At 32.8% G+C, this 72,089-nt stretch overlaps 4 protein-coding genes and 2 long non-coding RNA genes across 9 annotated transcripts in view; 4 read left to right on the top strand and 2 right to left on the bottom strand.

The window, feature by feature from the left end:
* Window positions 1–4,830, top strand: part of LOC134241089 (RNA cytidine acetyltransferase-like) — a 9,819-nt gene extending 4,989 nt beyond the window's left edge. For both annotated transcript variants that reach the window (XM_062723175.1, XM_062723174.1), the window contains 15 exons: window positions 1–29; window positions 211–458; window positions 669–785; window positions 933–1,034; window positions 1,180–1,254; window positions 1,588–1,701; window positions 1,881–2,014; window positions 2,189–2,237; window positions 2,354–2,459; window positions 3,039–3,146; window positions 3,249–3,418; window positions 3,553–3,672; window positions 3,815–3,913; window positions 4,166–4,314; window positions 4,470–4,830. The exon at window positions 1–29 is cut by the window's left edge and continues 114 nt beyond it. In XM_062723175.1, coding sequence (XP_062579159.1) covers window positions 1–29; window positions 211–458; window positions 669–785; window positions 933–1,034; window positions 1,180–1,254; window positions 1,588–1,701; window positions 1,881–2,014; window positions 2,189–2,237; window positions 2,354–2,459; window positions 3,039–3,146; window positions 3,249–3,418; window positions 3,553–3,672; window positions 3,815–3,913; window positions 4,166–4,314; window positions 4,470–4,566 — 1,717 coding nt within the window. In that variant the 3' untranslated portion in view covers window positions 4,567–4,830. The remainder of the gene's footprint in view (window positions 30–210; window positions 459–668; window positions 786–932; window positions 1,035–1,179; window positions 1,255–1,587; window positions 1,702–1,880; window positions 2,015–2,188; window positions 2,238–2,353; window positions 2,460–3,038; window positions 3,147–3,248; window positions 3,419–3,552; window positions 3,673–3,814; window positions 3,914–4,165; window positions 4,315–4,469) is intronic.
* A 10,791-nt stretch (window positions 4,831–15,621) lies between these two features.
* LOC134241088 (uncharacterized) lies at window positions 15,622–38,918 on the top strand. Of its 3 annotated transcripts, none has more exons than XM_062723173.1 (14): window positions 15,622–16,029; window positions 30,229–30,342; window positions 30,517–30,594; window positions 30,733–30,837; window positions 31,185–31,689; window positions 31,809–32,015; window positions 32,324–32,759; window positions 33,163–33,320; window positions 33,416–33,630; window positions 33,829–34,055; window positions 34,530–34,688; window positions 34,784–34,913; window positions 34,993–35,092; window positions 35,276–38,918. In XM_062723173.1, the coding sequence occupies exons 1-14, from the start codon at window positions 15,943–15,945 to the stop codon at window positions 38,866–38,868; spliced, it is 6,114 nt and encodes a 2,037-aa protein (XP_062579157.1). In that variant the 5' UTR covers window positions 15,622–15,942; the 3' UTR covers window positions 38,869–38,918. The 3 variants fall into 3 exon arrangements, with proteins under 3 accessions (XP_062579157.1, XP_062579155.1, XP_062579156.1); XM_062723171.1 differs by lacking the exon at window positions 15,622–16,029 and adding an exon at window positions 22,850–23,013; XM_062723172.1 differs by lacking the exon at window positions 15,622–16,029 and adding an exon at window positions 26,169–26,495.
* Window positions 38,919–43,420: 4,502 nt separating this feature from the next.
* Window positions 43,421–46,608, bottom strand: LOC134241087 (uncharacterized). The gene is made up of 2 exons (XR_009986585.1): window positions 45,265–46,608; window positions 43,421–44,960 (listed from the first exon to the last, which is right to left on the bottom strand). It is a non-coding gene; the product is annotated as an uncharacterized LOC134241087 (long non-coding RNA).
* A 122-nt stretch (window positions 46,609–46,730) lies between these two features.
* Window positions 46,731–58,535, bottom strand: LOC134241095 (uncharacterized). Its single transcript, XM_062723184.1, has 6 exons — window positions 58,330–58,535; window positions 55,792–55,902; window positions 54,426–54,456; window positions 48,802–48,935; window positions 48,445–48,501; window positions 46,731–48,268 (listed from the first exon to the last, which is right to left on the bottom strand). The coding sequence occupies exons 1-6, from the start codon at window positions 58,493–58,495 to the stop codon at window positions 46,962–46,964; spliced, it is 1,806 nt and encodes a 601-aa protein (XP_062579168.1). The 5' UTR covers window positions 58,496–58,535; the 3' UTR covers window positions 46,731–46,961.
* Window positions 58,536–58,564: 29 nt separating this feature from the next.
* On the top strand, window positions 58,565–71,526 carry LOC134241099 (peroxisomal trans-2-enoyl-CoA reductase-like). The gene is made up of 8 exons (XM_062723187.1): window positions 58,565–58,735; window positions 58,880–59,013; window positions 63,061–63,226; window positions 67,269–67,350; window positions 68,486–68,582; window positions 68,832–68,933; window positions 69,044–69,155; window positions 71,345–71,526. The coding sequence occupies exons 1-8, from the start codon at window positions 58,609–58,611 to the stop codon at window positions 71,416–71,418; spliced, it is 894 nt and encodes a 297-aa protein (XP_062579171.1). The 5' UTR covers window positions 58,565–58,608; the 3' UTR covers window positions 71,419–71,526.
* On the top strand, window positions 60,797–61,762 carry LOC134241102 (uncharacterized). The gene is made up of 3 exons (XR_009986591.1): window positions 60,797–61,062; window positions 61,251–61,351; window positions 61,463–61,762. It is a non-coding gene; the product is annotated as an uncharacterized LOC134241102 (long non-coding RNA).
* Window positions 71,527–72,089: the final 563 nt, after the last annotated feature.

Below are 72,089 nucleotides of genomic sequence, written 5' to 3'. Positions count from 1 at the left end.
GAAAGGGGAGGGTGTGTCATCTGCCTCAGGTAGGGGGATATGTCACCTCTGAAGTCAAAGAATGTACACATCTACACTTATTCTGGTAACAAAACAGATTTTGGATGACAACAAGCAAATTATGAAATACCATTAAAGAGATATGAAAAAATGATGAGGGTTTACTTAATTTTTTGTTAATTGTGTGTATTCTCTGACATTTGATTTAAGGTCGTGTTCTTCATGAAGTGGTCCTTAATGAATCTATAAGGTACGCCAATGGGGACCCAGTAGAACAGTGGCTGTATGACTTGCTCTGTCTGGATGCTGCAAATGTCACCAGAATTTCCTCAGGCTGTCCTCTTCCTGAATCTTGTGACCTGTACTACATTAACAGGGACACTCTGTTCTCCTATCACAAAGCATCAGAAGCCTTCCTTCACAGAATAATGGCTCTATATGTGTCATCTCACTATAAGGTCAGTTTTAGTACAACCTACAGAAAAATACATTCTTTTTAAAGTGTTTCATTTAACTTTGATACAGAAATGTTCATAGTTTAATTTTAAAGTAATTCTCTTTGTATTAACACTATTTATTCATTGATTGTAACAATAAATGATTCTTTCTTTTGAGGATACACAGTTAGAAATTCTCTTTTTTGATCTACAATGTACTTGTCATTTTAGAACACTCCCAATGACCTTCAGTTACTGTCAGATGCACCTGCTCACCATATCTTTGCACTGCTTGGTCCAGTCGACCCAAATCAGACATCGCTCCCAGAGGTCCTATGTGTGCTCCAGGTAATTGGCCGTTTATTCTTTTAAGAAAATAATATTTTAAGAAGGATTGTGATGTGTAGTACATGGAAGAGACAACAGATGTATAAGGTGTCTAGAAAGTCAATTGTAATACATTGTCTTTTCAAGCTTTGCCTCTGTTTTTTTAAGGTGTGTTTGGAAGGAGAGATTTCTAAAGCTTCTATCATGAACAGTTTGTCAAGGGGGAAAAGAGCTTCTGGTGATTTGATACCGTGGACCATCTCCCAACAGGTTTGCCTGTTGCAGCCAAAATTCAGTTTTAGAGATAAAATTATAAACTCTCTCTATTAATCATAATAATGAAATTATCGAGAGTTCATGTTCGTCCTTCATTGTTTAAGTATATTTAGTAATCAAGTTGATTTCTAATTTAAAGTTTCAAGATCATGATTTCCCCGGGCTATCAGGGGCAAGGGTTGTAAGGATAGCCACACATCCAGACTATCAGTCAGTGAGTAAAATTTAATGAAAATCACATTTACAAAATGTTCCTTCATGTAAGCACTTTTTGCAAATTTTTTTTTTTCACCAGTAAAATAATTAAATATGCTTCATTCTGTGAAATCGCTAATTTTCATGGGAGTTTAAATTTTCAAAAAAAGTTTTTTAAAAAGTCATTCTGTGATTGTAGGAGCCCTAAAATTCATGTTCTCCATGTAATATTTAAATTTCAAAATACAAAATGTTTCTTCAACTGCAAAAAAAATTTCCCACAAAATATAATTTTTAGTAACAATGTCAGATATTAGGTTCTAAGCTTTTATTTTGCCAATGTTATTTACAGATGGGTTATGGCAGCAGAGCTTTGTCCTTGTTAAAGCAGTACTATAAAGGGGAGGTGGTCAGTTTGTCCGAGTCTGTAGACACAGAGCCCGAGACCAATGTAGTAGATGACCAGGTACGAACAATTGTAATACAGCAACACATGCTTATGCTACAAAATCATCATTACAAGCAAAAGTAAGAAATGCCTACCTGATATGAAGATAAAAGTTTAATATACCAGTACAATGTACTTAGAACATAGTTTTAAAACCAAGACACTTCATAATATTGTTGTATATTATAATGAAACAGGAGGTGAATTTACTTGAGGAAAGAGTGACTCCCAGGAAAAACCTTCCTCCACTGTTGATGAAGTTGAATGAGAGAAAACCAGAAAAACTGGATTATTTGGGAGTGTCTTATGGATTGACATCAGGTTTACTCAAGTAAGTAAATGAAATAAAATCAATGTCTTCCAAGTACTAGTATATCTTAATTTGTTTGATATTGTACATGTTTTTACTTGTATTTTTTTTTTCAAATTGTTGTATCCATATACAGATATGTAAACTTGGATGCAACAATATGAAAGAATTGAATTTTGTGGTGAATATTTTTAGGTTCTGGAAGAAAAATGGATTTGCACCTGTGTACTTAAGACAAACGCCTGTAAGTTTAAAGCATTTGTTGCTTTTTTTACTCTAAAATTTTAACAGTTGTTAGGACTAGATGGTGTATTATGAAGACCTTCCAAGAAATAATGTACACATTTCTTTTCTTGATAGAATGACCTGACAGGTGAACACTCCTGTATAATGTTACACCTGTTGACTGAAGAGGAGGGGGAGGAGGAAAGGAAACAAGAGTCATGGCTACAAGCCTTCTGGAAAGGTACACCGAACATATTTATATATAAGGAGTATATGTACCAATATTTAGATATTGTGTTTTAGTTTTTATACTTGATGGATAAGTGTAACTTATTTTTTGTTATCATCTTGCTCCTCATGGATCATATGAACTCTTGTGCAATTATGAGTTGAGATTGTATTATCTGTTTTAGCAAACATGTACATATATCTAACATTTTCCTTAGTTATTACTCTAATGAAAAAATAAATCTGACAAACTGCTCTAATTGTTTCTCATAGCTTAAAATACTTTTTTTCCCTTTAGAAATATGACACTATACTCATTCAATCAAACATTAAGATTTATTTTCACATCAGAGATATGAAGCAACACATATAGAGCTACAAATATTTTTTGCTTAAATCAAGGTGGTCCATATCAACTTTTAGAAATTTGTAATCACAAACTATGTGTAATAAATACATGTATGTCAGAACAGTTAATAAAGCATGTATGTATAAACTGAAGGTTTAAAATTGAATTTATGCAGAAATTGAAAGCGAGTTATCGTTGTAGAATATTATGTGTTTGTTTAATATATTTTGACATTTACTACAGATTTCAGAAGGCGATTTGTGTCCCTGCTAGCATACCAGTTCAGAAATTTCACACCGTCCATGGCTCTTAGTATTCTGGACCAGAAGCAATTCAAATCTGGCAAATCAAGTATGTTTTATTAAATAACATCATGTTTTATTCACATTATCTTGTAGTATCATTGATGGTATTTGGAAGAAAGCTCATTGTATTTGTCCGTCTCTTTTGTAGATTTGTCGGTACAAGAACTAGAGTTGTACTTTACTAAGTACGATGTGAAGCGTTTAGAGCTGTATGCCCAGAACATGGTGGACTATCATTTGATTATAGATCTTCTGCCCCCCATCAGTCGTCTCTACTTCCTGAATCAGATCAACGTTCAACTCAGCATCGTACAGAGTGTAAGGCACTGATTTCAAACAAACACTATATAATTTCAAGGTTATTTTATTGAAATTGAAACCATTTTCAAAAAAGTACAACTGATTTTTAGATTATAATTAGCTTATAATGATAATCTTCATTGTCTTTTTAGGCTTTACTACTTGGCTTGGGATTGCAGCACAAAACTGTGGAAGATCTGGAGAAAGAGCTAGATCTTCCATCCAGTCAATTACTGGGTCTCTTCAACAGGATCATCCGCAAAGTTGTCCACGTAAGTAAACCTCTCAATGTGTTACGATTTTGCAAGTATTTTGACTTGATAGATATTTTTCTGTGCAAGTTTGCTTAATAAGATCTTTGATTATAAGTATGTGGATATTATTGGAATGGTCTTTTATATACATGTACATCAGAGCCTGAATGAAGTAATGGAAGAGGATGTAGAGAAAGACATGATAGAGAGGAAGGAGATAACACTGCAGCCCACAGAGCAGTCCATGGAGGAGGAACTGGTGAGTACATGTGGTACATGTGGCATCTCACTGCTAGAAAATAATCAGATACAGACATTAAGGTTGTCTTTTAATGAGATAAATAAACTCAGTACAAACATTCAGTATGGTCCCTGAATTATGTTTTTGTGGGAAAAATACCAGTTTGTAAGTCATAAAGAACATCACTTCTGTATACAGTGCAGATTATTTTAGCCCATAGACAGCATCCAATAAATTTAATTTATGTCAGATGGACTCTTTATTTTACAGACAGCAGCAGCTGAGGAGGTTGAGGCGGCTCAGATGAAGGAGCTGGCTATTCTGAAGGACCTTGACTTGTCCCAGTATAAAATAAAGGGGTCAGAGCAGGAGTGGAAGCAGGCCCTTGGGTCAGGGTCAAAGATGATCAGTATCAAGGGGTAACTCAGAATTATCTTGTGTAAAAAGGGATCTCTGTATCAATCACAAGCTGTAAATGAAGGGAATTTTAAAAGTGGGGTTCAAAGTGGTTATTTTTTTTCAAAAAACATATAAAAACATATATAAAATTATTTTTATTTTTTTATTATTTCAGATCATTACAAGAGAAGAAACGGAAAACAGAGGACACTATTGCAATGCTAGAAGGATCTGGTAAAAAGAAGAAAATTAAGAAAAAACACAAAAGTTGATGTCTATAGTATTTTGTCTTAATTATATGTCATGTACATGTTGAATCACTGCATTGAATTGGGACAATTGGGGATATTTTAAAGTTAGTACATGTACTCTTATGAGGAGTTACTAATGAAACCTTTTATTCAAAAAGGATGAAATAAATGTTCAGGCTTTTCCATGTATATTCTTAATATTAAATAAAGAGATGAAATGAGTCATAATCATATATTTCTTTTATATTAAATATTTGTTAAATAAATCAAAAAATTTCTGAAAAATATTCGTACACAGCCTCAGGTTTTGTAAAAAACAAACTGTAAAGCAAGCAAAGTGCAAAAAAAATAAAATTTCCAGAGAAGCAAAGATCCTTATCATTGTCACATCACTTGTTACAACTCAAAAACAACATTTAAGAAAAGAGTGAAACAACATTTGAAATACAATGATAATGATATTTAATAATATATAAATATTGCTTGTTGTTGAGTGTAACATTGAAAATTTTCACCCCAAGAAAACCATTGTCAACCAAGGCGCAGCCGAGGTTGACAATGGTTTTCTTGGGGTGAAAATTTTCAATGTTACACTCAACTACACGCAATGTTTATTATATTATACTGAATGTTTTATACAATTACATATTACAGTGAACCGTGCATGTATAAATTCTGCGCAGTCGCTATTTTTTGGAATATCACCCGTCGTCAAGCAATGTTGACTGTTGCTATGCTGGAGGGCGTGGCTTCAGTATTCAACGGGTAATAGTGTTTTTTAACAAATGTTTCTCGACAAATCAGATTCAACTAATTTACATGAAAGTATAATATAAGTAAATGTTAAAGTTCTGAAGTCTGCAATTTAATGAAAACATTACTTCGAAGAATGGAACAAAAGAAGATGGGGTGATAAGGCGGGCGAAGTGCCTATAGTGCGACAGATAAGAAGTGAAAAATTAAATCTCAATTACATCCAAATTTTAATTAATATTTCATCTAATACTAAAGTATACTAAATGTAAAATCTCTACAATTTACAAAAATCCCACAAAGACTGAAAATATTTGCCTCTGAAAAAGCATACACACACTATAAAGAACAAAAACGATCATTTTTTCATACTTGAACAATTTATTTTTGATATGAGTGAGTCTCCATTTTTAAGCGGTTAGCTTCGCTAACCGCTTTATGGCATGTGTCCGTTTTTTATCGACACCGGAAACTTCCATAAGGCGCTACTTATCGACAACGGAAACTTCAACAAAGCCTCTACCTAGTACCTATGATTTGTTTCTAACACATGTAACATATGTTAAATAAAATCAAGACTATCAAAACAACATAATCTTTCAGTTTTAAATTTTTTGCTGATTTTTTTGTCAATGAAATAAATTTATAATTGTTGTATTAAAAAAAAGTTTATGTATAGGAGCATTTGGTGTCGAGATTAAATTTCCGTGACATCAGCTGATGGCGATCGGGCCCTGTGACGAAATTCGAAGTCAGCATGAAGTTTAGCTGATAACATTATCAACGCGTTAGATTTAAATTTTAGGAAGAAATGTATAGCGGGAAATATCATATCTGAACCCAATGCTACACGAAAACCAGTAGGCATATCCGATTTATGTGTTAAATTTGAGCCTGAATCGAACAGGTGGTCAAAATGGCGTTGCACACCTTGTGTATTTATATATAGAGGGGGTAGAATATTTCGATATTTGGCTAATTTAGAGACTTACTGATAAAAATTCAGGTGCCTGTGATTAATTATAAGGCACCCCTCATGAACAATAAATATTTGACCGAATTATGCTACTGGGCACAGGGAGGACGAGTTAATTACTGGCTAAAGGGGTTGAAGGTTATTACCGACTGCAAAATATCGGAGAATATCTCGATCGAGTTTCATTTTCCAAAATATTAAGGCATCCCTTTTATTAACTTAAGTAATACTAGTACATGAAGAAAGCCTTTATATAAAAATACTGAATACATCTGTAAGTTGTACAGTTATGGATTACTTCCATAATGAAACGTTTGTTTTCTTCTTTTTTTCTCAATTGAAGTTATTTAAAAGATGATTAAAGCTTTGTTTCCAGGGATAAATTCTGTACTCAGTCTAATTATTACAAACGATTTTAAACGATCAGATTTTTATAAAAAAAAAATAATAATAATAATGGGAGCCTGAAATATTAAAATTAATTTTTAAAAAATGGAAAAAAAATTAATCGGCATTAGATCCTTTTCTAAAAATCAGCCGATATAAAATATGCACAGAAAAAAGAGGCATGAAAAATCTTGACAATTAGCAAAAATCGAAAATTATATTTAATGAATGATTATTTTTGAAAGTTTGCTAAATTCCTATGCAAGGTATAAGTTGTAAAAATACTTTTTAAATTTGAATTTGTCCAATTTGTTAATTATCATTTTGAGCTTTTTAGAAGAAATAAAAATTAAAATACAGACGATTACAGGCATATTGATAGAAATTCGCATACTTGTTTTTAGTAAAAAAGAAAAAAAAAAAAAAAAAAAAAAACCAATGTATTGCTTATGCGACATATTGAAGAAAGTGACAATGATACCTAGGTAATTCTTGCAATGGACAATTAAATTTTTTGTTATACACTGACTTTTAGTGAACAGTGATCGGTCTCAAAAGAAAAACGGATCCTTGAAAATTCCGGTGCCTAGGAGAAGTAAGCATCCCAAATGACAGGTCACACCTGCTGACCCGCAGTGAGCCTACGAAACTGCATGAAGCTCTCTCAAATTAATTAATTCTCTGCTCGTCCATCCGTTTTTCTCAGACTAGCCAGCTAAAGATCTATGAACAGTACTCCAAACCAATTAATCTAAAGAATTTGAATCATCATTTTATTTTCTTTTTGAGTTGATTGCTATAGTAGCCTTTACAGTTACCTATTTTCAGAATCAATAGATCATTAAAGCCAATTAAATTTGCAACATCAACGTAATTTTTTTTCGTTCTGAGCACTTTTGGACGCCACCAATGGAGACAATTAGGGAGAAATTTTTGAAATTGAACTTCCTGTCTTTCAAACTGAAAATCTCAGGTTGATATTTTGAAACAAACATTTGTGACATCAGTCTGGGATGTTATTGGTTTTACTATTTAGTTAAGTACTACAAAATTCAGTGTGTCTGCTTCTTCGCTGATGACACTGGAAAAAGATATGCATGCTTACTTTAATATCATCATTCAATGCATTATTTGTTGTTGTACAATGTACATATTCGATGAAAGCATGCTAACCCCTTTTCAGTACTTTCAGTACTTTGATTTTGAAAGATACACTGTAATCCTAAAAGTTTGCAATGAAATATACATTTTTTGGTTTACAAAAACATGGAGCGAAGACCCACTCTACCTTAAAAGTACACTTTTATGACAAAACATTCGCATCTTTCCGAGAAATACTTCAAGTCTATTAAGTCAAGGGTCATATCACAAAAATGATTTATATGCTCACAATCAACATGAGCTACATGTATGAAGCATAATGGTTAGCGCGTTAGTCTCAAAGCTATATGATACGTAAGATTTTTATTGCTAGAGTTCGAATCCCACGAATACCATCTAATATTTTTATAAAGAAAAAAAAAACACGAGACTTTTTTCTCTCAGAAAACTTATTTTTTTCATAATTTCATAAATTTCAATTATGAGAAGTTAACTTAAATACTCGATCGCTTCACATATTGAATATCATTTCTAATTTTCTGACGCCATTCTGCCCGCCGTGTCCCCCCCCCCCCATGTTCTTTGCATGGATCATGCAAAAATTTCATTTTTCTCGGTTAAATGAACTTGTGCTTTCATTTAGCATCCGTCGTTAACTGACAGCATCATAAACTTAAGAACATTTTCCTTCAGGCAGATTTTTCTGAAACTTTATGATAACGATAAGGGATGTCTTTTACGAATAATTCCCTTCTCATTTTGGTTTAATTAAAACAAGATATGTTTGTGAAACACTGTTGCCCCCGCATGACAGCTTATGAACTGATGTTTCTCAAATTCAAGTCTAAGGTCAAAATGTCAAAATTGTTGTTATCCAAAGGAAGGTCTTTTCAGAAGATTAGACCTAACTGTGAAGTATGATTGCACTAGTACTAACTAAAAATATGGCCAAGGTTTAAGTCTTTTACTAAGTGGGTCAAACTCTAAGACTAATGTCAGAAGGTCATTTTTTTTTTTACAAATGGAAAGGCTTTGTCACAATGAATACAAATATGAGGTATGAAAACCCTAGCATGAACTGTTAAAAAAAATTGACCAAGTTCGGTATTTTTTTTGGTAAAATGAGTCAATCTTCAAGGTCAAAAGATCAAATTTGGTGATACCCAAAGAAAGATCTTGTCACAAAGAATAGTACATACATGTACCTGTGAAATATGAAAGCCGTATGTCCATCCAGTCAAAAGTTATGGCAAACAGACGGACGGACAGGGCAAAAACTATATGCCATAAATATGTCGCTGACTCTAATGTCTCTCATCGTAAATGCGCAAAACTTAAGCTTAAAGGTGAAAAGTACATGTACATGTAGATAGACTGGTTAGATTTCGGTACAAATCAAAGTCAAGGCGACTGTTACTATAAATTACACATAATGATGATATTAAGCTTATAGCTTATAACTCCGAAATAAGTGCAACAAAAGCAAAAATGGCGCATATATACTTGTATATCCAGAAGGCCCACTTTTGCCTTTTATTTTTGTAGCTAGGCAGTTGCGCGTAGGTTTTAATTTTGAATATTGCTTCTGATGTAATACGAATTAATTTTTGTTGTCAAAGGTTTATTTTGTTTCGCGGCAATAGACATGCAGTATGACAATTTGACAAAATTAATATTTCAAAAATATTTTCAAGGATGTTTAAACCATTTTTACTGCACCGATATACATGTTCCTCATTTGATAACAATTTTTATAGCTTTCCTTGTAATCATTGTAATGTTATGCATTAATAACGGGGAATCGATAGGGAAGAAACAGGGATCACATAGCTAGATTATTTAGGATTAGGAATAACGAATGTAAATCTATTTAAAAGTATACACAAAATCTTTTCATTAACAGATTTTTGTTGTGTAATTTCTCATAAGCACTATAAGTTAAGGATGCAGATGGAAAAACATTTCTCAGAAGGACAAAGCCGGTTTATAAATCGCTTGGTATGGGGTGTAGTACGATGGTTTAACTTGTCACTTTTAAGTCAAGAAACCAAAATTTAAAATCTCGTTGATGTAATCTTCACAGTCGTATAAATGTACAAGGTTTTTAATAGATCCCCGTAGGCCACCGAGCGCCTCTGTTGTTTTGATTTTACCCTAATAAATTCGTAATCAGATGCCTATTTCTCTCCATTTCCACAATATTCACTGCTTATTCTTTGTAACTTCTGACACCTTGTTCAATATACATTTAAAAAACTCCGAAGAAAGTTTAATTGAATAGATAAAAAGTTACTCACGTTTGTTTAAAACAAGAAAACACGACAGTGTAGTCTCTGATTTTGGTGGGAATATGTTAAGGTACGGCTAGGATGATGGGAAAAAGGGACCGATTTCGTGAGCTGTCCACGGGGGTACGCCGTGTTACCCCGAGGGTGGGGCTGAGGAGAGAGGCCTCCCTTCTGGATAAGAAGGAGGCGACATTTCTTTCTCTGGGCCCAAGATCTCAGACTATCATAGGAATGAGAATAACGATTAAGGTAGGGGAAAAAATTAATACGTACAAGTGTATAATCAATTTTATAGATGTCAGAAAAGAGGTTGGATAAATTTCAGTTAATTATGTCTTTATTGAATTATCTATTTAAAAGCCATTCCCGTTAAATTTGGCGTCATGAGATGTATTAAAATTGTATTTCAATTGTGAAAAAATATTTTGTCAAGGAATCACTAGCCTTAATTATTGCCGTATGATTTATAAATTATCAGAGGGGCGATGAGCCGTAATTTTGATCATCATCCCTCATACACAAATGTATATTCATGTCAAAGTGTCGTTACCATATTACAAGGGACTGCCGAGTTGTAAACAGCTTTTTAAAAAAAAAATTGCATAGTGATTGCAATTTTATTTTCAGGCCCGTTGAACGCAGAAAGGGGGGGGGGTCATTTGAAAAAAAAAAACTAAAATTCTAAAGAAAGGACCAACGCGACCCCGTCCGCACACAATGACAATTCTAGGATTGTCGCTTTTTGAAGTTAACTTTTTTGGTCATATTTTTTTGTTGGAAGGTCGGCTCGGATCTTTTCTATGTATTTGTGTATGTTTTATTATCATCCATAATGAATACAATAGAGTAAGGTTTGAGCGTCGAAGACCATTTAACATTTTTACCGGACTGAAACATACCATGCAGTTGTGAAATGATCTTTGTTTTAATATATCCAGGCCCCAGGATCATGAAACGTCTTAAGCTTAAGTCAAAATATTCACGTTTTGCTAGAACTTTAATTAAGTCAAGTAGACAAAAATTAAAATATTTTTTAATATCGCTTTACAAAAGTGTTGTTATATGCAAAATTAGAGATTTATTCAATAATTAATAAACATTTTACAGGCGATTATAAATTTGACTTAAGTCTACATCTGTTTCATGATCCTGGGACCAGGTGTGCCAGTAAGAAATATCTTTTACTGACGATCTTTGTTTTAAATATTAACATCAAAGGTTATCATTTTGTCTGTCATGGATGATTGAACAATGTATGTTAATATTTGTTAGCAAGTTATACAGAAAAAAAAAACACCGACTGTAAGTGAAACCACAGGTACTGTCAGCTTGATGATACCCCTGTCTCCCATATTTTTGTTGCAATGTCCATGTATTGTTTTGGGAGACCCCAAATAAGTGCCTAACCAAAAAGTAAAATAGAAGCTGCACTATGGTCTTATGTAATAAGGAATCTGTGAAAGTATCATTTTGAATAATGAAATGCTTTCTTTGGTTGTTAAAAAAGCGGGAGGGTATATAGTAGGGATTGCAATCGATTGCAGAAGAGCTATAATTACCTCCAAATATTCTTAATTATAAGATGTGTAAAAACATGAAATAAAAATCTATGCAGCGCTTTCCTTTCTAAAAAAAAAAACCAAGGGATTTAAGAGAAACTGCGCTCAAATTTACATATGTTTTATTTTTTTCCGACTAATCGATTACGGATTTTCTAACCGATTATGATCGTTCCGACCGATTAATCGATTAGCCGGTTACAAATTGCCATCCCTAGTATATAGACGTCGCGCTTAGCGACTATACAATAACGTCAGAAATGGATATTTTGACGTTACAAAATCCGCCCCAATTCTGTGCGCGACGTCATAGTGATCAGGATGTCCGTCCGTCTGTACGTCCTTCTGTTACGCTTTGGGGGTACCCATCTCTTATCTGCAACACATCCTACACCACTGAATGAAAAATGAGACTTTCACAGAATCTTTGTTATATAATGCATTATGCATATCCTATTTTACTTCTTGATTGAACACATATGTTTTGAGTTTCCCAGAACAAAACATGAGCACATCCATTCTTTCTATAATATTATTGAAGGGTACCCATCTCTTATCCGCAAGTCCTCCAATACCACTGAATAAAATTGAATGATACTTTCACAGATTCTTAATAACATAATGCCATTGTGCACCTCAATGATACTTTTTTTGATTTGACACTTACCGGTATTTGGGGTCTCCCAGTGCAGAACACGGACTTTGCCATTATTACCATATGGGAGGCGGGGTATCATTTATTGAGCTTATTGCTCACAGTACCTCTAGTTTATTCAGTAGTATAGGAAGGCTTGTAGATAAAAGAAGGGTACTATTCAATATCATAGTAGAATGACAGTGTCCATGTTTTGCTCTATCTGAAACCTAAAATATGTGTCGGATAAAAAAGTAAATGAGGAAACATAATGGCACTATGATTCTATGAAAATATTATTAAATTTCATTCAGCAGTATAAGAGAAGTTGCGGATAAGAGATGGGTACAAGAAAGTGTAACAGACGGACGAACGTACAGACGGACAGATATTCTGATCACTACATAAGCAGGGGGTATAACTAGAGGTACACGTATATCGTGAGCACTGAGCTCAGTAAATAATAATCCTGTCTCCCACATGATTATAATGGCAAAGTCCATGATTTTCACTGGGAGACCCTAAATAAGTGTCAGATCAAAAAGTAAACTAGGAGGTGCATAATGGTATTGCATTATAATTATAGAAAGAATGGCCTTGTCCATGTTTTGCTTTGGGAAACCCAAAATATGTGTTCGATCAAAAAGTAAAAAAAGGAGGCGCTCTATGTAACAAAGATTCTGTAAAAGGCTCGTTTTTCATTCAGTGGTGTAGGAGGAGTTGCGGATAAAAGATCGGTATCCCAAAAGATAAGAGACAGACAGAGACATCCCGATCACTATATACCGTCCCCACTTTTCAAGCGGGACGTTAAATTGGTATAAACATTTTTGACAAAATTTGATTGTTTCAATTTTTTATTTACATGTACAAATCCATTTTTTTAAAATTTTCATTCAAATGATAGTAAATAGAAAATGAAAAGTCAGAAGAGCATCAAGACTTCACTTCAATTTCAGAGATTTTATCGCTTTTCATTGTTCTCTGATATTTGTATTACTAGGGGTATACATGTATCTCAATTCTTGATCATTTAGTTACCTCTCTTGCAATACATTAGTTATACCCCCACATGTAAGTGGGAGGGTACATGTATATAAGAAGGTATCTCTTATCCGCAACTTCTCCTATACCACTTAATAAAATTAAATGCTACTAGATTCTTATTATGCAATGCCATTATTCACTTTCTATGTTATGTTTTGATCAGACACTTATTTGAGGTATCCCAGAGCAAAACATGGGCTTTGCAATAATAATAATACGGAGGCGGGTAGCGTTTTGTTAGTCAGTGCTCACAGTAACACTATAGTTTTACCCCCTCCCCTTGCTTGATAATGGAGAGTATATATAGGGATCGGGATGTCGGTCCTTGATGCTTTCGGGTACCCATCTCTTATCCGGAACTCCTATAAATTTAATGAGACTTTCACAGATTCTTTGTTACATAGTGCCACTATGCACCTATTTTTTTTTTACTTTTCGATCGGAAATACCCATAGCAAAACATTGACCCTGTGAGTGTCATTTTCTGTAATATTGAAGGGTACCCATCTCTTATCCGCAAATCTTCCTATACCACTGAATAATTTTAATGATATTTTCACAGATTCTTTATTACATTGTGTAGCTCTTATTTTGATCGGACACATATTTTGGGGCCTCCTAGAGCAAAACATGAACGTTGCCATTACAATATAGGGGAGGAGAGGGGTATCATTTTGTGAGCTCAGTGCTCACAGTACCTATAGTTTTTCTTTTAATTCGCTACAATTTTCTTGGGCTCTCAACAAATTTCTGCTTGTTTTATGTAGCTAAATGATGCGTTCATCTCGTGTAGTTTTCTATTTTTTTTTAAAATTTATTTTAGGGAAGTGGACAGAGATGTAGAAGTACATGTTTATTTGAGTCAATTTATGCACCTGAAATAATATTGTCATATTAGAATCTTATGAACATAATGTTTGTATGGATGGTTGTATTTTCACAGCTATACCAAGCTTTGCTATGATCAAAATCGTCAAGAAATGTTTGGTAGTTGATAGTGTCTTTCACTGATTTTCAAAGTTAAAATTGATTAATTTGACATTTAATCATTTTCAACTTTAAATTGAAAATTAATAAAAGACAATGGTGTTCCCAACTTAAAACGTTAGATCGCCCCCTCTCCCCTTCCCGCAATTGAAATGATGCTTTCTTACCTTTGTACTCCACCATGATAACTGATCCCACCTCTGATGATTTTAGAGGTCTGTATTTGCTGTGCTCCCGATTTTCATTGCTTTCAAGACCTCTACACTTGATTACTGTTTGTTATTTTCATATTTCATTAATGAAAAAGTAAACGTATTTTTTAATGAAGATAGTATAAACATCTTACAAATTCCTTTACAAATGTTTGAATCATGCAACAAACAAAACCTTTTATCAAACATTCTGTTTTTAATCGTGTCGATGCCAAATATAAAGTTTCCATGATGACATCAAATGATATGAGCAAGGTTTATGTAGTTCGATGGAAAAAAAGAACTGACAAACAGATAAATAAAAACAATATGCCCCTGCATATCTCCGTTTGGGGGAGGGGCAAGGAAAAAAATAATTAAAATGCAAAATCTAAAAATACTCCTCATTTTTGTAACAAGAAAATGCATTTTTGTTACTTTAATGTATATTTGTTCCCCTCAGCTTGAAGTATCGGTAATTGTAATATCAATAACATTGCTTCTCACCCTAGGTTGACCCTAAATATAAGCAGTTCTTATTTCCATAAACAAACAAATTCTACATAGTACATTATTAAATTTATAAACATCCATAATGCGACTTTGTTTGTGAATAACTCTTGTGAATAAAAGTTTAATAAAAAGAAATTTCAAGTTGCATTGATACACTTTAACAATTCTTCGTAACCTAGGAACCCAGATTCACGGCAAGTGTAAAAATGAAAGTTACTTTTTAAAACGCATTTTACTGATCGAGCCGATTTAAAAAGCACTTCAAAATTCGATTTAACGATTTTACTCGATTACATGACAATTTATTACGGTCTGGCTTCATAAGCAAGTTGGAGGGATTGATTTAATACATAAAATGAAAGCTGAATATTCACTTCAGTCGGGATAAATGCGACACTAATGAACTTTTAAACTTTATGAAAAATAGATGACGCCGGTTTATTGAATTTACATCGTGGACAATACATACACTGTGACCGAGGAGGCAATCTAATTAATGGGTTTCTTATTCAGAAATTGTTTACAGGAAAATTGCATTAATTGCCGTTATTGTGTCGGGGATTTTAACCTAACAAAGACTGTGCAAACTTTCGCTGGTAGATTTAATATAGTGACACTGCAGATGCTGATGAGCATGCGCTAACATTATATCTCAAATGTATGTCAAAAAGCCATGAAAAAGAATCATTAAGAAGCATTAAATTGTTTCTTTCGTCATAAAGTTATCGAGTCGGTCGTTATCGACAAAGTACTTATGATAAAGACCCAATATAATTCCTGGGACATCTCCAGAAGATAGCAGGCTGCAATTTGTTGTTTCTGCTCTCAATATCCCCGACCGAAGGCCAAATATTTATGTTGACGTTACTATAATATTATCATACTTGGAGTTAATAAATGCTCAGTAGGATTGAATACACGAGTGAATATAACACAGACAATGTTGTAGTGACAATAGAAAATGTCCGACTTCCCCGACTTCATCATTGCTCGTTCTAAGGTTTGGGTAACAACCTACGTGCCGATAAATTGGGCAGCAGAACAGAAGGTAGGTTTATGTCCTCTCGTATTCTACCTCCAAATTAATGTGGTATATCTCTAGTTGAAACATTATGATTTTGAAAATAAGTTACAAAAGAAAATTATTAATAATGGAAGAGTTTATTAGATCGAAGCTGTCGTAAATTTTATTTAAGAAAACACAATGTTCATGAATGGGACATGGGAAGTTAAGAATATAACCTTTTTGTGTATGACAGACACTCTTTACCCTAGCTAAACTTTACACCGATGTTGTATCCAAGAATCCACCTTACCAGAAATGGAAAATAATGATGTAAACACTATGCTCGCAAGACTACGTGCAGATATATAGATTATTACTAAGTATGATATTATTTCTCTAAATAAGAGATAGATCTTGTTATTCCAATTTTCATTAACTTGCACCATCGGTCGATATTCATTTGTTATTGCTATCTCTTGTCTGCGATTCTGTAATACGAAAAGCAAACAAACCAGTTTCAATCATTGAAATAATTAAGGTATTTATATAAATTAAACATGCTATTTGTTTAAGAATTTAGGTATGAAACGTGAATAGATTAAGAATTTAATTGTAGTAAAAGTACAGCATTATACATACATATATGCTATACTGTACCATTTCAACGCACTGGGAAATTTCAGATCAGTATTCACGCTATGTTCTTGTAATCGATTTGGAAGACAATTGTCAACCGTTTTCAGAACGAGTATAATTATACGAACGAATTCTCTCTCTCTCTTTCTCTCTCATTGAGGAGTTGAGAATGAGACGATTTTATCGGCGAATTATTCGAATGTCTCTAAAAGGAGAGCAACTTTCAATTGACCAGAATGAAATCTACCATTTTAATAGTCTGTTACGATTACGCTCATATGTACCGATTAAAAATACTAAGTAATTCATCCTTTTGTATTGATTACAATCTATAATTGTATCTATAAGGAATACAAATTTCTAACAGAACAGCAAGAGATAAATGCAATTCTAATAAATGATCCACAACAGTAATCAAGCTCAAAGGTCAATTTAACAATACAAATTTTGAAGCAGAGCGTAAAAGGACCTCCAAAACATCAGAGGTGGGATCATGTACCATGGAAAAATGAGCATCTGCCTATCAGTCAGACTCGCATCATCCCCATCATTGGGGAAGTCACATATATAACACATTTTATTTCCTAACAGTAGGCATATTTCAATCATTTGATTTTACTAAACTCTCGATCCTGATTCAAAACCAACTTACTTTTTTATGCCCCCAAGAATCGAAATCTTGGGAGTATGTATAGTTTTTGTTATGCTCGTCCGTCAGTCTGTCTACAGAAACTTCAACCTCTTACCTTTTGGTTGAAGCTATACTTTTCATAGTTTACGAATGCAATCCTTGTGACAAGGCTACCAACAGAAGGACCTCTTGACCTTGGAGTTGGGCCTCGTAGGTACTTTGGCAAATACGAGGGTTGTTCAATAAATAATGTCCTGAGCTCTATGACATACAATATAGAAATCATGTGACATTAAGCTTGACTTTCTCTCATGATTGAATCTTTAATGAATCGATTACAGTTTGACCACTGTTCATCACATAGTTTGATTGTAAGAAGCTAGAAAACAAGGGCTATTCGAGACAACTAGAGTGGAATTAAACACTTCATTAAAGCTAATGTAAAACTTGTTTAGAATCCCAAAGTAATATTAACTGAAGTATGTGAAATTACAGCAATCAATGTATGTTTTATATACACATAAGCAGGTGGAATTCAATGAGCAAAAATGATATAATGGGCTTCAAAAATGGATACTGTCTTTGGCGACATAAACTTACAACTACCAATATATTGTTTGCCAAAATTCAACAAATAATCACAGATGATGTTTGATTGACTTTACTATACATAGAAAAAACTTGATAGACATCATTTTTGGGGTAGTTTACACTGTTTTAAAGAAACATTTGACAGTAAAAAAAGAATCTAGTACTCAATGGTCACCCTATGTTTTGAAAAAAAGAGCGAAAACGACAGCGTGTAAGAATATCTAGAAACAATTATTTTTGAAAAACAAAAATTGAAGTTATCCACGTCTGTCTTTAGTTCAAACAAATAGTGAAACTTGAATCCATTGGTTTAAACCCTCAAAACAAATTTAACAATAAGATGCACTTGACAAAAACAGCCAAGGTCTAAAAAAAAGGCAAAGAATTGCAAAATCACAAAAACAGTTTTATTTGCCATTTTCTTAAATATGGTCTTGTTGTTCAAATTCTTATTCGGGGAAGCAGTTCAATTTCTGAAGAAGCCTACAAAGCCTAGAAAGCAATTTTTTGCAAATAAATCGAAAAGTTTATGAGATGATGGAAAGAGAATCAGGAATCAACTACATTAAATTTCTTCATGACAGTGTCCAAACACTCACGCCATAAAGAGTAAAGTAGTTTTGGGGATAAACAGAATAGTTAATGTTTTGTCACACCAACAACATTCACCATGCAGATCTTTCATCCTTTGACTTGTTTTATGTTGAGATAATTGTCTTGAACATTTATTGTTATATGACTTTTTCTTGGGTATAAATATTTTTGACCTTGACGTTTCCAGTTCGACCCTACTTTTTTAAAAACTTTGACCCCCCCTTTAATTTTGAAGAGTTGGAGCTAGGGCTTTGATACTTAACTAATGTATTTCTTGTGGCTACAGGCCTTCTCCTAGGTACAATAATTAGTTTTGAACCTTGACTTTGGAGTTTGGCCACTAAACAAAAAAAATCTGTAATCTTCCTAACATCTTTTGAACAGTTGCTGCTTGGGCTTTCATGTTGCACAGGTATACTCATTGAGACAAGTCATTTATTTCGATATCAATAGTTTTTATCTTGACCTTTGAGTTTGACTTGCAATGCATATGAGAAACTTTTAATTAACTTTCGTCATTAGCTACCATTTACGGGGACATCTGTGTTTCATAAACATATTATATCTCATAACGTTTCATAGTCTTGACCAAGACTTAAATTTCCGTCTCATACTTGCATAAATTTTTTATTGAAGATGATGATATTTTCCTAATTTGGTACATATACGTAATTATGGTAAGTAATATATACATGTATTATGGCATAATACAAACACTCTCAAAAAAGTTTTACTTATTGTTTTTAAAATAAGATATTAGATTAAGAAAAACTAGTAATTATTAGTAATCCATTTAGTCAGAATAGCAAGTAAATGACTATCATGGTTAGTAATTGTAAACATAATTAGTAATAAGGATGAATTCATTTACTTATAAAATGATTTACTAAGTATCAATAGAATTACTTAAACTATATAGGGATCATATTACTTAGTGAATGAACCACTCATTTTTGGTAAATTATAATTACTTAATTTAGAGATAATATGCTTTCTATTTACTTAATTTTATGAATTATTACTAAGTAAATGTAATTCTGAAATTAATAAACATCTAGAATATTATTACTTAAAAGAATACTAAGTAAATGAAATACTTACCATATTTATTAAAATAGACATTATTTACTAAGTACACTGCAAGGTACCAACCCTCTGAGAAGAGAGATAATTTTGAAAGTACATCATGTGAGTACTACTCAAAGTTTTCTTTATCAGATTAAACATTTAATTCCAACACCAAAAGCCTTATAAACTGAATAAGTTGTATCTTTTTAAGGACCATTTTAAAAATGGTTTAATGTTTCAAGTACTTAATGCAGCATTTTTATTAGTATGACTTTTTTTCACATGAAGGAATATTTAGAAGAAAGATAACTCCTCCTCACAGACAATTAATATGGAAGCCAAAATTCTATTTTACATTTCAAGAATTCAATCCCGAAAGTGATTAGACTACCATATTTAAGTAGTTACTGCTCTGAATTTTCCTTGATTTAGTAAATAAATTATTGTTTTAAGTAAATCAATTAAATACAATTTAAACAAGATGTGTTTGTGAAACACTAATGCCCCTCTTATGGCAACATAGCAAAGGTTAAACTTTTCTTATATGCAAATTTAATTTATTGGTATTTTTTGATATCTCCAAGGTCAAGGTCAAAGGTCAAGGTTATTGGTATCTAATGAAATGTCCTGCCACAAAAAATACATATGTGAAATATGGAAACACTAGCCCCAACATTTTAGAAGTTATGGTCAAGGTTACCAATTTTGAAATGTGGGTCAAACTCCAAGGTCAAGGACAAGGGGTCAGATTTGGTGGTACCCAAAGAAAGGTCTTGTCACAAGGATGAAATATGTAAAGTATGAATGCACTAACCCTAATCCTTTTAAAGTTATAGTCAAGGTTTGCTTTTTAAAAGTGGGTCATAGTCCAAGGTTAAGGTCAAAGGGTCAAAGTTTTTGGTATCCAATGAATGGTCTTCTCAAAGGAATTACATATATGTAAGTATGAAAGCACTCTCTATTACTGTTCAAAAGTTATGACCAAGGTTAAAGTTTTTTCACGAGGATGGAAATCTCCAAGGTCAAAAGGTCATAGTTGTTGATAAAATTTAATGTCCTGGTATTTACTGTTCAAAACATTTGGATAAAGAATAAGTTTGGATTTTTTGTGTAAAAGTGAGTCAAACTTCAAGGTCAAGGTCAAATTTGGTGATACTCAAAGAAAGGTCTTGTCACAGGGAATACACATGTGAAATATGAGAGTCATAGCTCCGCTAATTCAAAAGTTATGGGCAAGGTTAAAGTTTTTGCGGATAAACATACAGAGAGACAGCTAGACAGACAGACGAATAAGACAAAAACTATATACCCCCGAAACTTCGTTAATGGGGGCATAAAAATATTAGTTGTATAGTAAATAGTGGTAAAATGTAAGTAAAGACCCAGTAATTTTATTATATTACTCATATACAAAAATTTAAGTAAATATAAATTACTAAGTAAAACTTTTCAGCGTGTAAGTAAAACAATTCTTTAAAATACAAAAATCAAGTAAAGCATTTGAATTTAGTGATCGACATTTATTTCAGTAATTGATTTAAAATTTTAAGTAAATGCTTAGTAATTATCTATTACTTATCTTTGTTATTTCAAGTAAAAAATGACTACTAAGTAAAACTTTTTTAAGAGTGAAGAATATATATTACTATCATGCAATATTCGACAATCCTCTCCCCGTTAAAAAACAAGAAATTTTTAGAATTTGAAATAATGAAATACGGGTAATGTAGGGGAAAAAAGTATCGTTTTCTCTTTGTAGTTTGCTTTACCATGATGTCTTCTTGTGTGTTTTACTCCGTGACCCTGTGAGTGTATTATAGCGTAAAGACCATCGTCGCAAACCACGGCATAATATCGGGCTTTATACTGCTTTAAAACAATAACTCTCGTAATACTGGAATAAGTTGTACTTTGATCATCAATTCACAAAAAGTGTTTAATATCACATGCAAACTGGAGTTCTTTGGGCAAATCAAATTTGCTAGCTCTCAGGGGCGTAGCTAGACGAAAATTATGTGCACGCCAAAAAGGCAGGAGGTCTGGGGGCCGCCTAGACTGAACAAATTTTACGGTATTTTTAAATATATAACGTATGCTACGAGATGAAGTCAACTTCGCGATATTTTGATTTATGACACCAAAAAATAATAGATCTATTAATATTCTAAAAATATTTATGAAAAATCAAGTGCATTGTCTGAATTTTTGTGATTACTTTAGAAATGTATTTTTAGTTCCATTTTTTGTCTAATTTTTAAATAATGAAAATAAAACAAAACAATTTCAATCCAGCAAATTTAATTTCCCCAAAACGTGCGGCGTCATGTTTCGTGTCTTATCGTTTAGCCTTTACCTAAAATTCTCCAAAATCCATTTTTCTGGATTTAGCATTATCAAATTGTTCCATTGCTTTTTCTATATCAATTTTAAAATCTCTGTGAATATGGAGAAGTCCAAGCGATGACAATCTGTCATTTCTCATAGTGGAACGGACGTACGTTTTCAGTAGCCGCAAAACGCTGAAGGACCTCTCTGCAGTTGCGCTTGCTACCGGCATGGTTAGCAATATGAATAAAATGCATGGACTCTATTGTTGGATATAGCGCTGAATTAATAGAATCTAATGTACTGCAAAGTACGGAATCTTTTAGGAATTAAATTTTTTATATGACGATTTAAACACTTTTTTAATAATAAATTTTATAAAAATGCACAGTAATTTTTTTGGGACTAAAAGATGTGCACGCCATGGCGTGCTGGCGTATAGGCAGCTACGCCCCTGGCTCTTTTTTAAAAACATATAAGAAAAATTGTAAATTGGTTCTTCAGAAGCAATTAAAGTTTTCCAATTAACACAACAGTTTGAAACATTTATCAAAGTCATTGCACCCATTGAATTTCATAAGAAGTAATGACACATAGTAATAAATTATTTTAAAAGTTTTCTGTTCTTAAATTTATGGCAGCAAATGAGAGTAATTCAAAACCTGCTCAGTGTTATATTGCTTAGATTAGCGGGGCAACAAGAGCCGCATCAAAACATAACTGGCCTTTTATACGTTCTGTTTGGAGAAAAAAACATAAATGCCCACAAGAATAAATAAGAGGCATTGAGCCTATTGAATGGTCTAAAGAGCACACAATGTAATGAAGGCAGACGAAAAGTGAACATGTAAAATATTTAAATAGTTTGGGCCTCCTTAAGATTTGAAGATGTATGCGTCTACTCATTTAACACGTTTTAACTCAATGGTTATAAATATTTTTAAGAAAGCTGATGCTCTCTAAGGTCTTGATTTAAATATAAATACGACCCCGGATTTAAAAGCGGAGCATGCCGCTACAAGGAGAGGATGTCTCTCCATCTAAGTAAAACTGATATCGCACAGTCTTCAGCGGCTGAATCTCGGGGAACTAAATCGAGGCATGCGCACACGCTGAATTATAAAGATGCTCGTAGTAGAATGTCTAGGGATACAAATAGCAGGGTAAAAGCATTAATTAAGGTAGGTAGATAATACTGTAAATTTTGTTGTGAAATTTTTATATTAATTTTAATAAGAAACTCTACAACAAAGCAAAAAAGACAAAAATATTCTCAAGAACCCAATAGCATAGACACTAAATGGTATAACCTTTTCTTTTTTATATGGTTTCCCCCGTTATCTGTTCTTAAGGCTAATTCTTTGATTAAACTTAAACAGTATAATATATTATGGTAGATATTATATTTTTCGTAATAATATGAATAGAATGAACATTATCCAGATGAGTGTTGGCTAGATTAAAGTCAAAAAGCTTAAATAAAGTTGTGAATTGACACAACAAAAACCAACAAACGAGAGACTAACTAAAGATATTCATATTTCACGCTCAGCTGCGGATTTTTGCCTAAGAGTATTTTCTGCGAAATTTAAGATTAACTGATTTGAAGAAAAATACCAATCCATTTGCCATTAATGATATTGAGATTTAAATTAAAAACATTGACAAAGAAATATATGCACTCTTAATCTTTTCGACGACTTTTAAATATGCACTTTAAATTCTAGATAAAGTGAATTACACGTACTTCATTTTTTCATGTCGAAATAATAAGTAAAGATTGATCCCATAAATTAGATAATAATTTAAGAAACCTGAAGAACTTACGGAATATGAAGAAATCGTGCACTTTACATTTTTACATAAAATACAAGGTATTAATATTTCTAGTAAAAATTGTACGATAAATAATTGATCAAGACGATCAATTTAAGTAATTGAGAAAACCCATTTAAATTCTACATGCAGCTAGCTTTCATCTTTGTTGCTGCAGTGTATCCATTTTATCATTACATTTTTATAAATCAATCACGTGACTCCACTTCAAACCTAGTATGAGCTCGGGTTGCAAATGCAGAATAAAAAGTTCAATTTCATTTCAGTCCCCTTTGAGAAATGGTTAATAAGAATATTAATAGAAGCTTTTCTCCAATTACGAGTATATAGGAATGTGCATTCCAGTACATCTGTTATACTTTTTAGGTTATGAATCTGTCAGATCATTTTTTTAAATTTACAGCATGACAAATCTTATAATATGAAAGAATGAGATACTATTTATAAAGTACAGTTCTGCAATTTAATTCTTCAGACTGACTGCATCTTGTGATGTTGCTGTTTTATAATGAATGATTTAATATTTTATCCAGAATCTGTATGCTTTTGTCATCGTAGGCTTAGAAGTATACTGTTTTTGCGCTGTCTATAGTTGTCTGTCCGCAAGTTAGCCCTGTCCAAAACTTAATTTGATGGAGCGATGACTCAAATTTCACATTCACATCCTTGTAACAAGACCTTCTTTTGGGTACCGACAAATTTGACCTCTTGACGTTGATCTTGGACTTTGGCCCACTTTCGCAAGAAATCACCAATCTCAAACCTTGACGTAAGCTTTTGAAAAGATGTTAAAAGCTGTCATACTTTCTTTCCATGGCTATGAATATTTGTATATATATCTTTTTCTTGACCATAGAGTTTTATGATCCTCTTTAAAAACTTTAACCTTGACCAAACCTATGAAAAGTTAGTTTTCGGGCCGCTTTCTTATTTTACAGGTACCTCAGCATTCCTTGTGACAAGACATAACAGTTATGGTCTTTTAACCATGACCCTAGAGTTTGAACTTACTTTCAAAAAACTTTAATCTTTGACCATAATTTATGTAACATTTGGTGTTAGGTTTTTTTTATATTTCACATGTGCATTTCTTATCATGATAAGACCTTCCCATTAAATTAGGCCCTTTGTCCTTGATCTTGGAGTTTGACCTACTTAAAAAAAACATAAACCTTGACCATGAATTTTTAAAAGGTTTTGCTTGGACTTTCATTTTTCACGGGTATACCTACTTCTCTCTATCCATTCTTATGATCTTGGATATTGACTAGCATTTGAGATACTGAGTATTTTAACGTTTGTCATTATTATGTAATTGCTATACGGGGACATCTTTTTTGTTTTGATTTCATTTTTTTTTAAATAAAATTTCCCAAATAAAAAATTAATGCCGAATACTATGAACATATTTAGTGCAATAGCTTTTGAAAAATCAATGTGGCGTATGATATATATTCAGACGAAAAAATACTTTTAATATGTAAAGGCATAAAATGACTAAATGAAACATATGGAGATTAAACGTAATTTTTGATTTTCAATTCTTATACCTCTTCAGAGTCCCGAAGTAAGGAGTGGATCCTTATGTCGAAGGTCTGAATCCCACTTTGGGACGTGTAGACCGTATAAACCGAGGTTCCGTGTCGCAGTAGGTGCTGGCACGAAAAAGATCCCTTACTACTCAATGACCCTAAGTGCCGAGTATAGGACAAAATTTGTAGCTCTCCGCCGGCAGTGGTGGCGTCTCCATATGAGTGAAAAATTCTGGAGAGGGACGTTAACAACGTACAATCAATTAATCTATCAATTCTTGTACCAATTATTGACCTTCAAATGAATTTTTTGCTTCTGCTGAAATGTTAACGTTGCTAAGCACAGTTTGATTAAAGAATTCATCAAGATTCACCAGTGCATCCAATTTTTTTTTTACAATGCAATTACTTTTTAAACACCCTGACTGCGTCTATATAAGAGTTGTTACAAATTGTCAAGTCGTGAAAGCAAAGAATATGTTTTAGCTGAATACAACAGTTTCTCATTTGTAATAAAGCAGTATAATTATACACAGAATACTTAGCAACCAGCATTTAAAACAGGTAAGTACACTGTAATTAAAACTGAATTCCGAAATAGGGAGAAATCGGTGAAACGTGTCCGATATATAGGTGTTTAACAACTAAATTGGAAAGTGCAAATACTACAGAAGGTAATCAGCCAGTCCGGCAGTGTCAGAAAGAAAATAACCACAAAAGCTTTTATCAAAACATTTGCTGCCTATTGTGATGATGATTTAATTCCGACAAATTTTCTTTTTTGTGAAAGTATTTTTTCATTAACGTCTCCGGGGTGAAGCCCTATTATTCCCACTTTAAAACCCGCTGTTTGCAGTTTTATTTATACAATAACACCCAGGGTCTCCAATGAGCTTCTGGAAATCCTTGTCTGTTTTCTGTTTTCGCTGGATGTCCCTTTAAAACGTATCCAAAACTTATAGATCATATTATGAAATTACCTAGCATTCGTCGAATGAAGTCAGAAGTTTAAGAGATAATGGATTTAAATCCCACGGAGAGTTTATTTATAATCTTTCTTAATTTTCATAAATTTGTGAAATAAGTTTGTTGGATGTCGATGGAAAGAAGAGTTCGTATTTAAATAATTTATATAAATTTACATTTCGGCCATGCCGACTGCTGTTTTTGGAATTAAAGAGAATCGCCGTTTTCATCCATTTTCAATAGTCAAAAACAAAAAGGCAGTGCGTTTGAAAAGTATTTCGGGGATTAAGTTGGAACACGTAAACTCCAGGATATCCGCATTAATTAAGGTAATAGAAATTCTCTTTAGCAATAGTTTTCTTTGATACGATAAAATTGATTTCTTCAAAATAAGTCGTTTAATTTGGACGTACACTTTCTGGGTAAAGTAGAGTGAACTTAGTACATGGGAGAGGCATTTCAAAAGACACACTGTATCTATCTTCATGTTTTTTTAAAAACATTTTATTCTTTTTTTTTTTAGTTTAATTTTATTATTTTAAACGCTCATTAGATTCCAAAAGCATGAATTGCCTAAAAATAGTCGAGGTGTTTGACAGCAGTTGAAAAGGTCTTTTATAGATGTCAAAAATAGAGTGTTTTCTTTTATTGAAGTGGCAGGCAGATTATTTTGGTTTTCATGGAATGAAAATTTAAAAAAAGTCACTGTGTAGTTAATATATATGACTTTTAATTAAATTTTCTTTAAGAAATAATAAAACAAAGACATTTGCTTGTTTATCAGGAATTGTGTTGTTTCTTTAAAAAATCGAGATCACGTTGTTGATACATGTTTTTAAGTCATTATCGAAATCACATAATTTGCCCCGTTTGATACCATTTTGATATTAATAAATTGATACCACGTCATGCAACTTTAATCTACCCTGACATCTCGCATTTTCTTGTACAGACAACGCGGGCATCGAGCAGACAAAAACGGGATTAACATCAAAATTCACACCCACGGTAAACTGTTAAATAGCCAGCGAACCATTTAAGTTAATGTAGAACTCTCTTAACTGAAAAGTAAATTTAAAAATTTGATTTCCAGTACGATCAAATTGGCAGGTGTTGGTTACAGACCCGCCAGCTTAATAAGAAACTATTCTTCTTATCGGGGGTAAAATGTGCAATTACATGTAATTGATACGTTATTGACTTTTTCGTACGTTCAAAATCGTTTATATTTTAAATTGAAATTGTTAGCAACGCTTGAAAGTAAACGTATATTCAGATTATATGCGCATGAACTGGTTTATCTTTTTAAAAGAAAAAAATATGATGCCAAAGGTGCTTCGATTCAAATTGCAAAAAATACAAACTGTCTTTGTGTATATTTTTTTTTCATTGGGAAAGCGTTGATTGATATTATTTTAAAATGTGCAATTTTAATAGTTTTGTCACAAAGAGCTATAGACAAACTCAAACCAATATCTTCAATCTTGGTGGAAAGAACCAGTGCGAATCTTCGATGGTAATGTCATCACGCAAGATTGGAAAACCATGTTCGAGCATGAATAATTAATTTAAGTGGATTATCTTATGAAAACTGAAAACAAAGGAAAGCATATATTAAATTCAGCTTGTGCAGCTTTCTTTAATGAAATTCGGTGCAGCTTTCTTTAATGAAATTCGGTGAAGATTAAAGTCTTCTTTTAATATGATAGTTAGGGGATTAACGAATCTCTTGCATAACATACTAGTATATTCCTCATCATACTAATTTTCAAAATGATGTCTTGCTAAAGAGAGTTTTAGGATGTGACTTTGTTACAAAAAACATTTATATAACATTAATGATGCTGGCAGTTTTAACGCAAAGCAAGGAGAATATAACCCCTCTCACATCTTTCTTTAATCATTGTTTTACATTCAGTTTATATAAACAATCTACTTCCGTGTAAAGTACACGACTACCATTTTATGATAAGACGTTTACCAAAATTCCAGCAGTGGCTTTGTTTGGTTTATAATTTACTTGAGTAGATCAACTTCCCATCTAGGAATTAGCTTCTGTACAGAAATCAATACACATTTCAAAAGATTCAAATGACACCCCAACCATATACCTGTCTACATAAAAATCCCATACCTAACTCTTTGTACGTATGACTGTGTAGTCAAGAAACACTATGTGTATTATATATCCGTGAGGTCCAGGGAATTAGCTAGGCTGTATTTGTATTTTAACATCTGTATATAAATGTTTTACTGACCCTGTCTGAAATCAAATAGTTTATATGTTTAAATTTTAATGTAGTTTTAAAATTTCATGGTTTTGGAAAAAAGCTAACATAAAACTGTTTGAATGGGTTTTTTTATTATCTTATCCTAGGATATTCTTTAATTTTTATGTTTTTTTTTCTGTTTTATAAAAAAACAAAATTGATATCACTATCTGTATATGCACATTTTTAATTAATTATTGCATTGCACATTCAATTTAAGGAGAGACCTTTTATAAATCAGAGAATATCTTTTGGATTTTGTCCGAGAATCCCTTATTGATTTCACCTGATCTATTTTTACAAAATGACATATATAATAAATTTAATGAACATACTTTAAGCTGATCTATAGAGAAAGAAGTTGTTTCTTGTTTTAGCACTTCACCAGAAATTTTTGTTGTATTTAAGTACATGTTAAAATTTATCGCTAAGTGTCTCTTGCATTGACGACAATCCCGTAGATATGTGACAGAGATATTTGTTTTGATCTTGATAAATCCTTCTCGTGTTCAAGCGATAGATAAATGACAAAATACACAAAATCATAAAGTTGTCTTCAAAATGTATTCCCGGGAAAGGGAAAATTTTATTGTAGTGGGTCAAGTGCTCGTTCGTAGGTCCTCTCTGTACATCTGTACACGGAGATTAGGTGTAAAAATATTTTTTTTTCTAGCAGATGTATGTCAAAATAGTTTGCTTCTCTTCAAGAGTGACCTGACATAAAAAATTGTTAAAGAACTTTTACAACGTATTGTATTTATATGTAAACACTAAAGCAAATTGAATGCTTAAAGTACAAAACAAATCTCCTTTCCCCTGTCATATCCAAAATCTCGGGGTGGTGATATAAAATAATATACCCATTTTTGTGCAAGAGGAATAAGAAATCATGCACTTAAGCAAAATGTAGTGCTCAATATACATAGAGAAAGTTTTAGAAACTTATAATTTGATAATTGTCAATTTCTTCTCTGTAATATTGATTAAATTTTCTTTTTCAACTGTTAAATATTATTTGTGGATATTTTTGGTTCCAAAAATCTATGGATGCGAATTAAAATTCAGTTTGTTAATTTACAGCCCATTCTCGCTGCTTTGTGCAAACCTCCAGTGTACACAAAATAATCTATGTATACTCTCCCGAAGACCTATGATGGTCAGTTTTATTTTACTAATACAAAAGATGAATATTTCCATTTACGTGAGAAGTGATATTCTAATTGCTTTCACGGTTTTGGATATTTACTTATCCAATACATACTGATGTATATGTACACATAAGTATTGATGAACAAAGAATAGAATCCATCACAAGTGATTATATATCTACATATTCCGTTACATTAATATTACATTTTTTAAACGTTGAATAAACTAGAGTCTTGAAAATTCATATTTTTTTTTTTAAATGGAAAATCAATGCTTCAGCAGATCTTGTATCAATTAAATTTGTTAAGCGTTTTCAATGTAAACATACAAATAGAAACTGAATGTAAATTCTGTCCCATCTTTCCAGGGTCGGGTATTTATTGAATAAAATTCCAATAAAAATCTACCCTGAATAGATCCCTCTTTTTTCTCATTATAGCCCCAATGAATTACACGTATCTTACATTTCAGCATTTCTTTTATTCATCTGGCCATTCAAATATTTTTAGAACCTGTATTTGCTTTGGGATGATCAAGTATTTATGCAAAGTACAACACTGTGCACCATTAAGCTTAATTTTAGATATTTGACAGGAATAAAATAAAGTCTTCATGTATTCTAAAAAAATAATTATCTTTCCAGGCCGCTGATGATGGAAGAAAACGCTCCAATGCCCTGCCCCCTCTACCCGCAGAACGAGAGCCTACATTCCACCGCACTCCCCGGGGATTTGTGTCCCTCCTGAAACCAGAGGAGGTATACACAGTTACATAATATATTTAATATTTACAAATGTTCTTTTTTCTTCGATTGACATGCAACAGGCTCATTTAAAATGTTTTCTTATAATGCTATTAAGACGACAAAAAGAAGGCAAACACACTTTAACTTCAAAACTAAGTTTATTTAAGTGTCCCTTTTTGTTGCTAGGCTGGAGAAAGTCATTGGCAAAGGAAATACAAGAAAGTCAGTTTTGAAACTGATCGCAAAGTTGTTACTCACTTGAGGGTAAGCAGATAATCATTTCTTCTTTCATGAATGCTGATTTATAATAAAGCTAATCTGAAGCTGAAAAGATTTATAAGTATATGTTACATGTATATATTATTGATAAGTTTTGATTTCTATTTTCGCTTTATATTTCAGAGGAAGCTGAACAAGCGTCTGGATGATAAGTATCACAGCGTGGAGTCAGAGTCTGACGAAGAAACACAGAAAGAGGGAACAGACACAAAGACAGGACGAAAATTGGTGAGTATAACTAAATAACATGCAGTGACCATGACTAAGTACTCAATTCTTATCAACAATTAAATAAGTGCTCAGTAATTATCAAAGACAAAAATTAGTGCTCCTCAGTTCTCTCAAGAACATAAAATAAATATAAATCACAATGAATTAACTTTGAAATCATTCTTTTCTAAATTAAATGTACGTGTTCTTTTTCACTTTCCTTGCTCAAGACTAAAAAAAAGTCTAGAAATTTAAATTTCTGCTTTCCACGGAAACTTCTCATGCTTTGTGATATTTTTTCTAAGTCTGTTTGGCTACTTGTTTGAATTTTAAAATAGTGCCATCATAATAACGTCATATTGCAGAGTGAGAAAGAAGACAAAAATATTTTCACAAAATACTCAGACTTAGGAGAAAAGATACCATACAGCAAATCAAGAAGAAAATCAAAAATCTCTCCACGCAATCAAGGGATTAATGGACACACGGAATCTCACGAGGAAGCCAAGACAGACGAAGGATTACCGACCAAATCAGTATTACCCGATATCAAAGACCCAGAAGTATCGCTCAGTGAGACAGGACCCGAGGAAAGGACGAACGGACATGTAACGGAAAGTGAAGAAAGTGACGAGGAGGTAGCAGAACTAACAAAACTGAATGGAAAGAAGGAGGAACCGGAAGCATTCGAAAACTTCCGGGAGTTGGAGGTGTCTCCTGTACAGACGCCTGTTGTTTTCAGACCGATCACCAGACACAAACTCAGAGAGAATTCGGACTCCGTGGAGGAGATCCTTAAAGGAGGCGTCCATCCACCGTGTGTCGCTGAAAGTAAATCGGTTTCTCTTTACATCTCCTCTGGTTTCTCAGGTAAGTAAGGACCGTTTAAAATGTATAGCACTATATAATTTCAAAGACATAACTTGCAAGTTAGTAGATGTAAATCTCAATGAAATTAAAAACTAAGAATAATTAATTTCTTGTTTCAGACACAATTGCAGAGAGAAGCTGCTTCATAGAAAAAGTATACCCAGAATTACGTACGTACTGTCGTCAGTACGGATTTGAACTGCAGATACACGACCTTCATTGGGGACTCAAGGACGATAGTACAGACAACCATGATTTACCAGCATTATGTCATAAATACCTCCAGAAATGCCAAACAGCCACCTATGGGGGCATTGTTTTGGTAAGTTATAGTTTTTGCTTGTTAATTTTGTATAGTTTTTCTGTTGCTTATTCTTTGGAAAAGTTAGTTTATTTTTTGTGTATGTAACATAGAACGTATATTACACACATTAGCAAGAGTCATCATACCAAAACTAAATTTGAATCTATATTTTGTAAGTGGGCACTGCTTAATCAAATTATTTTTAAAAATTCCAGTTTGATAAACAAACTGTATTCTTTCAATCTTTCCGCATTCATATTGTATAAAACAGTTCATAATTACTGGTGTTTTTAAAAATACATGTATGAATTTCTTCGCTTACACAGATAGTTTTGGGAGACAAATATGGCCCATATATTCTACCATCTGTGATGCCAGTGGATGAGTTTCAGGCAATATATGAACATTCTCTGCAGCATCGGAAACAAGAAGTTGATCGTATGAGAAAGCGTATCGCAGAAATTGAGAAAGCTTCAGAGGAACGGGAAAAGAAGAAAGAACAGGGCCATCCGGAAGGCAAAATTATGGAAAATGCTGGAAGGGACCATCTCAAAATTCAGGACTTCAACATTAAACTGGAAGAATCAAGTGGGAAGGAATCATTAAATGTGTTTCGGAGTCATGCTGACATGATTAAAAGAGAACAGCAGATCATCAAAGCACTAAGGACAAAAGAGGAGGGTATGCCGAGTCCCCATCTCCTCCCACAGTGGTACAAACTGGACGAAAACTGCTCACCACCGGTTTATAGGCTAAGGAATATAAGGTAATAATAGGTTGACTCTATCACTAGAATTTGGCTTCATTGATAAATTGTTATACCGGTATTCATAAGATACATGTGTAAAAGTTCTAATAAGCGAAAACTACATGTGGTAGCATTAAATGCATTTTATTGACACAAAATGTTAAGCTGTCTCTGATGTTCTATCAAAGAGAAATAATTAGCATGACTTAAAAAGTGATCTGTTTTCACCAAAACCAACTTTCAGTTTAGTTTTTGATATCCGTCACGTTTTCGTCACTTTGCTAGCCAATTACTTGCCGATGTTTCAAGAAGTCCATTGGTTAGAATAACGGGAAAAGCTAATTAATCCTTTCTGTTACAGTGATAATTCTATCGAAATGCAAATATAACCATTGTACTAATGACAAAAAATTCTCTCCAGCTCAGTTATCAAGGAATATAACCGAGGAGACGCCCGAACTCGAGAGACGGGACGTTTAATCTGGAGTGAAACTGCTCAGAAACTTCGAAAACTCTTAGATGAATTTGCAAATGTAGCCATACGAGACGAACATTCTAGGAAAAATTATTTCTCATCTCGTAAGTTAACCATTTATTACAGTTATAGACCTTAAGTTATTGAATAAAAAATCGAACTCCGATCTTTAACAATTTTCTCTTTTTTGTATATACAGTTCTTGAACAGGAGCTTGATCAGTGTCTCATTTATAATGAAGACGTCACAGAAGACATTATTGTCGTCAACAGAAATATCACAGATCTACGCAATAATTTAGGAGACTCAACGATGGCGGAATATGCTGATTTACATCCCACTCAAGAAAAAACCTTGTTAGAACCACAGACATCTTTCATGAGAAAACTTAAAACAGAAATTATCACAGAAAAGGTAAACAAAGGTATTACCGTGTGCAGAAAATAGGGTTTTATTTCATTTTAGAATAGAAGTCTTCTGTTATGTTCAGTATGGTTTTAAAGAAAATTCTTTCCATGTATCAAGATCTGAATTATATCAAACTATAAAATATAAACGCTTTGACATATAATTTTTACTCAAGAAATTTAAGGTTTTCTATCATTTTTATAGGTGGATAACAACCACATTTTAAATCATGACGTAGACTGGGAGAAGGGAGGCATTCAGCCAATTGTTAACCGTTCCCATCATCTCTACCTGGACAGAATGTCTAAACAAGTCCTAGAGGTTCTGAAGAGAGAGTTCTCCCGGCACATTACTGAAAACATGGAGCAGATGGATGCCAAGTCTAAACTCTTCCAGGAAATCTCCCAGCATGTCTCGATGTGCCAGGAAAGGTGAAAAAAAATTTAATTGCAGTTGATTTTTATCATTTAAGGACAGATGAGACGTTCCCCAACAATATATAACTTTTTCCAAGATTTTGTCCTTGAAGAATTACTACATTAACATATTTATTCACAAAAAATCAGGGTACCTTACCATGCATTTGTTTGAAATACCAGAGGATGGCATTTTTGATATAATCCTCTAGGGAAAAAAACTTTAAATTGCAAAAATCATATTTTTAGTGTTTCTAATTTTTAAAAACAATTAGAAACCGGTGTAAAAATCAGAAAGTAATTAACATTTTGTATATTTTTCAAACATTATGAAGATATACAAAATAGATATTTGGGGAACGTATCGTCTGACCTTAACTGACAACTAAGATGTAGAATGAGAAATATGTTTCTAAAGAGAGTATATAATATATCAAGTAAGATCTAAATAATGTGCTCTAAGTTAAAGTTTCACAATTCGAATTTTAGAGGACAACATTTCCAGGGTAGACGGGATCTTCTACAGACAGTGAAATCCTATATTCGTTCTAAATATCGATTACCACTTATTTTACACGGCAAGGCTGGATGCGGGAAAACAGCTCTTGTGTGTAAAGTTGCCCTAGAAATTCAGAAATGGAGCAAAGGGTAAGTAATTTTAAATAGATATTGAATAAAGCTTTAAACAAAGCAATCCAAATGTAAAATTCTAGCTGTCAGTTATAATACACATTTTCTTACAGAGTTAAACCGCACGTCCTTATCAGGACTATAGGTCGTACCACAGCCTCTAGAAACGTCCGCACTCTCTTACGCAGTTTGTGTCTCCAGCTTTGTCATGTGTTTGGAGGCAAAACAGACGAAGTTCCAATGGTAAATATAACTTTACTCATTACTTAGTTCAAAATGTTTCATAGCGCAGGTAATCAACTGAATCTTTTAATTATTCCAGGAATACAAAGGATTGATGAATGACTTTGCTCAAAGAATTAGTCAAGCTACGGATTCGGATCCACTGATAATTATTTTAGATGCTGTTGACCAGCTAACAGGTATGAAGATGAAAAATAAAAGTACTATATGAATTATAGACATGTACGTAGTTTTAAAATATGCAGCATTTTAGCTTGATCACTTTTTGCTATATTCATATCACTCCAGCAAATGTTTGTTATATTGGACAAGCTGAATTACGTCACGTGAAAATCTAATTTGAACGCATTCACTTTTTTCAGCGGAACACGATGGTAATAAAATGTCATGGCTTCCAAAGGAGCTTCCAGAGAACGTTAAACTGATCATAACAACGAATCCAGAAGAAAAGTTTGAAAGTTACCCAGGCCTTTTGAAGGTGTATGGATCCAACAAAGATATTACAGTGGCAATTCCCAATATGCCAGCAGAAGACGCGGAGTCAATACTCTCGTACTGGCTGCAACATGACAATCATATTTTAACTCCTTCTCAACATGACATAGTCATAACTGCATTCAAAAAATGTGCCTATCCTCTGTATCTCAAACTAGCCTTTATGGAAGCAAAATCATGGTGTTCTTTTACAGAAATCGAAAACTGTAAACTTTCTGAAAATATAACGAAGTTGGCTGCCTTTAAGTTTGGAAAACTTGAGACAAAACATGGAGAGGCACTGGTTAGACGTGCTTTAGGTTATATAACAGCTTCACGTGAGGGCATTTCATCCAGTGAAATGGAAGATATTCTTTCATTAGACGAGGCAGTAATGGATGATGTCATGGTTAATTTAAGACCAGCTAAGAGGCGTTTCCCAAGTGTGTTGTGGATAAGGTTACTGGAGGATTTGTCTGATCTTTTAAGCCCCACGCTTACCCACGGGGTAATCACCTATGTATGGGCTCATTCTCAATTTTTTCAGGCGGCAGAAGATCGATACCTCCATAATCGTGATAAAGCACCGTCTTATCATAAAATTTTGGCTGAATATTTCCAGGGAATTTGGGCTTCAAAACCAAAACCCTCTACAGGTAACGAGAAAGGGGTTCTCCGTTACGTCTCAGAACAACACCTATACTATGAACCTTGTGAGGGCAGCCAAGACGGATCAGAAAGAATTTTCAACATTCGTAAAGTGAATGAATTGCCATATCATTTACTTAGTTCACAGCAAACATCCCTTTACAAATCAGAGGCCCTCTGCAATTTTGAATGGATTCATTCGAAGCTATGTGGTACCTCGCTGCGATCATTAGTCGAAGAATACCAAACAGGTCTCTCGGTGGATCCAACAGATTCAGAGTTGAAGATGATGTCTGACGTCATTCAACTCTCTGCTAAAGCTCTTTCTAAGAATCCACGGCAGCTAGCATCACAGATTGTCGGCCGACTTGCTACTATCATTGCTAATGATATCCCAAGAGCTCCAGGTGATCCCCCACGTTATCCCTTCATTCATACTCTTCTAAAGCAAGCACAAGAACCCTCTCTCCCAGCCCTGATTCCTTCTATCCGATGTTTGACAGAGCCTGGCGGAATTCTGTTCGACTTGCTTTCTGGTCATACAGATCCAATCACAGCAGTTGAAGTTTCCTCAGATGGTGGAAAAGCCTTCACGGCTTCCAAAGACAACTCGATGAAAATGTGGGATCTAAGAACTGGGAAAGTGATGAAAACCATTAATGACGTGGGTACAAATATCACCAGGATCCGTCTCGGATATAATGCCGCCTTTGTGATAACTGTAGAAGAGAACGTCATCCAGGTATGGAATCTCCGTTACTCTGAGCGTGTATTGCGTATTGACAAATACCCCGATCCACCAGTAATAGGAATGGCTGGAGAGGGGAAGTATCTCTGTGCTTTATTTGATGGAAACAATATGCTGAGGACCTGGAATCTGAATAAAGCTGGCCATCCAATGATCAGCGAAGCTCGCACCGAAAATCACAGAGTGTACAAAGACAATTCAGCGTTGATTTCGCCGTTTTCATTTGACGAAAGAATCCTTCATGCCTCTAGGGGAGCAAATTGTGCTTTAGTAAACAACGTTCGCAATGGAAAACAAGTTCTCTGCTTAAAATGCAATGACCAATCTTCGGCGGTGACAGCTTTAGCTACATCAAGGGATTATTTCATTGTAGCTTGTAGACAACATTACATGCATCTTCATGAAATATATCAGTTAGAACTTTTTGATTTGAAGAAGGGGAGGTATTTGCGTAGTGTTCGTGGATGCATACATGACAAAATCAAAGACCTCTTCTTAAATTATATTGGATCTCATGCCATTGCTATATGTGCAAGTGAAGAGACAAACACATCAGATATCGCTGTATGGAATATTGAAACTGAAGATCATAAACATTTGGCGCGTCATGCTGGTGCTTCAGTAGTAGGCGCATGTGCAGACTTCAAATACTGTTTAACTGCTGGCAGAAATGACAAAACGCTTAACATATGGAACCTGACAAGCAAAATTAATCAGTCAATGCCTAGATTGAAAAAGCAGTCAGGCGTCTACCAGATTCTGCAAATGACAGAGAATCCACGATACGTGGTTGCACGGCAGTTCAACAATGGACCTGTCAGTGTATGGAATATAGCCAGGGCAAAACAACTGAAAACAGCTGTTAGAATCGAAAGAAGTTTGTCTGATTCCTCGGATATTGTGGTAGTTAGAGACACAAAGGTAGTTGTTTTGACAGATAAAGGCATTGCTAATGCAAAGGACAATGCTCGCCCAGTGTTTCAAACTGTTTTGATCTATGACCTTTTGCAGAAAAAATTTGTGAAGAAAATAAAGAAATGTTTTATCACCCCATGTCCGTCACACGAGTATGTCATGCTTAAAGATGAAATGTTGCTTGGACTTTCAGAAAATCGATCGCATTTTGTTATTTGGAATCTAAAAACGGGACAGGTTGAATATCGCATCCGTCCAACTTTGAAGGACCTTGAGAAAAAGATTGCTGAGACTGATGTTATATCACTTGCAAAGGAGCGGTGCCATACTGCCAAAATGACACCATGGGAGCGCAGAGTTGAATCGCAATCTGCAAAGCAGCGTCGAAGGGATGCAGCAGTAGATATTGAACGGCAAAGAGTAGAAGAATTAAAGAAAGAGATCAGCAGTAGTGGCATTGACAAATACCTTCTTAGCGGAGACCAGAAAATCGCCGTAGCATCTTTCTTTGCACACTTCATGTGTGTGTTTGATATTGAGAATCACACGCATATGGCTACCCTTGAGAGTGATACGTCAATGTTGTCTCTATTAGTGGCCTCTCTTACTTACACCGGAAACTACCTTGTCCAAGCTAACTACGACGAAGAACAAAGAACAAGTTACGTGACCTTGTGGGATTGTTTTGAAGGTGTAGTGAAGAAACGACTCAAGAATGAAAGTAATGTGATGGCACTTGGTGTGAGTGAAGATGCAAGCAAAGTAATTATTGGAAAAGGCAATAAAGAAATACACATCTGGGAACCGAACAAGTCACCATCTCTACGAAAAATCCAAGGCATACAAGGATTGGAATTCAATGAATTGAGCAAAATTTTCATTGTCGACAATGACAGGCGTGCTGTTGTTTTTGCCGGAGACATATCGGTATGGGATATTGAACGCGGGGTTTTACTAGCAGTGTTTTCTCCAGACACGAAAATTACGTGTTGTCATGTTTCCATGGGTGGGCGCGTGATTACTTTCGGCTTACATGACATCCCAGAAATTGTCATTCTGAAGCTGATGTCCAGTGGTCTGCCGAGTATTGAGGATGAGGGACAGGATATGTTTGGAGAGAAACCTGTTGAATCGTCAGACGAAGACGAGGAGGAGGAGGAAGAGACGTAATGTGAACATTTAACATTGATCTGCAGGTTTGATTAACAATAGATACACAGACTGTATATTTAAAAACATAAACTATGAAAAAGGCTTCGAAATGAAGAAAAAATGATTGTATGTTTTCGGCTTGTTTGGAAGGTACATATAGAGTAATAAATTCTAAAATACACTTTAAAATGAAGTGTATGAAATAAAAGTAGTGTATTTCTTGAACGGTTTGCTCATAAGGTCCTGAATGTTGAATAGAGCTCATGTGTGATATACTTAATATTTTATTTATTCTATTATCAAGATTAAAAATATTGAAAAGCTCAATTAACAAATACCGTCCACAAGTTTTATACGTGTTTTTGTATCAATAAAATGTGCATTTATTTCTTTACAATATACTGTGATGTATCGGTGCTGATAAAACATGTAACACTAAAATCTTGTGATACCTTTCAATCTATATATATATTTGATATTTTCACAGACTTTTACACATCGCCTAGTTTGTACTGTTCATTAAATATTTTCGTATACATTATTCAACTGTCTTTTTTGGTTTATATGTTATATTTTCTTTGAAAAATAAATATTTCTATATAGACATCTCTGTTTTATTTTTCTTTTGAACTTAAGAAAACAAATTATATCAGCAAATTAACAAAAACGATTCAAACAAAAAATAATCCTTTTCTAAAAACAAGTGCGTTTTGGTTTAAATTGATGCTTGCTTACTATATAGCTTTTTTTACATTCAACAGAACAAAATTCACTTTGGCCAAAAAGATAATTTGTAATTTCATATTATAAAGATATTAGTTACCTAATTTTATTTAAGTGCTATCTTGTAAAATATATTGGCTATATTTTATAACAATACTAGTATATCAATTTAAGAATGCGTCTTAAATGTTCTTTTGTAACATGGTGCTATAAAGCTTGAAAAGCAATGATTTAATGATTATTATAACAACATTCTTAAGCATTCTGTTTTTGGTACGATTTATGATCTCAATTCATTTTACAAAATCATGTGATGCACATAATTGACGCAAAAAAAATGCATGAGTTGACCTTCATTCATGGAGATAAATTAAAATGTTAATCTTCATTACGAAGTAATAAGAACATGTATGGAAAACCCTGGTAATCAAAGATTACAGAGCTCGCCTCAACGATTGTTGTCTGTAAGTAAGACAAAGTCCTACCTTAAACTAATAATCTAGTAGTGTACATCCCAAGATGCAACATTTATGCAATTTTGATCTTATAGAACTTTAGGTTACTTGGAAATGAACTTATCAAAAAACTTCAAACTAGTAATTTAACCATGTAATACAAATTTGGCATCTGAAGAATTGAAGTGTTCATCCCTTGATGCATTATCCGCTGTAATTTGGCTCAGACCGAAAAAAAAACTCAACATAGATCTTGACACCTTACCTTAGAAAAAACTTTTCCAAAAACTTTAACCTGGTCTCTCGTCCGAATAATGTTAGTCAGACCCAGGACGGCTCCGCAGCAAGCCTAGTAGTGTGTATCATCCATGCACGTTTGGTCAACCAGTCGTATTGTTACCTCAGAAATAAACCAGCTTAAAAACCTTTGATCTGGTCACACTCCACAAAATGCGGGCCAAATCCACCATCTGAAGCAAGTCAGATAACGTGCACCCTTAGATGCATTATCATGCAGGTTCAAGTTTGGTCAACATAGGGCTTGTACATGTAGTTACCTCAGAAATAAACCAGCTCGAAAAGCATAAATCTTGTCTCTCTACTGGAAAACGTAGGTCAAATCCAGCTTCCAAAGCAAGCCTGGTAATGTGCATCCTTAGATGTTTTATCCATGCAATTAAGTTGGGTCAACATAGGGCTTATTACTTTGAAATGAGACCTGCACCGAAAACTTTTACCTGGTCTGAAACATCAACATAGTCATTACTTAGGTGATATAACAGCATCTGAAACCTTGACTGGTACAATGAAACACACTAGAAGCATTTTCCATGCATCTCTGGCATAGAAATATTTAATAAGTAAAATGCTTCAAAATTTTGACTTTGGACGCCGACGGTATAATGTGATATTGTCGGTGTCCACCTCCTCCCCAACTTCGTTGAGGTGAGCTAATGAAGCAAGCTCACATACCTCAAGTTCCCCAAAACTCGAAGTGCTGAAATTGCCCGGGAAAATAAAGGAATCCCAATATCCTGGTAATAAGCACATCTACAAATTGTGTCCTGAATATCTGCGAAGTTTGACGAAATTTTGTGCAGCGGTTTAAGAGAAGTTGTGCTGACAATCCGTTTATTTCTATATTCAAGGTATGGCCAAAAATCTAAGTTGAAAAGTGCCGAAATTCCCTGACAAATTAAGAAATCGGAATTTTCTGGTAATATGCACATATACACACTGTGTACTAAATATCTTTAAAGTTTGAGCAAATTATGTGCAGCGGTTTTTAGAGGAGTCGGCTGACAATCTGTTCATCTCTATATTCAAAGTATGGCCAAAAGTCTATGTTGAAAAGTGCGGAAATTCCAAGGAAAATAAAGGAATCAGAATTTCCTTGTAATATGCAAATCTACACACTGTGTACTAAATATCTGCAAAATTTGACAATATTCTGTGCAGTGGTTTAAAAGGAGTTGCGCTGACAAACTGTTCATCTCTATATTCAAGGTATGGCCAAAATTCTAAGTTGAAAAGTGCCGAAATTCCAAGAAAAACTACGGAACCGGAATTTCCTGGTAATATGCACATCTACACATTGAGTCCTGAATATATATGCTACGTTTAATGAAATTCTGTGCAGCGGTTTAAGAGGAGTTGCGCTGACAAACTGTTCATCTCTATATTCAAGGTATGGCCAAAATTCTAAGTTGAAAAGTGCGGAAATTCCCGGAAAAAATAAAGGAATTGGAATTTCCTGGTAATATGCACATCTACACATTGTGTCCTAAATATCTGCAGTTTCATAAAAGTTCTATGCAGCGGTTTATGAATAGTTGCGCTGACAAAAAAAAACAGGACTTAACAAGGTATGTGACAAAAATCTGATTGTAAAAGTACGGAAATTCACAAAAAATAAAGGAATTGGAATTTTGCATGGGGTAATATGCACATCTACACATGTTTCCAAAATTTCTGATAATTGTTCTACTGAGGGATGGTTAACCTTGTCTTTACAGAGTTTTAGTGAATTACAATTTTAAGGTAGGATTCTTCTCTGGTTTCTGACTAGATGAAACATTCAAAGTATATTTTCTTATATGTCTTATATATTGAGGTGTAAGGAATTTAAAAGACCATATTTTTCTTTCCTAATCACAATTGTACAACTTTAAATAGAAATGGTAAACTGCGTCTGAAAACTAGCAGGGACTATATTTTTGGCGGAATGGTGGCGTATGAAAATATCTTCTTTTCTGCCTCTCAAAATTATAATAGAACAATGAATTTAGTTATAATTTTTATACAATCGAAGACTTGGAGAAATTTTCAAATGTAAGTTAAAAATAATGAGGGACTAAACTTTCAAAATATATCAAATAAATATGATTTTCCAAACAAACTAGAACTTTGTTAGCTTTTAAACGCTTCCTATCAAAGTGCAGATTTGAGCCAAAAATTCATAAAAAGTATTTTTTCTCTCTTAGTAAACGATCAAAACTTTTTGTTTTTGTATCATTTTGTACATTTATAAGACTACTCATATCATATGTGAAAATAAAAAGTTAAATATAGGAAGCATATGAAAATAATTAATATATCCTAAAAAATTAAGAAAAACAGAGAAAATTTGGATTAGCCAATATCCAGTTAAGTTAAATTATTTATGCAAATTTGGTAATATCATGCTATAGACCCGATATAGTAATATGTTTTTATGCAAAAAGAACAAATTTTAAACTTTTGAAATAGAATTAGGTATCACATGATTGGCAACAGTATTTTTTCTATTCTTAATGATAAGGAAAAAGATAATGACCTTGCGTCTAATATAAAACGGTCAAATTTAATTTCACTGATACTATCACTTACTGATATTGTCTTCTTAATTCTATGAAAATTTCATTAATTTTTTGATATTGTCTTCTTAATTCTTTGAAAATTTCATTAATTTTTAACTAATTTATATATTTTATCCATCTCCCAATCCTTTATAGTTGTCTCTACAAGTGATAAACTCGCTTAATTAAAATTATTTGTTTGATTCCTGAAAATTCACTTCAAGCGAGTTTATTGCCTGTGGAGACAACTTTAAATGGTTGGGAGGTGGATAAAATATATATGTTGGCTACAAAATGTGTCTAGAATTAGGGAGCGAAAAGATAGTTGATTGACCAATGCTAGAAAGTGGAGAAATTCTCTCCCAAAGTGCGTAAAAAATCTTGCGCCGTAAATTGCACCTTTTTTGCATTAGGGATCTGTAGCGTTATGGTCAAAGACAAATATATAAAACCATAACGCTACAGAACTGCAGCTAGGGCATAGAATACAAAAAGGATAATGTATTGGTGTTCTTTACAAAGATTAAATAATCTAGTAACAAAAAAAAAATGTAAAACCTTTTAGATTTATTTTATTCAAGCAGTAAGCGAAAGGTTTTATGACAGAAAATACTACATATGGCATATTAATAAAATACAACATGTACAACCTTACAGTGTACTTACACATTATTTACATCGAAAGCATAAACAAAGAAAACTTTTCAGATACTGGTTTCATACTAAAAAAAAGTCACAACTGTTGTTCAAAGTACGAAATATTTTAAAACGCTTTCTGCTTAACACTAAAATATGTATATATTCTAATGGAATGATATCATTGAGTTACCGTCATTTTTCTAGTTTGCATTATCTTCTCTATTATTTTTTGTAAAAATACTACACATTAATAAATTCTTACATCCATTTATTGTGTAAATATATGTAAAATATAAAATTAGATATCATTATATAGAATTTAATTCTATGAACAAATAACATTCTGTGTCTCTGAAACCTTCTATAGAGATTCATACCCTTGGAAATTTATATGGAATACACAGCTTCAACAATAATACATGGTTTATATTTACTACAGAATGATAAAATGAACATTGAGCAGAAATTTATAGCCGCATGTTGAAAACATAAAAATCTGAAAAGTTTTTTTTTTGGAATGTATCTGATACCTGATCTTCAAATTGACAACGGTTCTTTCAAAAAATAAGAAACGGTTTACTGGAAAATAATTTCCTAAAGTTTCTGTGTGTAAAACATTGACTTACGCAATTCACAAACATGACATAAAAGATTTGCTAAATAGAAAACTCAAACAAGATTAATATTCTTTACAACATTTGCAAATATATGTAGTACATATAGTACACCAAAATAAGTTTTTCTAGTTTATACTAAAAACTATATTAACACCTGAAAGTATAAATGCAAAGTACTGTTAAGACACAGTATATAGCGAAAATAAGATCTGACAAATCTACAATACTACCTCTTATATGAAAAAGGAAAATAATTTACATGGTTTCTTCAAAAATAAATTTCTCTTCAAAAATCTCACTAAAGCACCAGCTCTTGTCAGTTTCGTACGTTAATCAAATAAGGGCTTTACCAGAAAAAAATTAAAACGACAACGATTTAAATACCGCATTGATAATTATATGTCAATAAATAAAATGTAAATGCTGTACATTTAAACTGTAATAATGATTAAAAATATGAGGCTTTTTCAGTCGTTACTTATAGCAATAAATCGAAACTTTATAAGAATAAATAAGAATGGAAAAATTGAGATAACGAACAGCATTCAAGCTCAAATGTCCATTAAAAGATACAAATCAGTAGCAGAGCAAACACGGACCTCTAAAACATCTGAGGTGCATGCATTGGATCAGATGCCAATCAAATATTTGTATATGTAAGTGATACGAGTTATTTAGAGTTGTTCATGGACATTTTTTTAAATAATAAAACATGTTTAAATTATTGCACATCTCTTGATATATTAATTGAATTTCAAACCAGAAGTCTCTGACAAAACTTTAGTTCTACATGTATGTACTTATAATAAAGGAGAGTAAAGTAACATTTGGAGTTGAAACTGTGGCAAGGCAAACAAATAGGACTTATCGCCCCTGGGAAAGTCTGTTACTGTAGTAAGTTTTGTTAAACTAATGTACATGTATGTGTATAATGCCAATGTGCCAAATTCAAAGAACTTTTAGAAAACCATGATTACGCCACTCGCTGAATTCAAAACAAATATTCAGAATATCATGACTTGGTTAGTGAGAATACTTGTAGAGAAAATTATAAAAAAGCAGGTCAAAAACTGTAGGATGTTCAGCATTCTGAATTTCACAGAAACTTAATGTCTACATCATTTTTTAGAAATCGGAGTGAACAACAGACGGAAAGATAAACGTATGTAGTATTTTAGTAAAGCTGTTTATAAATCGAACCAGAACTGAAGGAGTAAAAAGAATTTCAAAGATAATCTGCAATAGTACCCGTAGTACTTAAAGATTAAACATACGAAAACTAAATAAACGTTCAAAGGACACCTTACTATGCATAAACTCTTCTGTGTATCTGATCAGTAGAGTTGTAAATGAAAAAAATATATACATAAAACTGAAATATATTTTTTGTTACAAAATACAAAAATAAAAACTTATATGAAGAAAACAAATATGACATCTGTCTTGTAAACAAGAATCATACAAATTGATCAGGAATACAGTATTCAACTAAATTAAAGAAATCCATATACGTAACATTTTACCTGAAACTCTAAGATAATTGTGACCTGGAATAATGAGTTACTTGCAAAAATATAAAAACATCCACAACACTGTGAATCTTTTTAAATCTCCTGTCTTCACACAAAATGGATTTATTCTCATCCTTAAAAACAAGTTTAATTCCAACATCTTAGAGGTATGTTGAAATCAATATCTTTGTTTTAAAAAATTCAATTGTGAAATAAAAATTTCTGAAATACTTGTATTTCTATCCTTATTGTATTTTCCATAAAGAAAATAAACAAATTTACAATGTAAAATAAAAATAAATTCGTATGAGAATGTGTTCACTCATATAAGATTTTATGTCGATTTTTTAATTTAGTTTTTAAACTGGTTTTTCCGTAAAAATGAATTTTTAGGTTTAAAAATAGAATTGTGTTCTTTCAGTGATTATTTTTATTTATGTTCAAGTTTAGTCTGGAACACAAAAAGAAAATTTTACCAAAAGAAATACTGTCAAAATGAAGAATGAAAAAATGAATGCTGTTATCTGATTAAGGATATATGGAGATAAAATCCAACTTCCTATACTATGTTAGGTACCAATGCATTCATTCATACACTGTATTAAACTAATGTTGTATTGAACACAATTTTCATTTTCCTATATACAGGAAATATATAAACATTCAAAGAAAAAAAGAATTCTGCATCATTTGTAAGCAGAATGCAATTGCAGAATGAAAATTCACATAGAAATCCTCAGTCTTTTAACTACTGTATAATGGGAACTTCCTGCTACTATGCCATTTTTGGTTTTATAAGCAATGGTCATGCTATTGCTAAAATTGTATATGGCTAATAACTGTCAGAAAAGTAGTTATTCCTCCAAAATTGAAAAACAAAATCGGTCTTTCTTACAACATTAAGTATTTAATTGCTGGCTTTGTTGATTGCTAAAGTATCCTACTACAGTAAAACTCGTTTAGTGCAAACACGGATATTACGCCATTTTTGGTATTATAAGCGATGGTCTTGGTTTTGCTAAAATTGTATACGGCTAATAACTAAATTCCAATTTCTGAAATCCTTATACGGATATAATTGAAAAAAAAATGGTCTTTCTTACCACAATAAGGATTTAATAGTTGACTTTGTTGATTGCTAAAGTATCCTACTATCTGGTTTTATATTTCATCTACAAACTACTTCTTCGTCTTCTAGGACAAGCCAAATATGTTTTATTATAATCAGGATTTCAATTTTGCCACAAATAATTTGGAAAAGATTGCTTAGGTTTTCAATTTTGCAGCAAACTAGTTGTTAAAGTTCACTTTTAAGGATTATTATCAGCTTTATGTTTGGGCATCTCCATCCATGCAATCTTCTATTGCCTTTACTAATCTCTTCTTAATCTTCTCACTTTGCATGATCACATGTTTTTGCCATTTTCCAATGACATCTGGGGTTTCCTTACATATTCTATCAGCCAAACTTGCCAATGACTTCTCATTTACTTTCACACAGACCGGGTACTTGCTCTTCTGAGGTTGAAGTGTTCTGTAGAGAACATTGAGGTCTGCATGCTGCAACACAAACTCTTCACTGTCCTTCATCATTACAGATAAGATCAATGTAGTAAGAACTTTGTGATGAAAAACATAGCAATCTCTCAAAGGATATAAGTAGCCTAGCATCTCATGCATGTTTAAAAAGCCTTCAATTTCTTTGTCACCTTTCTTACTGCAACCTACTTTACTACAAATTCCAACATACATCAATTCTTTATCCACGAAATCTTGCACAGATACCTTTCCACCAGTGAAAGCAGCAAAAATAAGCAGACTGGCAAAATCCTTGTCTAGAGGACCAGTTGAATCCTTCCTCAGATGTGTAATTCTCATCTTCAAAACTTCCTCCAAACTGTCAGAAATAGCCATTCCCGCATTTACAAACAGAAACCTGTTTGTGCTAATCAGATCAAAGAGCAGAGGTGGGCCAATTCCGTTCCTTGTTTTTGCTTTCTTTACCCAGGACCTGATTGTGTCTTCTGAGATAACGATTTGAGAGCTATCAGCATGATGTTTATCTATCTTCTTCAGGTTCTCGTCTTTCTTCTTTTTAGTCAACACAAACTTGTTGAACTGCAGGTGCTTCTTTAAAATTTCCTCCTTTTCATGTTTGTCTATTGTCTTGTCATTTAATTCAATCTGAAATTCTTTGGAGAAAAATGGACATTGCAATAACTTTGAACTGAAAGTGTTCCAAGTGGTATCTGTAACCGTGCAAATGATGCGAAGCTGACCAGCCTCTATCAATCTCATATAATCCTGATACATCTCTAAATGAGAGTCAAGTAAAGACTCTTGGTAGGCATATTGCTCCATTGCATCATCCAGCAGCACATAAGTAACTGTGGATTCATCCATTTTACTTGCAATTTCCTCAACAGAGTTGCAAACTTCAACAAAGCATCTTTTGCCATTTGATGTTGTATTTACCTTTTTGTTGAGAAGGTTGACTGCTATAGTGGTTTTTCCTGACCCATGTGGACCAATCAACAGTAAATTCCCATGAACTTCAAACAGACCAACACTTTTGGTGAAAATCTTTGTTGGGGTGAAGACATTTGCACTCAAATAATGACAAATCCTGTGAAAATCTGAGAAGAAAATAAAATTAACAGTTAAATGAAAACAAGACATGTATTTTTTTTCCTAAAGTACTTTTAAACTTGTTAGCCCAACATTCTCTATATTCTCTCCGTTTTTTACCAAAAAAAATTACTGGGAGTGATTTCATATTTAAAATGTTGCAACAATTTGAAAGCTATTTTACCTGAAGGAAATGTCTCCACTAATGGTTGTTGCAATTCTACATCTTTCTCTTTTTTACCTAGGAAAATTTTATTCAAAAATTCAGTAAATTGCCATATAAATGTCAGTTCTTGAAAATATTTTAATTGCTCAATGAGAGGATTACCCCCCCCCCCCAAAAAAAAAGCTGTTAGGCTTTCATCAGATACAGGTAACATCATGTATATAAAATATAAAATGTACTTTAAAGGATAGAAAATAATTAATTTAAATATTAATCTACAGTGTTTAATAAAATAATTGGTAAATGAAAAGTGTTTACTTTATAGTAATAATAAAATCTATAGAAAAAAGCTTCATGTATATTAAATACATGTACCTGAACTGTTTCCCCTTCTTCTACACAGACAGAAGATACAGGCAATGACAACCACTAAGCATACAAAGGAGACACTACCCACAATAATGGGCAGGAGGGGGAGGGGCTGGGAATTTCCTCCAGAAGATGGTTTCCTGGTGAAATAAAATACTGAAAATTGAAATATATCCCGATATTTGCAGTATGATTGCAATTTTATGCATTTATTGCTTATACATGTATTTACATATTTATCTCATATTGCCTTCATTGCAAATGTGATTTACTAGTATATAATTTCAAAATTTCTGTTTGGGTAAGTTCCAGTGAATGGAAGAGCCAATGCAACAGCTTCTGTTCAAAGTGAGTGTGATATTTTATTTTCAATTATGATGTTCCACTTGCACAGCATTCAACTTTTGTCAAAACAAAATGTAATCTTTAACATTTTGTTCCCTTGTCCATGATACGGTGTTTTGAATGCCATAGATTTCAACACACTTTTATATGCAAAATACATGTGTAATGTAAATATATAATTATGACTGGAATTTTATCGTTTTCATACACATCCTTAATTTTTACATGAATTTAATTACCCGTTACTCCATATCTTGGAATGCAAATGTAAAATTGTCTAAAAAATTATTGACAGTATTGAAAGCATTGAAACTTTTGATTATAAGGACACTAAGCTACCAAGGCACATATTTTATATCTACATACAATTGTAAGTCAGATTCCACCACCATTCTGTGTAAATGATGCATGATTATTAAAATATTTATAATGAGAGCTTTGGTGTTTTTTACTAGATTAAGCTTTTATTTCTTTATATATTCCAGCTCTGATTGCCAATTGTAGGTACATGGAGCCACTCAATGCAAGAGTCATGATTTGAAAAAAAATGAAACAAATTTATATCTACTTGAGAATACTTCCATATTGATGTGGTTTAAGGATGGCCTAGCTGTTCTTAAGAAGAAGAAGTTTATTCAATAAAGATTTTTCCTATGTATTCCCTTCAATGTAAAATTTTATCACTAACTATGGTCCACCCCAAAGGGTAATGAATTTAACAAAGGAGTATATATGATAAGAGCCAATTTTGGCCCCCTAAAAATCAACATTTTAGAATGACATTCAAATATGTTTAATTGATATTTATTTTGTAGAAGAGATTATATTAGAAATATTTCCAATATATTTTTCTCATTCATATGCACTCACTAGCTGTAAATGACATGAGAAATAATGTTATTTTTGCTATCTAACAAAAAAGCCAAAAATATGCCTTTTTCTTGATGTTTTTTCTTCTGGGAAACATAGAGCGCAGTGTAGAACATACGTAATTTTTCTGTCACTAATTAGTATTGGATAGATACATCTTTGGTAAAAATATAAATCTTGTTTATTCATATTTTCTGGAAAAAAACTGATAAGCAGTTTTATACAAAATATGCTAAAATGGCCGTTTTTTATGATGTCAATTTCTAATTTTTGATCAAAATGAAAATGACCAATAAAGGTCGCATATATAGCTGTACAAATTAAAGCTATATATAAAGTACAATTAAGATATTCATTTAAAGGGGCCAATTGAGACACTTACCATATATCACTCTTTGAATTTATACACTACCTGATAATGTTTCCATATAAATATGACTAACAAGGGCCTTTCTAGCTGCAGGTTCTCAAGATTTTTTTCTCTTTTAAATTTTTGTGTAAAATTTTGATAACCTACTGTGGGCCCACCCTACCATTATGTAATTATACACACTGCAAACTTTTATACTCTATTCCTACGAAAAATCCATGCACATATGTGAAGTATATACTGTGTCAGATTACCTACAGTCAAACTTCGTTATCTCGAACCTGATGGGACTGAGAAAAAACTTCCAAGATATACAAGGAATCGAGATATCGAAGGTAAAATACTTAAAGAATATGTCGTTTGGACTTCCAAATCACTTCGAAATATCCATGGTATTCCAGATACTGGAGTTTGAGATACCGAAGTTCAACTGTATATCATTGTACATCTTTTATTCATTCAGTTCATTGTATATCTCGTACACCTTGACTTCTTGTATGAATAGAGTATTTATAGCATTGCATGCCAGTTGCCAATTTTTTTTCAGTTTTCTAAATACTGTTTTAAGCATATGAAATACATGTATAATATTACACTCTTGAGATAAGATATCCACAATATTTGGCATTATAGCATGCTCTCATAAAGCTGACTTTATAGGATATATGTGTATTGCCTTCTTTACCTAGCTAGTAAATTACTACAAAAAAAATTCAACAGTTGTAAATATGTGGTTGAATTTAAAAAAAAAAAAAAAAGACTTGGACGAATTAACCTATCAGTATCTGGGAGAGAAAAAAAAATGAATCAAATAATGATATGTAATCACTTGACAAAGAAGTTTTACTTTAGGGCATTACTTAAGGAATGTTTTTTTTTACAGTTGGCTTAGTAGAAAAACACAGCACATGTAAATATTAAGTCATAAAGATTATTCAAATGAGGATGGTTAAAGAAGAAAATTAGACATTGAACTACAGTATTAAATTTGATACTTTTCAAACAAACAAAAAAATCTACTCTTGTTGCTACAACCAATGCATTATAAAGAACATGTATATTAAAGCTGTCTGGCAAAAAACTAATGATATGTCTATATTAAAACTAAAAGCCACTTGTATGGAACGCTGTCACTGCCTTATAACAGAACACAACAATTGCACTGCGTCAACCTTCCATTACATTATGTCAACTCTATATGACATTTACTCATACAACTATTACATTGTGTCAACCTTCTATTACATTATGTCAACTCTACATGATATTAACTCATACTACTATAGCATTGTGTGAACTTTCCTTTACATTATGTCAACTCTTTATGACATTTACTCACGCTACTATTGCATTGTGTGAACTTTCCTTTACATAATGTCAACTCCATATGACAGTTACTCACACTACTATTCCATTGTGTCAACCTTCCATTTCATTATGTCAACTCTTTATGACACTTACTCACACTACTATTGCGTTGTGTCAACCTTCCATTATATTATGTCAACTCTTTATGACATTAACCCACACTACTACTGCATTGTGTCAACCTACCATTATATTGTGTCAATTCTTTATGATATTATCCCACACTACTTTTGCATCGTGTAAACCTTCCTTAACATTATGTCAACACTTTATGACATTTACACACTCTTGCATTTCGTTATGTTTACTGTTCATGACATTTAATTAAACAACAATTCCATTGTGTTAACCTATCATTACATTATGTCAATTCTTTATGATATTAACTCACACTACTACATTATGTCGATTCACTATTACGTTATGCAAACACGGGTATCCTCGGCCTTTATATGAGCATAACGTATTTTCCGCGTTCCGCAAGCACTAAAATTGGCGGGAGAGATAATTGTCGTAGAAGAAATCTCAGCGATTTGGGAATGGTATCTTTAAATAAAAATTTTAAGCGACAAAGGATTGACAATCTTGAAACGTACAAAGCCTTAACACTGCGACTGTGACTTAAAGTCACTTCGAAATTCAATGGCGTTTACTTTATTCTGATAATTAAATAAATCAAATATTATGAGTCTTGCAGCATTTTTTTTTCTTTTTATTTTGAATTGTTTGTTTGTTTGGGATATTTTTTGGATAAAAGTCTTAAACTTCTGATCTTACTAAGAACATTGTCATAATTTTTTTATCAGTCTTGAACTTTCCTTTTTTTAAAAGTGTAGACACATCGTATAACACACGTGCACTGGTGGGTTGGGTTGGGGGGGGGGGGGGGGGGGGAAATCCCGCCCTACCATCTTTAGTGACCAAAATCTACATGTATATAGAATTAATAAATTTGTTGCTTTACTTTGTAGGACATTGCATTAGTTTCACATTAAGTTTAGCTGAATTACGTTGAAAACTTTTTTTTTTTATAAAACTATAAAGCCTGAGAGCTTCTCCGCTTTCCCCCTTGGTCTCCAACCTTAAACCGTCCCCCTTCGGGCTTGAAGAATTTTTTTTATTCAAGATTCTCATATCCGCTACTGATATGTGTCTATGCATGCTTACTAAGGCATATTCAATTGATTAAGATGAGGGATTGGTAGATTTTTGTAATAGAATTCTGGCCCTGGAATGGTTGAAAAAATTACTAAATACAGTGACGTATTATCTTTTTCGAAAGGAGGGGGGATGGGGGTCAGCCAGAAAAAAAATATTCGCCTGAAAAAAAACTTGAGAAGCAAAAAAAAAAAATAAAAAAATGGTCCACTCCAAGCCCGAAAATCCTATTTCGGGGAGGGGGGTCCAACTTCGATCAGTCCAAATTTTTTGTCAGATATACCCCATTATACCCTCAGTGGACTATACTTCAAGAAAAAGTGGAGGTGGGGGGCTGTACTTTCAATGAACATTACATTTTCTATTGTAAAGTTATATCTTGGAAAAGAGGGGGGCTGATATTTTGTGCCTGTAATTCTTCCTAATCAATCAGGACCCCCCCCCCCCCCCCCCTCTTACCAGTCATAAAAACACGGTCGTCAACATTCATTTTATACCAGATATACAGCTTTGAGATAATGTAAATGTATTTTTACATCAGGTAATGCACTTTTGGAATCAACATGATAAAGAGTTAACACAATATAAAGATATTTTAAGATCACATAAGAAAGAGTTGACATAACGTAAGTATATATCCACATCACGGAATGGAGTTTTGACATAATGTGATGAAGTGTTGATATAATATAAAGATATGTTCACATAATGTCATACACTTTTTACACATGTAATAAATCACTGACATAAAGGTAAGATGTATTCACCTCACATCATGATGCTCTCGCCGTAAAATAAAGATAAACCCATATCATGTAATAATGCTTTGATATAATAGAAATATACACTCTCAAAAAGGAATGGATTTTTGACATAATGTAATGATAAGTTTAATTATAAAACACAATTCACTTGACGTAATGCAATTTTGACCTCACATATTAAAGAAATGAAATGATATAAAGAAACATTCATTTCACGTAATAAAGTTTTAACACAAAGTAAACACATTATCACTTCACGTAATGAATTTTCGACTTCGAGTTATGAAGTGCTAACATAATGAAAGGATGTATTTACTTCATGTAATGCAGCATTGACATGATGTAAAGATATTTTTACATAATCTCATAAGAATTGGCATAACGTAAAGATATGTTCACATCACGTAATGATAAATTGACATAATAAATGCATAGTTGTATGCTATAAGGCAGTGTTGGCGTTCCATACACTTGGTTAAATGTAAGGCTAGTCTTACAGGTTATACCTACAATGTATTCATGTTCCTGAAATTGTTTAGTACATGTATATTGTAATTTATTGTAAATCAATTAAGTCTGAAGACTAGCAGATAATACAAGGATATTAAAAGTTGTAAAATTATTGAACAAGTAGAATTTTTATACTTTTAATTATTTACATGTAATTGAATCCTGAATACTTTTGTTTGGGGCAGCATCAGATTATTTATATAATATCTAAACAATCTAAAGGAAGGAGTGAGGGAAATACTTACTCTTGTCTTGTCATATTCAGGCATCCAGTATCTAAATGGAAAAAAAAAACAGCTATAATATACTGTAAGTTATTGAGAGAGATATACCAATTTCTATATATCAAATCTTGTAGAACTTTTGTTTTGTTTTGTTTTATGTTTCTTACAAACTGATAACAAACAACACACATCTAATTGAGAAAGATCGGGAAAGTACAGGAAAATACCTGGTAATAGTGTACAGTAGCTTTTCTTTCAAAGAACAGTAATTCAAAATATAGAGACATGTTTTATGAAAAAAACATATCCTAAAATGCATTTATTTGCAGCAAATTTGAAACTCTAATGCATATTATTTGCAAAGAAAACAATTTTCACATCTTGATTCTTTTAAATATTAATAAGAATAAAAATATTTCAGAGCTCATCATAAATTTATATTATTTTTTCTTTAATTAAAAATGGTGTTTTAAGGGTTCATTTGACAGCAGTATTAAGTCATGCTTCATAAAGTAATAGAACGAAGAAATTGAAAATGTTATACTTTTTTCAAAGAGAGAATGTGATAAAAGAAAGGAGAAAATTGACAAAAGTAAAATTATTGCATGACACATGCAAAATCTGTTAAGTTTTTAAAGAGATTTGAGTCAGAAAATAACAGGTTTCTGAACCTAAAAAAAATCTACTTTAATTTATAGAAGAAAAATAAAAGTAAAAAAAAAAATCTGTGTATAGCCCAACAAAACAATATTGCTTCACTTCTTCCTCTTTATTGTATGCATAAACTGAAAAACTGAAAAAATTACCATGGTACTGATTCCACAGATACATGTATACATACTGTAAATGTTCCTTTCAGTGAACCAAGAATTTTGAAACAATTCAAAATAAGATGATTAGAATTTATTCCTCACTTTTGCTTACTCAATTCAAGTTTCATGCTAAAATTACAGGACACACATGACCTTGATACTTTGCAGTTCTTTTTTTTTTTTTTCTTTTTTTGCTTTACAGTGTAGAGTCGAGTTGTCAAAACTTTGATATATTCATATTTCACATAAATCTTTTGCTAAAAGATACATGATATTTACTCATTATGTCACTTTAAGTAAACATGTGCAGATAAAGTGCAGCATTTATATACATACAGTAAAACTTGTTCAGTACAAACAAGAATTAATATACATGTATTGCAAATTCACGGCTATAGTGAAGTTATCTTGGATCCTCAGCTTTATAAATTTAACAAATCTTTATACAGGTACATGTATTACAAATTGGGGTAAGATATAGCCAAGTAATTTTATAGGTCTAAGTAACTTCATTATAACCAAGTTTTACTGTACATGTAATACACACATTTGGATCATGAAAGAATTAGGCTTACATTTGTACACATCTGGGGATTGAAAATCAACACCTGAACAGGTCCCTCGCTGAAGGTCACAAGGCTCCACATCTAATTTTTCAGCATTGAGGTTATACACAGGACAGTAATCTAAATTGCAAAAAAAAATTTATTAAAAAAACAACAAGCATATGTTTTGGCATAAAATTGCAACAAGCATTTTGAGAGTATTGCATAAGCATTACAATACCGAGTTCCCAATATTGGTTTGATCATGCATGCATTAATTCTGATAAAAATCATTAAATATAATTGAATTGCAAACTTGATCTGTGATTACAAGGGGTTGGGAAGTCATTAAGATACAAGTTGATTAAAAACATGTCTAGATTAGGAAGTGAAATTTTAAGTTACAGTTGATTGACCAATGCAAAAAAGTGGATAAATTCTCCAAAAACAGAAAATACTGCATTGTAAATTGCACTTTATTTGCACTACGGGATTTGTAGTGTTATCGTCACATAATATGTTGTAAAGCCAAAATGCTACATGCAGTTCTGCAGCTACACAAAACCAAATAGGACAGAACGAAAACCATTTTTAATGGTTAATGGACTAAAACAAGTAACTATAATCAGATAATATACAAAACTTAATGCAGTGATAATATTTAACCTTTAACAGAAAAATTCAGCCAAAGGATTGGAATATTTCGCTTCAATACACATGTAGTACATTAACTACATAGAATCTTTGTAAATATTCAATCTCTAGACATCAGCGTGAAGATGCAGTGATCCAGTGATGTCACTGTTGTGCCAGAGCTGCATACATGATCTAGTGTTGTCACTGTTGTGCCAGAGCTGAATATATGATCTATTGTTATACCCTTATAAATATCCTTCTATATATTTATTACTAATAAAAAGTCCAACAAAAGAAATGTTTATCACATCGATCTAACAATTTCACTGTTGACTGGTCTTACATTGTTAGACCGCAACGTCACTGTTACTGTTACGTCACAAATAATTAATCATCGTTCAATATTGGTGATGCAGAAATAGCTGAAGTTTAGAGCTACAAGACTTGTTGCTAACAGCAAGGTAAGGAAGAAGGGAAGAGTACTGTATAGTGGGAAAATAACTCGCGGTGTTAATATTCGCTATATTCACGGTGTTCATAAATCCGTGAATTCATGAAACAATGAATAATTTTCATTAATCTCCATGTTTTATTTGGAAATTGGAGAATAAACTACGATGGGTTTATATACATGCACGTGCAGAACATGGTCATTTCAGTAATTACGAGTAGTATATTCAATTATTTTAATTATTACGCTTTACTTTAATTCTAATCAGCAGATAATAACCTGTATTTGTTAAAAAGCTGTTTTAATATCCAACGCTACAAGTTTCGTCAATCAAAACACGTGGGCCATGGTTTTGACTACCCGTGCGTAACTAATGTTACCATGTGTATCTGTTACATGTACCTGCAGTATCATGCATATTAATTTTTATCGACGTTTTAAAACATTCAAGTAACTATCAAACTTACTGAAGATTTTGGAAGGATATTATTTCGTTGACCTACATAAACACATTTATTACCATCCAGTGGTTTTTCGCTGTGTTGTATTGAAGACCTTGGGGTGTACATGCACTCATCGTTATAGCATATAGGAAAGTCATTAGACGTTTATAGTCAACTTTTTATAACTGCACTTGTTTTAATTATTCGTCAATTACTTATCAAATCTAACAATTTTATATTAACCTACCCTGTTGATGTCGTTTTCATGTAGCTAAACGGATATAGACAAGGGAGGAAACTTTTATTTTATATCAATTCCGCGAATTCAAAAAACCGCGATCATGTCAGATGAAAGAAAAACGTGAAAATTACAACCCGTGAAATTAATCCCCTATACAGTATTTTTGTGATAAATAATTTTTGTGATACAATAAATATATAACTGATTTTGTTCTTTCTCATCTTGATGTTTTATTTACTGATTATGCCATACTTTTCCATAATTATATACAGTAATTGATAATATAGCGTGTATTGATTTAATTGATCAATCTTAAGTGAGCAGTGAAGGGTATAACAAAACAGTTATAGACTGGGATTCGGGCAACATATGATTTGTTGGACCTGAAGGTGAGAATATTGGCCTTGGCCTGCGGCCTCGGGCAACATTTTCACCTTCAAGTTCAACAAATCATATCTTGCCCTCATACCCAGTCAAATAACTGTAGTGTTGTCACTGTTGTGCCATCGCTGCATACATGATCCAGTGTTATCACACTTGTGCTATAGCTGTATACATGATCCAGTGTTGTCACTATTGTGCCATAGCTGCATACATGTATGCAGCATGGCACAACAGTAACAACACTGGATTGGATCACTGCACCTTCATCTAAATCAAGAGTTTGTTCTGGGCCTGGTATTTCGAGTACAATAAATATACATTTCTGAGGGGGTGACAACGATTAACTGACTAATCGGCCGATGACTGGTTGCAAAAAATTTAAGTTTCAAGCCCTGAAAATTTAAAACTCTTACTCGGTGGAACCCAGATTAATCCAATACAAATATCGCCCGGAACACGCCCATTGTTTGGAATGCAGTGATATGGAAAATCACTTGAACAGTTGAAATTTGATTTTCTTATGTTCCATGCTGCTTCGTTCAAAGGACAACTATCACCGATAGCTACAGGGTTAAACATATTTCTTTCAAAAATGAATTTTACAGACTGAAGAAATCTAGCATGATTCACAAGTCGAAAATTTCCTACTTTCGTTTTCGATCCCAACTTTCGAAAGGTCACATGACCCTAATATGGCGAGCTCCACTGGAAGAGTTTCCAGTATTTTCAGGTCGGGGTTATTCAACGGAAAAGTGGCTATTGTGACTGGTGGGAGCACTGGTATTGGTCAGGCAATAACCCAGGAACTCATACATTTAGGTTTGTTTATTATATTTAGGCGAAACCATTTGATTTCAGATTTGAATATCCGATTATTTCGTAACTATGCCAAGCAAAATCGAGAACTATTAAGAAATGATTTATAGGTAAATAATAAATAGATTTTTGAAAATTCATAAACAGGATGCACAGTTATGATAGCATCGAGGAATGCAGAGAGACTTTCTTCTGCAACAGCTGATATTAAGAAAAATATCCCAAATGGGAGTCCAGCAGAAATAAGCAATATTCCATGTAACATTAGGAAAGAAGATCAGGTAGGAATTTGGTTTGAACTATACATGCATATTCAAGTGTTAGATTTATACTCTAATATTTACATTTCCAATAAATTTTCCCTATGATTCTTTACAAAATAAAATGCAGTATATTTTCTCATGAACTACATTACATTTATACCACGAATAAGCATGAATATCTCCATTGTTATGTCACAATACCGCACTTGACGTCAAAAAAATATAGTCCACACTGATTTGCTTTAAAAATGACAGTTGAATGGCGAAAATTTAAGGCAAGTCATCAGAAAAATAATGTAAATATAAGAAATGAATTGAATTTTTGAAGATTCATGTCAGGTATATAAACTACAACGCTCCAAGCTGGCATATTTATCATGAAGCGCTAACGCGCATCATGAAATATGCTGATGTGAAGCATCGTAGTTCATAACCTCATGAATCTTCAAAAATTCAATTCATTTCTTAACATGATTTAGAAGTCCATTTATTTTTTAAGAGAATACTTTAATATCTATAATCTTCAATCTTGATACAATCAATTTAGAAATAAGGTATCATTTTAAAATATCTATCGTGATATAAATACGGGTTGGTCACAAGATTAAATTCCATAAAGCCCAAAGGGCTTTATGATGAATTTGATCTTGTACCAACCCGTATTTATAGCCCGATAGATGTTTTAAAATGATACCTTATTACTTATATTTAAGGCGTTTATGCATAAAATAATCACACAAGCCAATCGATTGATCATCGTCATAAAATTGAAAAATATGACAGTTATTCTTTATATTTACATGCTCTTGAATCCACGTGCTCTAAGCCCAGCGTCTGTCTCTACATTTGTCCCACCCCGCACGTGATTTTTCTTAAAGGCAGAGATTTTTTACCAGGTGGTAAATTCCAGGTGAGGGAGGGGCTTATTTTGTACAGGTGTGAATGCCTTGGGGGCTAGCAGTCTACCTGTGGTCATCTGTCTCCTAATTCCTATACACAGGAAGTGATTTAATACACAGTGAAATACCCAAGGTGTCAAACTTTACCTGTGTCTGTGATTTTGAGACAATTTTAAATTAGAAGTGAAAAGTTGTAAATAATCTTATAGTATATTGATTTATTTTTGAATATTTGAAAACACCCCTACCCATTAGAAAAAAAAAATGATATAATATAAATTCAAATATTAAAACAAAGATTATTTTAGATGTTAGTGTATCTGTTAATTAAAAAAACCGCCAGTAACAACCAAATTAGAATTAATTCATTTATCCCCAGGGAAGAGTCCGATCTATTAAAAAGAAAGTCGAGTTAACTTCATTTCATTAAAATCTTTTTTAGGGTTATCCATGTTAGCGTAATCTTAATAAGGCTTTGTCACAATAAGATTGCTTGTAAATTAAATTCTTCTGAATGAAATCTGAATAACAAAGGAAAATATAAACAACTCATGATTAGAAACATTTATGAATATTTCCAAATTTAATTACTTCATACAGTGCTGCTCTAAACTTAATCAATAACATTTCCACTTTAGGCCAAATTTTTTTTATTAGTTGTTTTACGGATCCGCCGACCCCATTTTTGTAAGTTTTGGAAAAAAAATAAAAATTCCATTCAATCCTTTTTTTATAATCGCCGATCGAACTTTACTTCAAACATATAAAAAAAATCCGGAAATGACCGTACATTGTTTGAATTTTACTTAGTTGTGATCAGAATCATGTAAACGCTTCTACTATTGACCCTTTTAATAAAAACTCTGCAAGCGTTTTATAGTCAGAGATGAAATAAGTATGACGGCCATGTGAAACAATTTAGGTTTTTTAAAACAGAATATAAATGTTTTAAGAACAATATTAAATGTATAAATGTATGACGGTTTTTATGAGCTGATCAGGCTGGTGATTATTCTATATATGATGTTATCTGATCAGCGAATGGAGTGTGGTGGTTGAGGAAATTACAGCCAAAACCAACAAATCTGATGTCGTCACTTGCACTCCATCCGACACCCATAACTTTTCTTTGAGGGTTTGGCGAAGTTTTAAACAGTTATATCTAATGGTTAGTTAACAGTTCATATATTATTTATGACATTTTTAAAAGCACATGTTTGACTGTATTTTAAAAATCTGCAAGACGTGTTGTCAATTGTTAAAGCGTCAGAGAAACAAAAGACTTTTTTGTCATTGTACAGGTATGAATCTATCAAATGATGTGAAAGAAATGTTTCTTAAAGTTTTAAATTTTAGATTTGGAAAAGGAACTGACTCATCAGGATGTTCTAAGACAAAAAATGTTTGTATGAGAGTCATAGGAATGTGAAACCCTGTGGGGATGACTTATCATTCTAGTAAGTTTATTTGTGTTCATTGATTGTGCACTGAATTTTAGTTTTATACTGTTTAATACTGTTTAAGAAAAGGTATTATCTGAATTTGATTAAACTTTTATTATTTTACAGGGGGTTGTGTAAAATTTGCTGAAGTGTGTTTTTCTGTGGCAATGTGGACGTAGCAGTGAGAGGACACCCGTATCCAGTCATAGACATACACAGAAAAGTTTAGCATTGTTCACATAATATGTCTCTCTGCTCGAAGAATCGTTCTCTTTTAGTGAGGAATGCCAAGAAAAAGACATTTCTGTGCAATGTTCTGAGGTTGATTTCCCCAACTGCTTTGATATGCTGCATATTAAAAGTTTTGAACATTGAACACTTCTTCTTCTTTTTTTTTTTTTTTTTTTTGTAGCCACCCAATGGACATTTTCCCCCAAAAAATCCGTAAAACAACTAATAAAAAAAAAAATGGCCTTAGCATTACCATTATAAGCATAATATTAAAATTAAAATCAAAATTTCATTGGAAAAAAAAAGTTTTCATATTTTTTTTGAAAAATGTATGTTATATTATAATCCTTTTAAACACTAAAGGTATTTTTAATTCATATATCACCTAGCAAAAATTTTTCATAGTAATGCAGTTTCTCTTTAACATGTTCGGTAGACATCAAAGGATCAAAAGTTAATAAGAAGGTCCCCACGAGTCCCAAACAGGTGTACAGGGTATACACAGGGACCAGTAAGTAAATGTCAATCAAGTTCCAGCATCCAATGATGAACCTTCATGCACTTGATTGACAGGGCTACCCAGACCAGGTATTTTTGAAGGCGGTGCTAAAAATCTCTGCCTTTAACCGCACTTATCTATGAACCAGCGCATTCATGAAGGAATAAAATACATTAACTATTTGTAATTTTATCTCGGCCAAAGACATTGGAAATATAAATATTCACATTTGTGACTTATTCATACTTTATATTTGCCTGATTGTGACTTTTAACGTGTGAAATGCATTATTTTTCAAACCCAATGGCATGTATGTAATCCACTGAACGCGCGTCGACCCTTTATGACGTCACTGAGAAATTACGTTGAACGTTTATCCATAAGCACATCTATGACCTCTTGACCCTGAACCTGTATTTATACAGTTAAAGATACGCATTGCTTTCAGTAGTGTTATATAAAGGAAAACATTAGATTTTGCAAATGTAAATATTTTAATATATTTACATTACATTTGTTTTTTGCATATAAAGTGAATGGAAATCTATACATTGCATTCAAAACACCATAATACGGATAGGGTGCCAAGAGGTTAAAGCATGCCTTTTAGTTTGACATCATAATCATTGAACGCCGAGGAAGTGCAACATCACTAGCGAAAATAAAAAAAAAATCACGCTCAAATTGACCAGAAGCTGTTAAGTTTGCTGATCCATTAACTGTAGCTTACACGAAGGATAATACATAGGTTTTTTTTAAATAGAAATCACATTTGCAGTTAAGATAGAAAGTTAAAAAATGTAAATATAAGCAATGAATCATTATTTTTTTCAAGATATAATTTCATAACTGTAACGGTGTATGCAAACAAATTTTCATAATGCACGTTACTCAATTTGTTTGCACACACCGTTGCAGTAATGAGACTAAATCTTTCAAAAAATAATGATTCATTGCTTATATGTATACCAAATTCAGAAATTCTGCATTTCAGGTTGAAAAAATGGTTTCAGAGACATTGTCAAACTTTGGTAAGATTGACTTTCTGGTAAACAATGGAGGAGGACAGTTTCCAGGACCTGCCTCTTCTTTTAGTCTAAAGGGCTGGAATGCTGTCATAGAAACCAACCTCACAGGAACATTTCTGTGTTGCAGAGAAGGTATGTACATCATAACATGTATATTGTACCTTTGGGTTTTTTTTTTTTTTTACATAATATTTCAACTTCAAAATTGATATCATCATAAAAAATCATATGTGCTTCTTTACATCATGATCCTTCAGTCACCATGTATATTGGCATTCTATATTCAGGTAACCTAGAATATATCTTTAAAAAATACAGCAATTTAGTACAATAAATCAATTTTCTGTCATCCTTGGACTTTCAGTAAGGTGTGTCATTCTCAATGCTACGTAATTAGCATCTTTCAAATGGCAACATTATAGATATCGCATTGGTTAAAGGCAGAGATTTTTTAACGGGTGGTAAATTCCAGGTGAGGGCTTATTTTGTACAGGTGTGAATGCCTTGGGGGCTAGCAGTCTACCTGTGGTCATCTGTCTCCTAACCCCTATACACAGGAAGTGATTTAATACACAGTGCAATACCCAGATGTCAAACTTTACCTGTGTTGGGGATTTTGAGACAATTTTAAAATTAGTAATAAAAAGGTTTTTAAATTATTGATTTATTTTTGACTGTTTGAAATCACCCCTACCCATTTGAAAAATTATTATGATATCATACTATAAGTACTATAAATTCAAATATTAAAACGAAGATTGTTTTAGATGTTAATGTATGTGTTAATGATAATAAAGAAAAACTCCTATAACAACAAAATTAGACCTAATTCATTCATCCCCAGGATCCCATCTATTGATTGAATGAAAAAAGATTTAGAACCATGTTAACTATATATACATATCACAAAAAAAAAATCTAGGTTTATCCTAAACTTAATAAGGCTTTGTCACCATGAAACATGCTAAAGAATTGCTTGTAAATTCTTAAAATATCTGAAAAAAGGAAAATATTAATGACCCTTTATTAGAAACATTATTTTTAATTTTAATTACTTCACACACTGTGCTGCTCTGAACCTTATCAATAACATTTCCACTTTAGGTTTACCAATTAACATTAAAATTAATATCGAAATTTCATTTGGAAATAAAAGTTTTATGTACCAAAGGTTAATTTAATTTTTTTTTTTCTTAAATGCAAATTATATTATAATTCATTCAAATACTAAAGATATATTTAATTCATATTTTATCAGTCTAAAATTTTTCATAGTAATACAGTTTCTGTACAGTGTACACCATGTTCAATAAACATCAAAGGATCAAAAGTTAATTAGAAGGTCACCACGAGTCCCAAACAAGGTGGACAGGGTATACACAGGGACCAGTAAGTCAATTTCAATCAAGTTCCAGCATCCAATGATGGACCTTCATGCACTTGATTGACAGGGCTACCCAGACCAGGTATTTTTGAAGGCGGTGCTTAAAATCTCTGCCTTTAAGAAATTAATAACATCAGCAATTTCAAAATATTGTTGACAATGATGAGACAGCTTAAGCCCCGCCTCTTTGTCGTACAAATCGTTATCACTGGATCCTTGCTAAACTTGGTGAAATTCACCAAAATTTCTAATCCCTGATGTGTATTTGAACAGTAAATGAAAGGCTGTGTAAATTTCGAAGGATTTGACAATGTTTGTGTTTCTAAAAATTGTGAATGTACTTCATTGATTAAAAGTAAAAATATTAATTAAAATCAAAGGAAACAAAATCTTAAATGTGTTTGTGAAAAACTGATGAGGGGCAACTTATAGCAAAGATTGAACTTTCTCCAATGCAAGTCAAACTCCAAGGTCAAAAGGTAAACATTTTTTGTATCAGGAGGAAGGTCTTTACAGAAAATACACCTATAAAATTCAAAGCCTAATATCTTTTGAACAATCAGTGCTAATTAGTACTAACTGTTCAGAAGTTATGACCAATTAAGATTAAATTTTTTTTACAAAGTTGGTCAAATTGTAAGGTCAAGGTAAAAAAAAAGTTATACCAATTGAAAGTCTTGTAACAATGAAAACGCAAGTGAAGTATTAAGCCATTGCAACAACTGTTCAAAATTTATGGTCAAGGCTTTTTCAAAGTGGGACAAATTTCAAGATGTCAAATTTGGTTGTACATACCCTCAAACAAGAGGCCCATGGGCCACATCGCTCACCTGAGCACCAAGGGTAGGACTAGTATAAAATGGATTTTTATTGTAAAGTTTAAATCCAAAAGTAGTCCCATGACCAATCATGGATTTGCTATTTTTTAGAAAATGATTGAGAAGAAGACTTTTAAAGAATTTTCCTATATATTTCTATGTAAAACTTTGGTCGGCCATTTTGGCCCCACCCTACCCCCGGGGATCATGATTTGAACAAAATTGAATCTACACTACCTGAACATGCTTCCATATAAATATGATGAATAATGGCTTTGTAATTCTTGAGAAGAAGATTTTTAAAGAATTTTCCTATATATCTCTATGTAAAACCTTGGTCGGCCATTTTGGCCCCGCCCTACCCCCGGGGGTCATGATTTGAACAAACTTGAATCTACACTACCTGAGCATGCTTCCATATATATATGATGAATTATGGCTTTGTCATTCTTGAGAAGAAGATTTTTAAAGAATTTTCCTATATATTTCTATGTAAAACCTTGGTCGGCCATTTTGGCCCCGCCCTACCCCCGGGGGTCATGATTTGAACAAACTTGAATCTACAATACCTGAGCATGTTTCCATATAAATATGATGAATTATGGCTTTGTCATTCTTGAGAAGAAGATTTTTAAAGAATTTTCCTATATATTTCTATGTAAAACTTTGTTCGGCCATTTTGGCCCTGCCCTACCCCCGGGGGTCATGATTTGAACAAAATTGAATCTACACTACCTGAACATGCTTCCATATAAATATGATGAATAATGGCTTTGTCATTCTTGAGAAGAAGATTTTTAAAGAATTTTCCTATATATTTCTATGTAAAACATTGGTCGGCCATTTTGGCCCCGCCCTACCCCCGGGGGTCATGATTTGAACAAACTTGAATCTACACTACCTGAGCATGCTTCCATATAAATATGATGAATTATGGCTTTGTCATTCTTGAGAAGAAGATTTTTAAAGAATTTTCCTATATATTTCTATGTAAAACTTTGGTCGGCCATTTTGGCCCCGCCCTACCCCCAGGGGTCATGATTTGAACAAACTTGAATCTACACTACCTGAGCATGTTTCCATATAAATATGATGAATTATGGCTTTGTCATTCTTGAGAAGAAGATTTTTAAAGAATTTTCCTATATATTTCTATGTAAAACTTTGGTCGGCCATTTTGGCCCTGCCCTTACCCGGGGGGTCATGATTTGAACAAACTTGAATCTACACTACATGAGCATGCTCCCATATAAATATGATGAATTATGGCTTTGTCATTCTTGAGAAGAAGATTTTTAAAGAATTTTCCTATATATTTCTATGTAAAAATTTGGTCGGCCATTTTGGCCCCGCCCTACCCCTGGGGGTCATGATTTGAACAAACTTGAATCTACACTACCTGAGGATGTTTCCCCATAAGTTTCATCTTTCCTGGCACAGTGGTTCTTGAAAAGAAGATTTTTAAAATATACCACTAAATTTTCATTAATTCCCAATTATCTCCCCTTGAATAAGGGCGTGGCCCTTCATTTGAACAAACTTGAATCCCCTTCACCCAAGGATACTTTGTGGCAAGTTTGGTTGAAATTGGCCCAGCGGTTCTTGAGAAGAAGTCGAAAATGTGAAAAGTTTACAGACAGACAGACGGACAGACAGACGTCCGGACAGACGGACGCCGGACAAAATGTGATCAGAAAAGCTCACTTGAGCCTTCAGCTCAGGTGAGCTAAAAAGTCTTCACAAGGAATACACCTGTGAAACATTAAAGCCATAGCTACATCCAGTCAAACTATATGGGCAAGGTTAAAGTTTTGCAGACAAACAGATAGACAGACAGACGGTCATGTGGGGGCATCAGTGTTTCAGAAACACATCTTGTAAAGTTTCATTTTATTTTATTTGTTTGTTTTAACCTTTGTGGTGTTTATTCTACTCAGGTGACTGTTAAGGCCCTTGAGCCTTTTCTTTTTAGTGTATAACCAGTGGATGGGCCAGCATGGTGGTGTTATTGTCAACATTATTGCTGATATATGGAAGGGATTTCCAATGATGTGGTAATTCGAAAAAATTTACTTCATGTATCTATGTTAGACTCACCTTATCGATGAAGCCATTGCTATTCCCATGGCTTCATGGGTTTGGCATCAATGTCCATGTTTTAAAGTGCTTTTCTTAAATAATAGAAGTAAGCCCTACCTTGAGCAGACTTGGATGGGTCTAGGGTCAGAAACTTTTAGACTTGCTTGGATGCTGGATGACCTACATTTACAGATGAGTGACCATGTGAAAAATTTTGGAGCAAGTCCTCCAAAGTTACTAAATGGACCAAACTTGAGAAATGTAGATTTGCTTCAGATGCTGGATCTAGCAACATGCAGTTATGGAAAAGTGAGCAGGTATAAGTTTATGAAGCAGTTCGATTCGGAAGAACTATGTTTTTCCCTATTATACAAAACTTAAAGGTATACATATATGATGTATATAGGAATTCATTACCCAACCTGTTTCAGGTGTGGGAATCTGACCTACCCTTTCAAATGAGTGAACATATGCAAGTGAATTCAGGTCAGTTTTAAAGACACTATAAATTCTCTTTATACCAAACTTGAGGGGATGATCCATTTAGGGATGCACACTACTGTGCTTAATCTGCTCCAGGTGATAGACCTGACCTACTTTGTCAGATGGGAGAATATCTGAGCCAAACTTGCATGGATGATGCATTTTGGGATGAACACTGGCATATTTGCTTCAGATTTTTGTTCTATAACCTTAATTCATATACCAGATATGTGAACAAGTTCAAGTTTCAAAGCTTGTTTATTCCCAAGAAATTATATTAAAGTCTTATTCAAAATAATTAAACTTTTAAAGTAATTAAATTTCCACCAAAATATTGCTGAAATATTGCCAACTCTGTGTTAAACAATATACATGTACAATCAATCAATTAAAGTCAGCTTGCATGGATATTGACCTCCATATGCACATTAACTGGAGAAAATTTTGTGTATATAACCGATTTAAATTAAGGTACTTGTACATGTACATGATTTATATAGTATTTTTTTATCATTAAATTAGCTTGTCAGCTCCTCGTTTTTGTTTTTTTTAATAGAGTTATTTTCTAGTTTTACTTGTTATTCATGTGCTAGTCTGTAAAGCTAACAATGTGCAGATATTTTTAAGTCACACAGGAGCAGCACGATCAGCCGTGGACAATCTGACAAAATCTTTGTCCTTGGAGTGGGCAGCCTCAGGGGTCAGGGTCAATGCTGTAGCACCTGTAAGTGTTAAAAATAGTAATAATCAATTTGTTTTTGAATATCATTGTGTATAATTTATCAGCTTCTTCAAAATATTATATTGCCTTGGGAAAGAATTACGTGTATGTACTGTATGCTTTTATATTACATGTATAATTAATGAATTGTTATTGGATATAAATGGACCTCATCTGTGACAATTTTTCTAAAGACAGCAAGTACAATACTTGTTATACATTGTATATATTTTATTATTATCTCTTTTGTAGGGTGTAGTTTACTCCAAGACGGCAGCAGCTAACTATAGTACTGATATATTGGGGCAGTATATTCCTCATATACCTGCTAAACGTTTAGGGACCCCTGCAGAGGTAAGTGCTAATATATCAACTCCAAATGCTAAAAAGAACAAAGCGTAAGCTTACACATATATCTTATTTAAAAAATCAGTAAAGATTAGTGAGAATGATTTTTCTTTAAGATATCAGCAGCTGTCTGCTTCCTTCTCTCACCTGCTGCTGCTTTCATTTCTGGAGAATCTCTTAAAGTAGATGGTGCTGCCAGTTTATATAGTTCACCTTTTGAAATACCAGGTTTGTGAAAATTCAACAAAAGATTAACATAATAATATCATGCATTTTTTTTTATTTCTAACTCATGGCATTATTTGAATGCTTTAGTAGTTTGTAGTACATTTTATTGCTATTTTTCTAATGTTAAATCTAGCTAGCTGAAGTATTTGATATAAACTTGAAGAAATGTTCCTTCAGCTCAAAGTTTATTGTAATTAAAAATCTTGGGGAGATAAGTGTTGAGGTGAATTTTATAAAACATTAAAGGTACTTGGACACAGATTTGAAGGTAATCTTTTCTGTATAATATTACGACTTATATATTTTAATAGCATTTCACACAAAAATTAATTAAAAATCTTATTTCATTTAAAAGTTATTAAAACTTTAAATTTTTTGGCGGGTTTGATTGACACATCCTTGCACTTTCACAAATTTTAACTTTATTCTTAATCCTTAGTAAAAATGGCAATATTGATGTGTATTAATGAAAAATATTAATACTATAATCCAGAAAATTCAGAGTAGACATGTTCAAAAGCAAAACAAAGACACAATATATTGTCAGTCCGTGCAGTTGTGGTGAACAGATTTTGGCGCTTAAACGCACCACGTTAAAACGTAAACATCAAACAATAACATGTTTACAAAAACCTGTGTACATAACACGAGTGTGATCGATTCGCGAAACTCTGTACACAACGGAATGACGATACTTGTGAAGGAGTTCTGCTTTCTAACATTTCTACTCTGAATAAAATTATTTTTTTGGATTTAAGTTTTAACATTTCTCATTAATCAGTCCAGTCCAATAGGAAAATTCATAATATTACGGAAAAATGTAAGATTACGAGAAAGCGTAATATTACAAGTTATCGTAATATAAGACTTATATTACAATTTTTCGTCTACCCCCCACTCAGTTTCTTGCAATGCTTGAATTTGTCTTGGATTACGAAAACTCGTAATATAGTCTCTTACATCTGCTATATTACGCGTATTCGTAATTTAACTACATTACGAAAAATTGTAATATAAGCTTTATATTACGATAACTTGTAATATTACGCTTTCTCGTAATCTTACGTTTTTTCGTAATATTACGAATTTTCGTATTGGACTGGACTGTTAATACACAACAAGATTGCCACTTTTCCAAAGTATTAAGAATAAAGTTAAAATTTGCGAAAGTGCAAGGATGTGTCAATCAAACCCGCCAAAAAAATTACAGTTTTAATAACTTTTAAATGAAATAAGATTTTTAATTAATTTTTGTGTGAAATGCTATTAAAATATATAATTCGTGATATTATACAGAAAATATTTACTTCAAATCTGTGTCCAAGTACCTTTAAACAATACAAAATAGGAACAGAGCAAACACTTAACCTCCAAAACATCTGAGGTTGGATATGGTGCCAAGGAGGAGTGAGCGTCCCCTGCTGACCAGTCACTCTGTGCTCTTATCATGTCTGGGGAAAAAAACCAAGAAAAATACATGGACCACTCAGTGTAAATAGACCCTTTTCCTATGACATATTTTGCCTCAGAGTTATTCCCCATAGCCGCCATCTTGTAGGGCAAAGTAGTGAATTTACCCTCTTTGAGCAAGCAATTTTTAATACGCATGCAAGAAATATATGTTGGAAAATATTTACAATTTTAAAATCATGAATTAATAGAAGCCTTGACAAATGTATATTCACAAGAAAAATAGTGTTATCTTTACCTCATTAACCAGTATAACAAATTGAACTTGGTTGAATAATGAAGGGAACTGAATATGTTGCCTTACAATATGGCGGCTAAGGGGAATAACTCCTAGACAAAATATGTCATAGGAAAAGAGTCTATAATGGCTCAACAATCAGTTTGAAAAAAGTCAATCAGTATATGACTCAATATGATAAACTGTATTTGCTGACAAGGTCTTTGTATCAAGCCTAGGACTTACAAAATGATGACTTTAAAACGAGACTGCTGATATTCTTGTTTGTTTATAACTTGTTTAAAAACTTACCTCATTTTAGAAATTGTTTATATGTAGAACATGTATGTTAGCCATTCTATGAATGTAAATTTTATAGACTTGTGCTAGTCTGTAAGAATAAATAAATATAGAGAAATTCTATATCTCTAGTCTTTGTTTAATATAATATGGACTTCAATAGACAGCTTTATATAATAATTTTACTGTATCTTTGTTGTAGATCACAACAATTTACCAGCGTATGATTGGAAAACTGGAGATCCAGAAAACACATCAAACAAACCAAAGTTATGATAGTAAAGTGAAGGCAAAGACAATCTAATATAATATACTTGTGATAATCAGAATGCATGAATTTATGGTAAATTCAACACTGTTAATAAATTTACTGGTTGTAGAAAAGGTTCTATTGTTCTTGGTTACATTTTTTCCTACAGGTATCCCCACGTTGAAATTGAACCCATGTTCTGGCCTTGCACGCCTTTAGTTATTCCAGCAGAAATTGGAATTGTCAAATGCACCTCCAAATGTTCAATTCAAAAAAGAATTTTGAATTGTAAACTCATAACAAAAACAATATATAATAATTATTCTTTTTAATTTATATTTCTTCAGTTAGTTTGGGTGGGTGATAATTTACAACCTATGTACAAAATTCACTAGGACAATGATAATACTTGACAATAATATCTTCAATCAAAGTAATCAAAACAATGCTTTGTATATCAAACAACTAAAATAAAATTAATAGCTAGTAGTATCATGTCATACTCATAACAATATAATGTATTTTCTGTTACACTGTTCTTACTTTTCTGCACAAACAATTCAAGTAAGAGCAAAATCAAATGAAAAGCCCTTGTTTAAATATATCTGGTGCACACACCAACAAAAATTAAAACATAATTAAAATATACAGGATGGCACTGCATTGCCATCAATTTACAAATTTGTTAAAATAATTT

The sequence above is a fragment of the Saccostrea cucullata genome, unplaced genomic scaffold (assembly GCF_032062105.1).
Source record: "Saccostrea cucullata isolate Sc308-1 unplaced genomic scaffold, CSIRO_AGI_Scuc_v1 ctg854, whole genome shotgun sequence".
NCBI classification, from domain to species: Eukaryota; Metazoa; Mollusca; class Bivalvia; order Ostreida; family Ostreidae; genus Saccostrea; species Saccostrea cuccullata.
Note: the sequence above shows the minus strand (reverse complement) of the source record. Positions and strands in the feature narration are given on the sequence as shown.

Excerpts from the sequence above, each read along its gene's own strand:
- LOC134241088 (XM_062723171.1), top strand. The coding sequence starts at position 22,861 with ATGTCTCTCCATCTAAGTAAAACTGATATCGCACAGTCTTCAGCGGCT. Across the intron at positions 23,014-30,228 it reads GGGTAAAAGCATTAATTAAG|GCCGCTGATGATGGAAGAAA; the intron begins GTAGGTAGATAA and ends TTATCTTTCCAG. Across the intron at positions 33,321-33,415 it reads GAAAAATTATTTCTCATCTC|TTCTTGAACAGGAGCTTGAT; the intron begins GTAAGTTAACCA and ends TTGTATATACAG.
- LOC134241095 (XM_062723184.1), bottom strand. The coding sequence starts at position 58,495 with ATGTTTAACCCTGTAGCTATCGGTGATAGTTGTCCTTTGAACGAAGCA. Across the intron at positions 48,936-54,425 it reads CTGAATATGACAAGACAAGA|GAAACCATCTTCTGGAGGAA; the intron begins GTAAGTATTTCC and ends TTATTTCACCAG. Across the intron at positions 48,269-48,444 it reads AGTGGAGACATTTCCTTCAG|ATTTTCACAGGATTTGTCAT; the intron begins GTAAAATAGCTT and ends TTTTCTTCTCAG.
- LOC134241099 (XM_062723187.1), top strand. The coding sequence starts at position 58,609 with ATGGCGAGCTCCACTGGAAGAGTTTCCAGTATTTTCAGGTCGGGGTTA. Across the intron at positions 58,736-58,879 it reads CCAGGAACTCATACATTTAG|GATGCACAGTTATGATAGCA; the intron begins GTTTGTTTATTA and ends ATTCATAAACAG. Across the intron at positions 63,227-67,268 it reads ATTTCTGTGTTGCAGAGAAG|TGTATAACCAGTGGATGGGC; the intron begins GTATGTACATCA and ends TTTTCTTTTTAG.